Source organism: Octopus bimaculoides, chromosome 23, assembly GCF_046866305.1.
Source record: "Octopus bimaculoides isolate indiv1 chromosome 23, ASM4686630v1, whole genome shotgun sequence".
Lineage (NCBI taxonomy): Eukaryota > Metazoa > Mollusca > Cephalopoda > Octopoda > Octopodidae > Octopus > Octopus bimaculoides.
Window position 1 is genome coordinate 10435852 of NC_142950.1, and position 72089 is coordinate 10507940.

Here is a 72089-nt window from a genome sequence, read left to right on the forward strand (position 1 = left end):
ATTAACACCAAATATATAGTGCGTGTGTTTTTATTGGCTAAACTGGCAACATGACCATCCCCAAATACAACAATATATATATATATATATATATATATATATATATATATATATATATATATACATATATATACATATATATAATAATATTAGGGATAAAATCAAAAATTACAGGTAAAAACTCAATTAAAATCATTTTATTAAAAATATGTGACTGTGGATTTTCATCGATGAGTTCATGAACCTTGGTTCTTTTCCCTAAAAACTATATATATATATATATATATATATATATATATATATATATATATATATATATATATATATATGTATGTATGTATGTATGTATGTATTTACATATACATTCTTATATGTATATTTATATATATAATATAGAGACCGACAGAGAAGCCAGACAGACAAACGGAGAGAGAGCTGTTTCTCACATATGTATACCACATACAATACTTTCTTTCTAAGTTTTAAGACGTTAATGTGGGATTTGAAAAAAAATTGGCTGTTATTTCTCGCGAAAGTCGCCTTCTGCATATCCGACAGAGAAGATCTGTATGAAACACCGGTTACTTTATTTGTTTTTTATTTATTTATAAATATAAAAGTAGCCTCCCTTTGTCACGGGGTGGCGCCAGTTTATCCGACACCGGAAGTTGCATGTCGACTCAACTTTTTCTAAAAACATGGAAGACGACGGTGTGGACCTTTCTGGTGAACAAGTTGAGAAGTTGATTCACTTTCAGGTAAAACAAACCTTCGCACAATCTCCTCCATACTTCACTCCACGTCCCTAACACATTTTCTCTCCTCTTCCGCCAGCATTTTCCCTTTATTTACCCTCTTCTCTGCCTCTACAAGTATAATGTTGCAATCCAAAGACGCAGATACGCGCAGCTCTTGTTTATTTCCCTTGATTGAGAATCAAACCCCTTTCATTTCTTCTTTCTTTCTTTTCATTATTACTATTATTATTATTATTACTAATCAATCGATGATGGAGAAGTAGAGAATATAAAGCTCACCGCTCGTACGTTGTCGTTTAACTTTCTATAAATAGCAGCCAAATCTCCAAGCTACATCATTTCTCATATGAATCGCGATATATATATATATACACACACACATACATATATATACACATACATATATATATAAAAAAGAATAAAAGACAAAAATAAGAGATGCAAAATTTCAATTTCTATAGCGTACTTCGGGGTACATTGCTTCAGGCGGGATGGCCATAGCTTTTAATCATTGATAAATCTGCCTCTGCTTGATACTGGCCGACCTGTCGTTAAAGAGCATCATTATCCTATCATTCATTAAATGTGGAATTTATTGTGTTAATGCTTGTTTTTGTGGACTTTTTCATTTTGTTAGGTTTTTTTTTTTTTTTCATTTCCAGTCATTTGTCTACAAACAAGCATTGTTAAATTACATACATACATATTGTATCCTGCAAATAACCTTACTTTATTATAACAAGTTATTATAACAAGTATTCGCAAAACAATACTCAATAAATAGCTTTATTTCGGTACAATAGTGTGGGTGTAAGCATATATACACTAACACATTGCATACATGTATACACACACACACACACACTAATTACATATATGTGGCTAGATATATCTGTGTCTGTGTGTGTTATACCGTTGATAAAAAATGATCAGCATGAGGTGTATTTTGCATGTATGTTAGTTTGTATTTCCATAGCTGACTGATGAGCCATTTAGCAAAAAGGAAAACTCCAGGATGGGTGGACGTATTACCATTAGATTAGGGTTAATGACTGGGCATGTATAAACCGGTGTCGCTTGATAGAAGAAGAAAAAAATAAGGTAAACTTCCGTTGCAGACTTTCCATTACATCCTCACACGCACGCATATACACATTTACACACTCTGTCTATTCTAAAAACACCCATTAATTACTTCTTTCATACATACATAGACATATACAGTCACATACTTTGTCTATTATTAAAAGGAAAAAAGACAATCAAAAAATTGATTATTCTGTTGTAGTGTAACGAATAGACCGGTACATTTCAACGTTATATTTGAGGTCTGTTTGTATATTGTTTACGGCGATTTTTCTCTGTCCGAAGGGCTTTTTTATTTTTAAACCCAATATTTATTTCTATCTATAGCATTATTGCATCGAGTTTCGCCGTTCCAAAAAAAGAGAATTATATGTAGATAAAAACATTGTTTTGTACCCAAGCAAAAATAATTCTCAAATATTCCGCAAAAATGTAAACCATACATATATATATATAAGCTTCCAGGCTAATATTACCTGTAGACAATGTTTTATGAGTTTTTTTTTGTTTTTGTTTTTTACGTGGAAAAATAGCCGCAAACAGTGCAACTAGTTTGTTTGCCAAAAGCATCATTAATAAACCTTGGACAGGATATAAGAAACCATCATAAGAATTAAAATCTGTAACCAAATGAGGATTACTTGAATCGAAAGATCAGATGACCAGTTGCTAATTGATGTGGCGGGGTGGATGGGTGACTGGATTTGATAATATTTTTAAAGTCGAATAGGTTTCTTTATCCGTTCGGAGAGAGAATGTGAGTTTTAGACAGAATTTTTGTTTGAAGATGTTTCTTAATTTGTCGGATAAAAATTCTTTGACGTCTCGTCTGCTCGTGATCCTTTTGCGTTCTGTGTTCACGTCCCGTCCAGATCAACTTATTACTTCGTTCAGTCTTCCGGCGGGGAGGCGGGTGATTGAGTAAATAGCTGTTCAATTACTGCGGTCGGTTTGATATTCCTCAAAACATTTCTATAATGGAATTATCTTTTTACTTGTTTAAGTCATTGGACTGCGGCCATGCTGGGGCACCGCCTTGAAGGGTTTTTTGTCGAACAAACAAATCAACTTCGGCACTTATTCTGTAGTGCCGAACCGCTAAGTTACAGGGATGAAAACAAACCAACACCAGTGGTGGGAGACAGTCATTCTATATATTTTTTTTACTTTAACAAATCGACCCCAGAACTTACTCTTTGTAATCTTAGTACTTATTCTATCAGTCTGTTTTGCCGAACCGCTAAGTTACGGGGACGTAAACACACCAACATCGGTTATCAAGCGATGGTGGGAGGACAAACAGAAACACAGACACGCATAAATGTGTGTACGTGTGTGTATATATATATCATCATCATCGTTTAACGTCTGTTTCCCATGGGTTGGACGGCTCGACTGGGGTCTGGGAAGCCAAGAGGCTGCACCAGGCTCCGGTCTGATCTTGCAGTGTTTCTACAGCTGGATGCCCTTCCTAACACCAACCACTCCAAGAATGTAGTGGGTGCTTTCTACATGCCACCGGCACAGAGGCTAGAATGGGCTGGCAACGACCACGTTCAGACGGTGCCTTTTACGTGCCACTGGCACAGGGATCACAACTACAATTTCCATTTGATTTTGATGTACTTGGCTCAATAGGTCTCCTCAAGCATAGCATGTCGCCCTATGAAGGGCATGCAGCTGTAGAAAATCTGCCTCAGTAAACTCCATCTGACCTATGCAAGCATGGAAAAAGTGAAAGATTATGATATCATTCGTAACCAGTAAATAAATGAAAAGATATCCCTTCTGCCAATCTTTTGATTGGCTGCTTAGGATGAAGATGGAACCAATTGATAGTATTCATTATCATTTGATGTCTATCTTCCTTGCTGGCATGGGTTGAGGGGTTTGACAGAAGCCAGCAAGGCTAGGAGCTGCCCCAAGTTCCATTGTCTGTTTTGGCATGGTTTCTATGACCGGATGCTCTTTCTAATGCCAACCAATTTACAGAGTGTATTGGGTGCTGTTTATGTGGTTCCAGCAAGGTCACCAAGTACCTTGCAAGACAAAGACCCCCTCATCTGGGAGGTAATAGGGATACTATTAAGTGAGTGTGGCTTTGTGCCAGTTGAGAGATTTAAGATGCTGAGTAGATATACGTGGTTATCCTAGTTGGAAAACAAAGGAGAGTGATAGTGAGAGAGATGATGGCAGAGATGCTGTTGCTGTTTAATTATCAGGATTTCAAACACCCTATGACCCTTACTATGGCTATACTACCAGAAACATTCTGGGAGGTTTTTTTGCTGGATATTTTATTGAGATTATGCATTATATTTTGTGAATTGGTTGGTGGTAGGAAGCATGGTAGAACCCATGCTAAAGCAGATGGTGATGCTCAAGTCATTGGGTCCTGTTGAACTGTCCCATTTATGCCAGCATGGACAGCAAATGTTAACCCATTACCTACCAGTGATCTCATATGAGATCACTTAAAAATGACAAATTTCGTAATTATCTGTCAATATTTACACACATCTAACCTTTTTGCTATATCTACTAGGTATATTTCTCTGATATTCAAATGAGGTTTGCTAAATTTTCACCCAATATCTCGCTTATTTCTATTTAAAATGTTATTTTGATCATTCTAGCATGTTTCTAAGGCTGTTTTATGCTAGAAATCAAAGTTTCATAAAAAAAATTCCAGTTAATAGAATTATGGGAGGTCATGGGTTAAATGATGTATGTGGCTTTGGTTGCAGACTAAGGAGTGGAACTTCACTTATTTCAGAATTTACTCTACTCTTCATCCTCTTCCACAAGTGCTCTCCATAATTCAAAACTATTCTTTTATTCTTTTACTTGTTTCAGTCATTTGACTGTGGCCATGCTGGAGCACTACCTTGAAGGGTTTTAGTCAAACAAATTGACCCCAGGACATATTTTTTATGCCCATTACTTATTCTATCGGTCTCTGTTGCCAAACCACTAATTTACAGGGATGTAAACACACCAACACCAGTTGTCAAGTGGTGATGAGGGGACAGACACAGTCACACATACATGCGTGTGTATATATATCAGTTTCTGTCTACCAGATTCACTCACAAGGCTTTGGTCAGGCCAAGGCTATAGTAGATGACACTTGCTCAAGGTGCATGCAGTGAGACTGAACATGAAACCATGTGGTTGGGGAGCAAGCTTCTTACATACAGCCATGCCTGTGCCAATATACCTCCATATATTGTTATAGATCCAGGCATGGATGTGTGGTTAAGAAGTTTACTTCCCAAATACATACCTTCAGGTTCAATTCCACTGTATTGCACCTTGGGCAAGTTTTTTTTTCTACTATAACCCTAGGCTGACCGAAACTTTGTGGATTTGATAAACAAAAACTGAATGAAGCCTTTTGTGTGTAAATGTTTGTCTCATTGTCTTGACATCACATGATCATTGTAAATCATTGGTTCTCAACTGGGGTCCATATAAGATTTTTAAGGTCCTACACAAGCGAATTAGTAAATTGGGTCCTCAGTAGTATTTTATAGGTTCATGAAAATAATTCTGCTTTGGCTGTATTTATCTCAAGAAGCAGCGAGATTTCTTTCTCTGATGTTTTACATAGTTCATCCTATACAAGTGGAATGTATGATAAACAAAATGGGAATTTTGAAAGCAGTATCTATAAAACTAGTTTTTAACCCTTTTGCATTCAGATTATTCTGTGAAACATAATGCTTATTTATTCAAATTGTGCTGCTTCTAGATTTCAAAGATGGGATTGTATATTTTTTCAATGACCTTGTAAAAGTAGGCATGAGAAGCTGAATTTGGTCAGTTTGAAGAGAAAACATGTAAAATATTTAACCCTTTTGAGACACATGGTGTTTTGGTATGTGTAGCCAAAATGCTTTTTCTGTTGAGATTGAAAATGGTGGGTGCATGTAGAAAACAAAGGATAAAGTACCTCAAACTACTTTAGTCGTATGTAAAACTATATATATATATATATATATATATAATATAATTTATATCTACTGAAAGACAATCCCTGATTGGCTATTACACTTCCAAACAGTTGTTTCATCAGGCCATTAGATTGGCCCCAAAGTCTTTTCAGCTTGTATCAGGCTGATCAATTGGCCCAGGTGTCCCAAGAGAATTAAATACTAAAGGGTTAAACATCAACAGGCTATGGGTTCCAGAAGAATAAAACAGTAATCAAAGGGGTCCAGAAATATTTTTTTTTTAATAGTTGGAAACCACTGTTGTAAATGAATGTTATTCATTATCATCATCATCGTTTAACATCTGCTTTCCATGCTAGCATGGGTTGGACGATTTGACTGAGGACTGGCAAACCAGAAGGCTACACCAGGCTCCAATCTGATCTAGCAGAGTTTCTACAGCTGGATGCCCTTCCTAACACCAACCACTCCGAGAGTGTAGTGGGTGCTTTTACGTGCCACCGGCACGAGGGCCAGTCAGGTGGTACTGGCAATGGCCACGCTCAAAATGGTGGTTTTTTTTTTTACGTGCCACCTGCACAGGAGCCAGTCTAGCAGCACTGGCAACGACCTCGCTCGAATGTTTTGTTCACATGCCACCAGCACAAGTGCCAGTCTCTCTTAGCTCTTAGATCCTCCAGTGCTGTCAGCACAACAGGCAATGAACCTTCTCCAGACATCCCAGTTACTCTTCTTCCTCTTGGCTCCACTTGATCCGACTCCTACCAGTATCATATCATTCCAGAATGTACTGCTCCTCGTCCTCATCTCAGTCTTTTTTTCTCTTCCAATGTCCACTCTATCACAGTGATTGCATGGCCATTTGTTTTGATTACCCTATGGTAATCAAAACAAATGGCCAGTAAGCCTTTTCCACTGCTTAGTCACTCTGTCCTGTAATCTTCCTCTGTCTGCTCTTCTCGTCACCTCTTTGTTTCTCACTCTGCCCTTGTAAGAGATGTCCAGAATTGAACATCTGCTCAACTGTAAATGAGTACCAGCTGCATACTTACTGACTCGTCTCTCTCTCTCCCCACTACAGCTGTCATATCTAGGATGTACTGCTGAGATCATGGGTGAGGAGCAGTTGTTTATGCCTGTCCATGACGATGTAGGAATCTAAAACAATTAGCAAAAACTTGACTTGTTAGAAACAACAGTTAAATATTGTTCAAATAACAGCTGGGTGTCGTGTGTCTTTTGCCCAGGTACTTCATTTCACTCTGATCCAGTCTACTTAGCTAAGACTGAGTACCAGCTGTGTACTGGTGCGACCCTTTCTCACTCCAACAGTACCCACCAGGTAATGAGTTGTAGAGCCAAGAGGGTGTTTATGTCTTCTCCACGACGACACAGGCACCTAACACAAGCATGGCACATACCACCAGGTCACTCTGACTTGCGAGTGACGGCTATGCTGCACGTGTTAATTTCATAAGTAGGAGTTCATTTGGTTGAACAAGTGAAGACTGATAAAGTATTCGACACCATTGTTTGCTAGGTTAATAAACCTCTCAACATTCCCACTTCAAGTAACCAGGAAGTATTGCTAGTATTACTTCGTTATGTGCTTGTTATGTTTTAAGATAATTAGCATTAAACATGCACACACACTGTACAGTTTGTTTACCTCTTCACTAGATAGCTACATTGATAGGAAGTATACAGATATACAATATGTACACACACACAGGGGTTGGACAAAATAATGGAAACTACTTATAATTTCAAACAAATTAATTTTAATATGGGGTAGAACCGCCTTTGGCAGTAATTACAGCTTGAATTCTATGAGGTATGGACTTGTACAAAGTTTGAATTGTTTCCAAAGGAATTTTTGTCCATTCTTCAGCTAAAACAGTCTCCAGTTCTTGTTGTGATGATGGTGGAAGATACCAACTCTTTACTAGTTTTTCTAAAATGCACCATAAATGTTCAATAATATTGAGATCTGGGGACTGTGGTGGCCAGATAAGATGTTCAACTTCACTAGAATGTTCCTCGTGCTATTCAGTAACAAATTTAGCTGTGTGAATTGGTGCATTATCATCCTGAAAGATTGCGTTTTCCTCCGGAAACAGTTCTGCAACCATAGGATAAATTTGATAAGATAAAATGCTTAAATAGTCTTGACTATTAATTCTGCCATGAAGGGAAACCATTGGGCCGGCAGATTTCCAAGATATAGCTCCCCAGATCATCACAGATCCTCCTCCATGTTTAACAGTTGGAAGAAGGCAGTCTGGTTCAAATGCTTCTTTTGGCTGTCTCCACACGTATACTCGGCCGGTGGTCAGAAATAAGGTAACGGATGGCTCGTCCGAGAAAATAGCATTCTTCCACTGCTCTAGGGACCACTTCTGTAGGTTTTTACTACATTCTAAACGCTTTGCAACGTTTGTTTTTGAAAGTGGTGGTTTTCTGATTGCAACCCTCCCATGAAATCCGACTTTGTGCAGCTCCCGGTAAACAGTTTTTGTGGAAACTGGGTTCTTGAGGTGGTCATTAAGCTCTGCATTAATTTTGGGAGCTGTACTTTTGTGATCCTTTTAAACAATTCGCGTAAGAGTCTGACGGTCCCTATTTGAAAGTTTTGTTTTGATGAGGAAGTTTTTCCCTCTTTCTCAAAAGCTGTCATTACTTTCAAGACAGTGCTTCTTGACACACCAAGCATTTCTGCTGTCTTCATTACACTAGCACCTGCCATACAAGCACCAACAAGATCAACCTTATCTAAGGGCTGCGATTGGTTGGGTTGCGCTCTAGCGCGCGATTGAACAAGAGACAAAAATACGCCAACAGGGTCCAAAGATGCGGCCAAAGGCTAGCTGTTATCTGCTACATCCGCACTCATGTATATATAACAGAGAGAGAGAGAGAAGCACGCTACCAATATATATAAAAAAAACTCTTTAAACATACTTATATATATATATATATATATATATATATATATCTCGCATGCGTACGAACAGCCATGCTACATGGCAGTGAAACATGGGCTGTAACTGCTGAGGACATACGTAAGCTCGCAAGGAATGAAGCCAGTATGCTCCGTTGGATGTGTAATGTCAATGTGAATACCCATCAGAGTGTAAGTATCTTGAGAGAATATTTATATTCAGCCTCTTTCTTTTGGCTATTTCATCATGTTGAACTATTAATCCCTACACATTTTTTTCTCTCTCCATTTTTTTTCCCCCTCTCAATCATTTTGGTCAAAGAGTGTAAGCTTGAAATGTCAAAGACATTTCCATTCTCCCCAAGTATTAAACTAATCCACCTGCTTGTTTTTCCTTCACCTGTTATCTTTTGTTTTCTGTAAATTTGATACATACATATATATATATATATATATCATCATCATCATCATCGTTTAACGTCCGCTTTCCATGCTAGCATGGGTTGGACGATTTGACTGAGGACTGGTGAAACCGGATGGCAACACCAGGCTCCAATCTAATTTGGCAGTTTCTACAGCTGGATGCCCTTCCTAACGCCAACCACTCAGAGAGTGTAGTGGGTGCTTTTACGTGTCACCCGCACGAAAACGGCCACGCTCGAAATGGTGTCTTTTATGTGCCACCCGCACAAGCCAGTCCAGGGGCACTGGCAACGATCTCACTCGAAAATCCTACGGGAGCCAGTCGGGCGGTACTGGCAACGGCCACGCTCAAAATGGTGCATCTCATGTGCCACCCGCACAAGAGCCAGTCCAGGGGCACTGGCAACGATCTTACTTGGCTTTCCGGGTCTTCTCACGCACAGCACATTTCCAAAGGTCTCGGTCAGTAGTCATCGCCTCGGTGAGGCCCAATGTACGAAGGTCTTGCCTCACCACCTCAGCCCAGGTCTTCCTGGGCCTACCTCTTCCACGGGTTCCCTCAACTGTTAGGGTGTGGCACTTTTTCACACAGCTATCCTCATCCATTCTCACCACATGTCCATACCAGCGCAATCGTCTCTCTTGCACACCACAACTGATGCTTCTAATGTTCAGCTTTTCTCTCAAGATACTTACACTCTGACGGGTATTCACATTGACATTACACATCCAACGGAGCATACTGGCTTCATTCCTTGCGAGCTTACGTATGTCCTCAGCAGTTACAGCCCATGTTTCACTGCCATGTAGCATGGCTGTTCATACGCATGCGATATATATATATATATATATATATATTTATATATATATATACATACATACATATATACATACAGAGAGAGAGAGACACACACACATACATGTCTGCTTTTGCCTTGCTAGTATAGGTTGGATAAAATCTCTGGAACCAGTATTCTATGGTTGGGTACCCTTCCTATCACCAACTCTCACCTGTTTCCAAAGTATCGTAATATTTCCTCATGACCAGACATGTTTTCACAGAATATTGGAAATGAATGGACAATCACTTACAACTCGCATGATGTCAGGACTAGGAAATACAAACAAACATGCATACATACATCATACATACCTATATACATGCATAATAGTAAAACATATTCTCCAGACCTTTTTCCTACCGACTACCTCTTTTTCAAACACCTTGGTTTCCTGCAGAACTATAATATAAAACTATAATATAAAATTGTGTTTATTCTTATTTCTCATATATATATATATATATATATATATGGCCTAGTGGTTAGGATGTTGCTCTCACAATTGCGAGATTGTGATTTCAAATCCTAGACCATGTGGTGCATTGTGTTGTTGAGCAAAACGCTTCCATCTTGCTTTGCTTCGCAATAACTTTGACCCCTGACGACGCATGGTACACTGCGCACCTGTTCAGGTAACACCAATTTGATAGAGGGAGTGAGGTAATGTATGGCACGTACATTTGATTACTATAAACAGATCATTTGTGCAGGTTGTTCGGCAAGAGCTAAACACTCGTATGTCATCTTCAATGGGAGAGCCCATCCTATATGTAACCTACACCAATGTTGCATAACAAGCCCACTCAAAGTACCTTGGATTGTAGGGCGACATGCCATGCTTGAGGGGACCTATTGAGTCAAGTACATCAAAATCAAATCAAATCACAATCAAATGGAAATTGTAGTTGTGGTCCCCATGCCAGTGGCACATAAAAAGCACCATCAAAACATGGTCAATACCAGTGTCACCTTCACTGGCTTCTGTGCTGGTGGCATGTAAAAATCACCATCCGATCATGGTCGATGCCAGCCCCCTCTGGCCCCTGTGCCAGTGGCACATAAAAAAAAGCACCCACTACACTCTCGGAATAGTTGGCGTTAGGAAGGGTATCCAGCTGTAGAAACACTCCCAGATCAGACTGGAGCCTGGTGCAGTCTCCTGGCTTCCCAGACCCCAGTTCAACCGTCCAACCCATGGCAGCATGGAAAACAGACATTAAACGATAATGATAGATCGTTGACCAAACACCATTCAATTTTTTTTCTCCATGTTTTTCTCCTTGTTTTCTCCATATTCTTTCTGTTGAAGAGCGTAGCTCGAAACGTTAAAGACTTTCAGTATTCCCGAGCATCAAACTAATACATCCTTTTGTTGTTTACACCACCTGTCCTCGCCTGTTGTTTTTTTTCGTACATTCTCCCATATATATATATATATATATATATATATATATATATATATATATATATATATATATATATACACACACACACACACACACACACACACACACACATATATATTCCAACCCCTGCCAGCATAGTAAACAGGCATTAAATGAAAGGATTATGCATATAAGTGGTGACCTTCTTTCAGTTTCCATCTACCAAATCCACTCACAAGCTTTTTGGTTAACCTGGGGCTCTAGTATAAGTCACTTGCCCAAGGTGTCACACAGTAGAACTGATTCTGAACCCATGTAGTTCAGATACAGAATTAACCACATAGCCATACTTATGCCTAATGCCCACGCCTGCATCTCTCTCTCCCTATTAAATGATGATGATGAAGATGATGTATAAACTGAAGCAATGTGAAATGGAATGTCTTGCTCAAGGACACAACACACAGCCAGGAATTGAACACATGACCTTACAGTTGTGGGCCAAATACTCCTGACCACTGTCACACACACACACACACACACACACACACGCATGCATATACAGATGCTTTGATATGCTGTTTCCTTTATTGTTTTCATATCATGGCTCTCTATCATTTTTTACTATATATATATATATATATATATATATATATAAAATTTAGATTCAAGTTGAATATGGTACTTAAGTTTAGGCACCAGAATTAAGTATGGTATTATCCATACAATTCCAAAATAAGGTGTTTAAAATCAAAATAAGCAACAAAATCAAACTTCTAGATCAAGTTATGAAGATCTTTGGGAAAGTCATTGCCCAATTGATCTGTGATTGATTAAACCTGGATGAGGTTCAGTTCTGCCTTGTCTCTGGAAAAAGCTTCCTCTTGAGACAGCTACAGGAGAACTACCTGGCTAAGAATAAACCACTACACTTAGCTTTCATTGATTTGGAGAAAGCTTTTGACAAGGTACCACTTTCAGTAATCTTGTAAGCTCTGAGGAAACTAGGAATAGATGATTGGTTTGTGCTGACTGTTCAAGCTGTCTACAAGGATGCAGGAAGTGGAGTGAGAGCTAGCAGTGACTTTATTGATGAATTTAGCCTGAAGGTAGGAGTCCATCAGGATTCAGCCCTCACTCCTTTCTTATTTGCCAGGAAATTTCTGTATGCTGATGATTAGTTCTCATAGCTGAATCCATAGTGGAATTAGAGAAGAAATTCCAGGCATGGAAGCTAAACCTTGCTGCCTTAATAATAATAATAATTTCTACTAAAGGCACAAGGCCTGAAGTTTGGGGGAAAGGACTAGACAATTGGATCGATCCCCACTGTTTCACTGGTACCTAATTTGACTCTGAAATGAATGAAAAGCAAAGTCAACCCCGGTGGCATTTGAACTCAGAATGTAAAGACGGACAAAATACTGCTAAGCATTTTGCCTGGTGTGCTAACGATTCTGCCAGCTTGCTACCTTGTTTTTTTTTTTTTTCTTTTTCATATCCTTATCTTGACACACATGATGGTTGTAAACAAGTATAACCACATCCTTACATTGTTCAGTATTTCCTTACTTTTTTTTTCATTTTGTAAGACAGTTGAGGGAAATTTGGTTGCTATCTCAACAAGCTGGTCAAGTAACTACACTGTGTTTTTTTTGTTTGTTTGTTTTTTTTGCTGGTTCATGTAACGATATCATCATCATTCAGTTTTTTACATGTTTTCCCTACATGGATTGATGGGGTTTTGCCTCAGACTGGGTGCATTTTAGCATTTTATTGACTGTGTTATTGATACAAATGTTAGCTATGGCACGAGTTAAGAGCCCCTTCTAAACTCCCACTTGTGCTGCAAGCTTTTTAATTTCAAGGTTCTGAGAAATGAAGACCAAGACTAGTTTTTTTTTTCCTTTTAGCTGCTTCTCTTACTATCTCACAATTTCAATTATGTTTTATTCTTATTTTGTTGGGGTTTTTTTTGTTTTTTGCAGGACCTTACGATGATAGAGGATTTGCATCGCTGTAAAGTAATTTTGGAGCGATATCAATGGAATATAGAGGTAACTAAATGTTTCTATGGAAACCCTTTCTCTGTTTTCAGTGCTATGTATAAACCACAAACCACTTCTGCCTACCAATCAATCGATCAATAAGCCAACCAGCAGATCATGATGGATAGTAGGAAGTTAAGTAGAACTGGAGGCAGTATTTTCACCAGATTGACGGGACTTTGCACCAGCCACTGATTTGGTCTGTGGCATTCAGCAAGCTGTCCCTCAGGAATTCCCAGTTGCCATCTGTCACAAGTCTGTAGCTCCTCCTCCCATTTCATCAAATTTCTCAATTAGGGTGTCCCTAAATCTCTGATCATATGAAGGGTCCTTAAGCTCCCCAATCCTTCTTTTCCAGATTGGTTTACTTCTTGACATCATTCTGGCCTGGAGTCTAAAATTGCTAATGACTAGTCTATGCTGGTGAAGTACATTCTTCACCAGGGGTGGGTCTTTGTATTTAGGAGCAACCATGCATCCTGCTGTCTGGTCTTGTCTTTTTTTTTTTAACTTCAATTAAAAATGAGAACAAACAACAGCTCTCAGCAACACTTTTAACTATGAGTCCTAAACAGTGCAATGTGATCAGTCCTCTATTTTTAATATTTTTATGTTATTTTCCTACACGTGTTATTCATTACTGTTTTAACCCTTTAGCACAGAGGTTCTCAACCATTTTTTATTTATGGACCCCTTTGATTACTATTTTATTCTGGTGGACCCCCAGTCATTCAATGTTCAAAAATTAGTTTTATAGAAACTTCTTTCAAAATTCCTATTTTGTTTTACACGCATTAACCTCTGTAATTTGAACTATGTAAAAATGTTAGAGAAACAAACCGAGCTGTTGCTTGCATTACATAGTAATACATACACCTATAAAACTAAATTTTTTTCAACGGCCCTTTAAAATACTATTGTGGATCCCAAATTTACTATTTTGTTGCATGGACCCCCAAAAATCTTATATAGACCCCGGTTGAGAACTTCTGCTTTAGCATTTAAACTAGCTATATCCAGCCTAAAATTTTCTTCACGGTTTACGTTCAAACTGGCTAGATCTGGCCTCTCACATCTACCTAACAATATCACTAAAAATAAGCAATCACATCATTGAAAAATCAAGGTTACGTGATAATGCATGATTGTTTCAAACCAATATGAATATATAAGCATTGCATTTGACAGAGTAATCTGAACACTAAAGGGTTAATGTGGAGGGTTCTGTGGAGATTACATTTAGGCTATTTTCGGTATACCGGGAACACGGTGTGATAGGATTAAAACATCTGACAAATGGGTCAGTGTTGAATTAGCAATGCCAAATAGGCAGGGCCAAAATGACTGTGCTGAAACCTCTGACTCCTCAAGGCGGTGGTGTACAGTAGGATTGAACTCAGAACCATTTCACTGCGAACCACACAGCCATGTTTGTGCTCATATACACTCATGCACATACCTACACGCATGCATGCAGCTAACAACATCTGGCATTCCGTTGGTTACGACAGCAAAGGTTCCCGTTGATCTGATCAACAATACAGTCTGTTTGTGAAGTTAACATGCATATAGGTGAGCACTGCACAGACATGCATACCCACTGCACTGCACCTTGGGCAAGTGTCTTCTTGTCCAAGCCCTGCAAGTGGAGTTGATGTAAAAGATACTTGGAAATACCCAACTTTACAACTTTCTAGAACTTAGTTCTCAGGGAGAGTCAGCATCATACAGAATGTGACAAGGCTGGTCCTTTGAAATACAGGTACAACTAATTTTTGCCAGCTGAGTGGCAAAACATTGAGCGCGATCGTTTCCAGCTTTGCCTTACTGGCACTCGTGCTGGTGGCATGTGAACAAAACATTGGACTGACTCCTGTGCAGGTGGCACGTAAAAAAACACCATTTGAGCGTGGCCGTTGCCAGTACCGCCAGACTGACCCTTGCGCCGGTGGCACGTAAAAAGCACCCACTACACTCTCGGAGTGGTTGGCGTCAGGAAGGGCATCCAGCTGTAGAAACTTTGCCAGATCAGATTGGAGTCTGGTGTAGCCATCTGGTTCGCTAGTCTGCAGTGAAATCGTCCAACCCATGCTAGCATGGAAAGCGGACGTTAAATGATGAAGCAATGTGAAATGAAATGGCTTACTCAAGGACACAACACACCGCCAGGAATTGAACACATGACCTTACAGTTGTGGGCCAAATACTCCTAACCACTGTCACACACACACACACACACACACATGCATGCATATACAGATGCTTTGATATGCTGTTTCCTTTATTGTTTTCATATCGTGGCTCTCTATCATTTTTTACTTCCAGTCAGCTGTCACAGACACACTAAACGAACGTGATGTCGTGGATGCCCATTTTTCAACCCCGGTCCAACCGAATAACACTGAACCTCGGATGCCAAGCATGAACTTAACACCCCGAGACCAACAGTAAGTTCAATTCCAACCTCTGTGTTCAAATATGCATTTGAATTTACTGTATTTAATCATGTATGAGTCCTACCCCTAATATAGCGTTAAATCTTGGTTCAAAATTTTTCCCCTTCATATTCAAACTTACCTCGTATATAAACTGCACCCCAGTTTTTAGAGTTAAAACCAGGTATATCTATATTAGTGCTACCTATAAGTGAGTAAATCTATCATCCTCTCTCCCTTTCTCTCATTCCTCCACTTTTATTCATTTCCATATCTTTAATCATAATATAAGTGTGTTTTTTTTTGTCTGTCTTGCTGCCATTTTAAATTCTTAATTTAATGCCTTTTTTTTTTTTTTTTTCCTGCCACTTTCTCTTCCAGTGTCTATGTAACCACATCATCAGGCCCCCAAGGAGTAGTGCAATGGATGTCGTATGCATTCATGCTTCCATTTCGATATTTTTTCACCACAGTTTTCAATATTTTAAAATTTGCATGTAAGTATTCAACTAACTCTCCAATACTCTCTTTACTCTTACTGCTTTACTTGTTTCAGTCATTTGACTGTAGCCATGCTGGAGCACCGCCTTTAGTTGAGCAAAGCGACCCTAGACTTATTCTTTGTAAGCCTAGTACTTATTCTATCGGTCTCTTTTGCCGAACCACTAAGTTACGGGGACGTAAACACACCAGCATCGGTTGTCAAGTGATGTTGGGGGGACAAACATATACACACGCATACATATATATATATATATATATATATATACACACACGACAGGCTTCTTTCAGTTTCCGTCTACCAAATCCACTCACAAGGCTTTGGTCAGCCCGAATGGGAATGAACCCAGTGGGAATGAACCCAGAACATTTTTAAAAGATTTTTTAGATTACATTAAAAAAAAAAAGAAATTTCCCCCTCGTTAGTCTTCTATGCTTACAGGTTATGCTGGTTTGAAAATTAGTGCATATATTGCCATTTGTCTTAATACAAGTCCACTGACAGCTTAACTGATAAGTTATCAAGTATAGAGAACAGTGGAGAGCCTGCAGTTTGTATCCTGTCATTGACACTGTACTGTGTTCTTACCCAACATAACAACTTCTATAGGTAAAGCCAAAAGGGTTGAATCCAACTGGTCTCATTTAACCTTTCCTATTGACATAAAACTAGGCAAGATGTTGGGTCACCCTGCTTTCATTTATTCAATTCCTTGCCATTAATACATCTATCTACATCATCATCATCGTTTAACGTCTACTTTCCATGCTAGCATGGGTTGGACGATATGACTGAGGACTGGCAAGCCAGAAGGCTGCACCAGGCTCCAATCTGATTTGGCAGTTTCTACAGCTGGATGCCCTTCCTAACGCCAACCACTCAGAGAGTGTAGTGGGTGCTTTTTACGTGCCACCAGTACGAAGGCCAATCTATCTAATATATATATATAGTATGAGTGAGTGGACAAACAAAAAAAAAGACACACTCAACACATTTGATTCAGACTCCATGCAACTTTAATTGCACGGGGTCAAATCAAATTATTTTAAATAATCACACACGCACGTAGGGTATAAACCCTCTTTGTTCATGAATGATCATGGAATTGTACCTAGAAAGTTAACCCTCCAAGGTACAAACCTGGACAAGGTTGTTTATGGAAGACCAGCAGTTGTCCATGTATACCAGCCTCTCCTCTCCATGCCACAGATATTATCCAAGGGAAAGGCAAACACCTATACGGTTTGGCACCCATGACATTGCAACTCGTTTCTGCAGCTGAGTGAAGTGGAGCAATGTGAAATTAAAGTGTCTTGCTCAAGAACACAACACTCTGCCTGGTCCAGGAATCAAACTCACTACCTCATGATTGTAAACTCAACTCTCTAACCACTGGACCTTTGCCTTTCCCTTGGATAGCATTGGTGGAAAGGGTTATTATTTCTGGAAGTTCAACCTTGTGAAGGAGATGGTGTTTTGAGGTAGAACTTGTCCAACCCATGCCAGCATAGAAAAACGGATAATGCATGCATTCAGACATATAACGATGTATATTATCTGTTTTGCTAATTAGTATTTCTTTCCTTTTCCAGACAGACTGTTTTGGCCAGACCCAAGACAAAGTAAGTACTTCTTTCTAGACTATTTTCACTGTCACATTTTATTTTTACAGTCCAACGTTGTCAGGAAATGGAAATTTGTCTGTTGATATTTAGCCCACAATCCAACTGACTACTAGCAGAGAAGTTCCTTCCATAACCATCCTGTCAGTTTTTTGCTTTTTTGCAGAATTACGTTATGTAATACCTCTTTTATTCTTTTCATTATTTAATATATTTTCCAAGACACCACGGTTTAATTTTAGGGAGAATTGGCTGCAAATTAAGTAACCATATAGAGGTTTCCCTTTTGTCACTTTATTGCTGTTATAGTTGAGTGACCATTCTCACCCCCTGGCTGATGTTGAGCTGTAAATACACATAACATTTGCACATGGTCACCAGATTTGGTTGTTATTGTTGGCACTCCGTCGCTTACGACGTCAAGGGTTCCAGTTGATCCGATCAATGGAATAGCCTGCTCATGAAATTAACATGCAATCTCTGAGCACTCCACAGACACATGTACCCTTAACGTAGTTCTCGGGGATATTCAGCGTGACACACAGTGTGACAAGGCTGACCCTTTGAATTATAGGCAGTAAGAGTGAGAGAAAGTTGTGGTGAAAGAGTACAGCAGGGTTCGCCACCATCCCCTGCCGGAGCTTCATGGAGCTTTAGGTGTTTTCGCTCAATAAACACTCACAATGCCCGGTCTGGGAATCGAAACCACGATCCTATAACCGCGAGTCCGCTGCCCTCACCACTGGACCATTGCGCCTCCACTACACCAGATTTGGTATGCATGCACAAACACATATGTATGTATGATGGACTCTCCCTTCGGTTTTGATGTACGAGGATCCAACAACTTACACTTTGTCAGTCACAATGCTTATGCTGAATGTGACATTTAAGTCCTGCCAACAATTTGCAAAGAAGCCCACAGATGTCGTGAGTATGAAGATTAGGGGTTAGTGCAGGTGGTGTACTTGCAGCCACTTTTCTCCATTGCCTTGCACCCCCAAGCCTGTTAATGCTGGTTAAAACGAAGTTTCTAATACCTCTTTGACATGATGTTACCCATTTTGTTTGCTTCAAAGGTGTTGTGAGCTATATCGATTGCTGAGAAGTTACTTTTCAGGTTGTCCTTATAGCTGAGCCATGGTTGACCAACATACCTGTGCCCACTATCAAGCTGGCTGTACATGAGGACTTGGGGTATTCTTTCATCACTCATTCTGACAACATGCTCAGCCCAGCGCAATTGCAGCTGCATGAAGAAGCTTTCAATTTCACCTATCTTACATGCATGCATGATACACACACACACACATGCAATGGTCTTCTTTCGGTTCTTGTCATGAAATCCATTCACAAGGCTTTGGTCGACCTTGTGGACTCTATTGTAGGAACACTTACCCAAGGTGCTGCACAATGGGACTGAACTTGAAACCACATGTTGGGAAGTAAACATACCCTGCACATATTTATGTTTAATGAAGAGGCATGGATTGTCTTTGTGTGTGTATAATACACACAGACACACGCATACACTAATATACATATCAGTCTTCCATGCAGTTCCATCTACTTTCATTTGTCTTTTATTTATTCTTAATTTTTTTCTTTTTCTTTCTTCCTTTCAGATGTTACTGATCCAGTAGGAGATGTTATGGCTTTCATTAATAAATTCAAAGACGATTTTGGTAACACACATCCTGTTTTCTATCAGGGGTCATATAGCCAGGTGAGTACAATTGTTTGTTTCTTTGTGTGTGGAAGTGGAAAAATGTCTGTGTGTGTGTGTGTGTGTGATTTCTATACTTTTAAACATTTTTTTCATGTGAGCTAGAATGTAACAGGAAAGAATCACAAGTTGGATTCTTCAAACCAGGCCAACTGGCAGGAAGCCTAGGGGTAAACCAAGTGCAAGATGGTCAGCTAATATCCATTGCCTCAGTTGGTCATGCTTGGAAATCCAGTCGGAAAGTGTAATGATGGCTGCTTCTTACTAAACCTTATGGAAGAGATACCTGAGGACTCTACTCCCTGGGGCCGATTTGTTTGACGAAAGGCGGTGCTCCAGCATGGCCACAATGTATACACATACACACACACACATACATATATGTGGTTAGGAAGCTTGCTTCCCAGCTACATGGTTTCGGGTTCAGTCCCGCCGCGTGGCACCTTGGGCAAGTGTCTTCTGCTATAGCCCCGAGCCGACCGAAGCTTTGTGATTGAATTTGGTAGGCAGAAGTTACTGCCGTGTGTGTATATATCTGTGTATGTGCTTGTACCTCTCTCCCAGAGAGAGTGAGAGAGGGATATATATATATATATATATATATATATATACACACACACACACACATTCACAATGGGCTTCTTCACAGTTTCCTCCTACCATACTCACTCACAAGACATTGGTCATCCTAAAATTATAACAGAAGACATTTGCTCAAGGTGCTGTGCTGTGGGACTGAACTCGAATACGCCTGTCTGTACTTGCCTAGAATATTTTTATTTATTTATTTACTTTTATTTTTTATTTGTTATTTTTATTTATTTATTTGTTTTGTATCTCTTTCAGGCAATCAACGATGCTAAGCGAGAACTGCGTTTCCTCCTCGTCTATCTCCACGACGACAGCATTAGGAACTCTGTGGTATTCTGCCGGTAAATTCTTTTGTTTGCTTGTACTCAGAAAATTGATTTTTTTTTTTTTTTCCTTTCATTGATTTCAGTCGTTGGATTGGGGCCACACTGGAGCACTACATCCAAGGGGTTTTATACTGACACCACTACTAAGTTTGCTACTTATATAATCAATCTCTATATCAAATGGCTGAGTTGCAGGTTTTCTTGTAATTCTATGAAAGCAGAACAAAATATTTAACTGTTAAAAAGTAAACCAACTACAACGCTCAAAATTAGCCCTTTAGCATTCAGATTATTTTTTCAAATGTAATATGTATTTATTCACATTGCTTTGAATTAATCATGAATTGTTTTGTAGCTTATTCCCAGACATCTCTTGAGAAGACCCTGCCCAAATCAGCGAAACTGAGTTCTAGAAGTGTTGTGTCCCCCACCCACACTTAGCAAGAAAATTTCTCACACCTCTACCACAACAAACCAAACTACATCTCTGCATCTCTTCTCTTCATCACATTTCTATTTCATGCCCTGGGCTTAACTCCCACTCCCCAATCCTGTCCTCTTGGCCCTGTGCCATTGTATCATTGCTCTCCGCTAGCTTCTGACCTATGTGTTCCACTATATCATTGCATATGCCCAGCACTTTGCCACCATCTCTATCCTGCTGTCTCCCTCTCTCTCTCCTTCTCCTGCACTCCCTTCAGGTTGGGTAACCATGTATTTCCTTTGCAGCAGCTCACCCGTTTCTGTCTTCATTCCTGATCTCTCTCTCTCTCTCTCTCTCTCTTTCCGGCCGAGTAACCTTGTACCTCCTCTACAGCAAGACACCTGTTTCTGTCTCTCTGCCTCACTATAACCTTTCATCATTCGACACAAGATCACCTCCTCCACTGCCCCCTCCCCTCTCAAAAGAGTTTTTTTTTTAATTTCTTTTTTGTCTTGCAAGTACTTGGTGACCCTGTCAGTGCAGGTACCTCTTAAAAGCACCCAATCCATACTATAAAGTGGTTGGTGTTTTGGAAGGGCATCCAGCTCTAAAAATATTGCCAAAACTGACCTCACCTGTTCTTGTGCCACATAAAAGGCACTAAGTCCACTCTGCTGAGTGGTTGATGTTAGGAAGGGCATCCAACTGTAAAAATCCTGTCAAAACAGTCACGGAAGGCGATGTTAAACAACGATGTTTTGTAGCATCAAACTTTTGATGATGTGACTGTTTATTCTTAGAATGACATTGTAGGGTATATGTGAGAGGCAAGATCTGGCCAGTTTGAACACAAAATAGGCAGAATATTTTGGCCGGATATGGCCAGTTTAAATGCTGAAGGGTTAAACCATCCAGCTCTTTAAAACCAAACTATCTGGTATACCAAAAACCAAACCAACCAACTATCCAATTCTTGAATGCCTCTCAAATTTTCCGCCTTGCCATCCATGTACTACAAAGAAATTTGTTTGATAGAGAGCAATTTTCTTCTTGTGGAAGGCAAGGTGTATGTTATGGATTAAATTATGAATATCAAAACATTTTCTTCTGATTTTTTTCAACTGGTTTTTCCTTGTTTGCTTCTTTCAGAGAAACGTTATGCAATCCTAATGTGGTTAACTTTATCAATTCCAAAGTGTTGTTTTGGGCATGCAATGTCAGCAGTCCCGAGGGATACAGAGGTAAGACAAAACACTCATTCTATTGTTGCCATTGTTGTTGTCTTCTGTCTTGATTTGCCAAACCACTAAATTATGGGTTTGTAAACAAATCAAAACTATCAAGAGGTGAAACGCAAATATAAACACACACACACATGTGCAGAGCCATATACACACATGCACACACACACATATGATGGGCTTCCACACAGTTTCCGTTCTGCCAAATTCACTCACAGAACATTGGTTAGCCTGATACTGTTGTAGAAGACAATGTGCAAGGTACCTCTCAATAGAACCAGACCCCAAAATCACTTGGTTGTAAAACAAACTTTTTAACCCCACAACCCCTTATCTTAGATTAAAGTATGTTCTTCTCTATGTAATAGGAATGGAAATAAACATAAGCACAGGCATGGCTGTGTGATAAGAAGTTTGCTTTCCAACCACATGGGTCTGGGTTCAGTCCCACTGCATGACACCTTGGGCAAGTGTCTTCTATATCCTTGAGCCAACCAAAGCCTTGTGATTGGATTTAGTAGATGGAAACTGAAAGAAGCTTGTCATATATATATATATATATATATATATATATATATATATATAGGAGAGTTTTGTAGTTCACTTGAAGCATTGTGTATTGTTTGTAAAGAATAAAAAGTTTTGAATGGTACACCAATGCACTATATTACAAAAAAATGGACTATATACCTGTTGTAATTTGGTTATCTATAGTCCGATGATATTTCGGAATACAATTCCTTCTTCAGATCTTCTTAGTTTCTGTCTACTAAAGCCAATCACAAAGCTTAGAACATTTAAGAACATCTGAAGAAGGAATTATATTCCGAAATATCATTGGACTATAGATAACGAAATTACAACAGGTATATAGTCCATATTTTTGTATTATAGTGCATTGTTGCACCATTCAAAACTTTTTATTCTTTCTATATATATATCATACACATGTATGTTTGTTTGTCCCTCACCTGTGCTTGACAACCATTGTTGGTGTGTTCGCATCCCCATAACTTAGCAGTTCAGCAAAAGAGACCAATGGAATAAGTATCAGACTTTAAAACAAAAATGTACTGAGGTCGATCCATTTGACTAAAAAGTTTTTCAAGGTGGTGCCCCAGCATGGTCACATTCTACTGAAACAAGTAAAAGACAAAAGATAAAACACTGTTATCTCACCAGTCATTTGATAACTTTCATTCCGTATCCGATTGTGATGTCTCAATGTTGCTGTCTGACAACTACACTCTGTTGTTAGTTACTCGTTTCTGCTGCACAGACATTTATCAAATATTTCTTCTCTATTTTTCTCATTTCAGTCTCTCGGACCATCCGTGTTATTAAGTATCCTTTCCTGTCCCTTATTGTCTTACGTGAGAACAACAGTATGACTGTTGTGGCTCGGATTGAAGGATTGGTAGGTAAGTGCACCTCTTTGAATCAGCTTCCTGTTGTTGTTGTTGTTGTTCAGCTCCCTCCTCCTCCTCCTCGGCTGCTGACCACATAGTGATTCTCTTACTTGTAAATTTACAGCCAATGTCTCAATGGTATTGACTAATATCTTCCTCTAACATTTCAGTCCTTGTGCCTATTCTAGAAACATTATTTTTTAACATACAGACAAGAAAGTAATATTTTGAATGTAGCATGGCTGTGAAAACAACAGAAAGATGGAGTATTTTTTTTTGGTTTTACAGCTGGTTTCCTTTCCTGACACCAACCACCCCACGGAGTAGACTGAGTGCTTTTCATGTGGCACCAGCACAGGCATGGTCTTTTACAGTTGGTTGCCCTTCCCAATGTCAACTACTCCACAGTGTGGATTGAATGCTTTTTACGTGGCACCAGCACTGGCAAAGTCATGAAGTAACTTGCTAGACAAGGATCCTTTGAAAGAAGAGGAGGTGATCATATGTCAGATGATGAAAGGTTATTACACACATACACACACACACACACACAACGTTTGCTTGCACACAACCTGTTGAACCTTTAGGGCTAAACCATTTACTTTTAAGGTTTGTTCATTGTACTTCCTGTTATCTTTCTTTTTCCAACCTGATCTCTTTTACTTTGGTATTACAGACTCACAAGAATTAATCCGTAGACTCCAAAGAGCCATTGAAGTCAATGAACAAGCTGTTACATCAATACGACGAGAACGGTAAGCACTAATAATCAGTCACCTCTTCCTCTCCTATTTTTCTTGTATTTTTTATCAAGCATATTTCGTCATACATGTGTTGATAAGAGGCTTCTTTTGCAACTCTATGGTCTTGGGTTCAGCCCCACTGTGTAGCACCTTGGATGTCTTCTAATTCTACTATAGCCCCTGGTTGATTAATGCTTTGTTAGTGGGTTTGATAGACTGAAACTGAATGAAGCTTTTTGGTTTCTTGTGTGTGTGTTTGTGTCTCTTTGTCCTGATATTGCATGTTAGTTGCAAACAAATGTTACCATCATACAAGCGGTGTCCACACAGCTATATCTGCACCTTTTCATTTTTCATCCTGGGTCATTGTTTTCGTTTTTCTCCCAATGGAGGTTAGGGAAAGGGTACAGGCATAGCTACGTGGTTAAGAAGCTCACTTTGCTGCCATGTGCTTTCAGGTTCAGTGCCACTGTATGGCACCTCAGACAAGTGTCTTCTACTCTAGCACCAGATCAATTTGTGCCTTGTGAGTAGATTTGGTAGGCAAAAACTGTGTAAGAAGCCTGAAGTCTGTCATAAATATGTTCGTGTGTGTGTGTTTACCACCACAGCTACTTGACAACTGGTGTTCACTTGCTTATATCTCCCCACCCGCCCGTCACACACGCTAGTACTTGTTCAGTTGATATCATTTAGCAGTTTGGCAAATGATGCCAACAGAATATGTACCAGATGTAAAAATAAGTACTCGAGCTGATTTGTTCTAGTAGACCTGGGTCCCTGTGTTTCAGAATAATAACAATAATTCGCCTGAGCTACTGCTTTCCTCAGTGGGAACGCAGCACAACAGGATCAAGCCAGTGCCCTTGCACTGAAGCACAAGAGTTTAAAAGATAAAGATATGGGTGACAACTATGACTGGTTTGCCTCCCAACTCATCTGTCCTCTCCCATCATCATACCAGTTCTATAACTGCATTGACTCCAATCATTGTACAAACTGACCAAATGGTTTGAAATAATGTTTACTCTGCTGAGTGGTCAGTGTTAGGGAGGGCGTCCAGCTGTAAAAATCTTGCCAAAACAGTCACAGAAGTCTGATGCAGGCTTTAGCCTGGCTGGCTATTGTGGTACCACCCATGCTAGCGTGGAACACAGACGTTAAACGATGATGATGATTACATACATCATCCATTGCTCGTGTGGTTATTTGTTGAGTGTCTTAGTTGTCACTCAACCTGATAGAAATAACAGCCAGATCTTCCTCACATTTGATAATTTGAATGCTAAAAGGTTAAACGAAGACATAAACTGTCAGCCATGGCAGTAGTTGAGACCAACATGAAAAACATCACTAGAAACTACTATGATCGACCACCAATGACAATCTGTTTGACACATGAGCAGTGGATGATATAAACATTATCTCAAACCATTTGGTAATGTTGTTCGGGATTAAAAGGTTGAATGGTCATATCTAGTGTGACTTTGATTGTACGTCTGTTTGATCAGAATTAACCTAGAGCTAAGCAAAAACTGTTTGACTACAAACTTGCATGAGTCTCTATAGGACCACTTGATCTACAAGAAATAGCATCCAAACCTTCCTCAAACCACTCTACTATCTTTAAAGGGAAAACAAGAGGACACACTTGATGATGATGTCTTAAATATATTATGGCTGAAAAATAGAGAGGAGACTGTTGCAGATACATACATACATATATATATATATATATATAAAAGAAGGCGTGTGGCTTAGTGGTTAGGGCATTTGGCTCACGATCGTAAGGTCGTGAGTTTGATTTCTGGGAACGTGTTGTGTCCTTGAGCAAGACACTTTATTTTACATTGCTCCAGTTCACTCAACTGGCAAAAATGAGTAGTACCTGTATTTCAAAGGGCCGACCTTGTCATGCTGAATCTCCTTGAGAACTACGTTAAGGGTACACGTGTCTGTGGATTGCTCAGTCACTTACACGTTAATTTCATGAGCAGGCTGTTCCGTTGATCGTATCAGCTGGGACCCTCATCGTCATAACTGACGGAGTGCTCCTTTTAAATATATAATGGCTGGAAAATAGAGAGGAGACTGTTGCAGATGTAGCTCTGGAATTATATAGGTATATGTGTGTGCATATACACACACATGGATGTTGGGGTATGTAGCACATATATAGGTGTGTAGATTTGTGTGTGTACAGCATTCAGACCATTCTGTCAAATGAAATGCTTATTTATTCACATTTGTTTTGAATTAATCATGCATTATCTCATAGCTTTGAGATTCAACGATGGGATTGTTTATTTTTAGAACGACATTGTAGGGTAGGTGTGAGAGGCTGAATGTAACCGATTTGAACACAAAACAGGTAAAAAATATTTTTGCAAAATCTGGCCAGTTTGGATACTAAACAGTTAATAATTCTGAATTCCCCTCCTTCATTTATTCATCATCTTTTCTATTTACCCCCATTTCCCTTCCAGAGAGCGACGCAACGCTGACAAGGAGTTAAGAGAGCAGCAAGACGAAGCTTACTATGCTTCTCTGAAAGCTGATCAGGAAAAGGTAAGACTTATTCTTCTTCTTATATATCATAATCATTGTTTTAACATCCACTTTTCCATGCCTGCATGCATCGGAGCAATCCATTGAAGTAGATTTTTCTATGGCTGGATGCCCTTTGTGTTGCTTGCCCGTAATTTCATAATCTACTGAACAAAAGACGACCCAGGTATAGTTATGAGTAGTTTTTCTTTACAAACATCACACTATGTCAAGATATTTTGAAAGCCTGTGAACATGCTTTCACGGTTGGCTGCAAGTGTACGAGATAACCTGTAGTAGCGACAGCAGGGCTTACTGTTTTGTTTGTTGTCAGTGAGCATTTAAAGACAAATATAAACTCACTCATGCAAACATACTCACTGAGAAAGAAAGAGAGAGACATATATACATGTGTGTGTGTGTGTGTGTGTGTATATATGTATGCGTGTGAATGTGTGTGTATATAAATGCATATGTATGTGTATGTATGTATATATATATATATATATGCATATAAATGTGTATATATATGTGTGTGTACGTATATATATGTATGTGTGTGTGTGTGTACGTATATATATATATGTATATATATAAATGCATATATGTGTCTATATATATATATATAAATGCATGTGTGTCTATATATATAAATGCATGTGTGTCTATGTATATAAATGTATGTCTGTATATATATAAATGCATGTATGTGTGTGTATGTATATATATATGTGTATAAATATATATATATATATATAATATATATATATATATATATATATATAATGTTTCATTCTTGAGATAAACTATAGCATGTTGATAGTGGTCATAACTGAAATGCATTAAGTTTCCAGTATATTCCATCTTTTGTCTCTCTTGTTTCTGCTATACTCAACATAACATTGTGGAATTCCTAATGTAGATCCAGCAATGATTGTGCAATTACCATGGCTGACACCAGGTAGCCAGTGAATGTGTTTTATACATACACAACTTGTGAATTTTAATTTTAACTTTTATATATATTTATTTCTTTTTCATTGCTATTTTTGGTCATGTACAGGATAGAAAAAAGCAGGAAGCACAAAGAATTATTGAAGAACAGGAGCTGGAAAAACGTGAGCAGGCTGCTGCATCTAACCGCCTGTTGATGGTAAGTCATCTGCCTTCCCCTATTCTCACACATCTGGCAAAGGTTTCTTCTTCTTATTATTATTATTATTAAGGCAGCAAACTGGCAGAATTTTTAACATGCCAGGCGGTGAGCTGGCAGAAACCCTAACACGCCGGGTGAAATGTTTAGCGATATTTCGTCTGCCGTTACGTTCCGAGTTCAAATTCCGCCGAGGTCAACTTTGCCTTTCATCCTTTCGGGGTCGATAAATTAAGTACCAGTTACACACTGGTGTCGATGTAATCGACTTAATCCCTTTGTCTGTGCTTGTTTGTCCCTTCTATGTTTAGCCCCTTGTGGGCAATAAACAAATAAGCATTTCACCCTTCTTTACATTCTGGGAGTTCAAAATTCACACTTCACCACTCTCATGTATGTGTGTGTAAAAACATTACAAGATATCACAAAAGACTGCTTCTCAGTTTTACGTTCCCTTTTATCGAACAGTTGTGATTGAGAACACAACTGTCCGATGAACAGGAACGTGAAACTCTGAGTAGCAGTTTTTTGTGATATTTTTTGATGTTTTTGCAGCTTTAATAATAAAGCATATTACTCTACCTCCTGTATTTTAGTCCTGTTTTTTCCCCCCACCTTATTTCACATTTATGTGCTTACTCTGGTATATGTATGCATGGATAGATGGTAAGAAGCTTGCTTCCCAATTACATGGTTCTTGGTTCAGCCCCACTGTGGGGCACCTTAGGCAAGTGTCTTCTGCTATAGCCTCAGGCTGACCGAACCCCTGTGAGTGAATTTAGTAGATGGAACCTGAAAGAAACTTATCTATATGTGTGTGTTTGTCTGTCTGTCTGTTTGTCCCTCACCACCACTTGACAACCGGTGTTGGTGTGTTTGTGTCCCTGTAAAAGAGACTGATAGAATAAGTACCAGGCTTAAAAAATATAAGTACTTGGGGTCGATTCATTTGACCAAAAATCCAAGGCTATGCTCCAGCATGGCCGCAGTCTAATGACTGAAACAAGTAAAAAATAAAAACTATATACATATATGTGGAGACGCAATGGCCCAGTGGTTAGGGCAGCGGACCCGCGGTCGGAGGATCGCAGTTTCGATTCCCAGACCGGGTGTTGTGAGTGTTTATTGAGCGAAAACACCTAAAGCACCACAAGGCTCCAGCAGTGGGGGGTGGCGACCCCTGTTGTACTCTTCCACCACAACCTTCTCTCACTCTTACTTCCTGTTTCTTGAGTAACGCTGCGATGGACTGGTGTCCCATCCAGCTGTGGGGGAACACATACGCCATAGAAACCGGGAAACCAGGCCCATGAGTCTGGCTAGGCTTGAAAAGGGCGCATAAATAAATTACATATAAACATATATTTTAACTTTGACAGGAACTTGAAAAGGAGAAGGCTGAAGCCAGACTTTTAATTCCACCTGAACCACCAGCCAATGCTGAAGATACTGTGAGGATAATACTGACGGTGCCAAGTGGTGCTCACCTGGAGAGACGGTTTAACAAACATACATCTTTAAAAGTAAGCTGGCATTTATCACTGACTACCTTAACCATTTTTATAAATATCTCTCTTCTTTCAATTTTATCGCAATCTCTGTTTTTGCATTGTGCTGGGTATGTAGGAACAAACAGGAGGGGATAGTTGGGGTTTTTTTTTTTTTTTTTTGGTTTTTTTTAGTCAAACTAGGCGTGAAGCATCTTTGGGTACCCTGGTGATGAGACATTTTAGTATGGTGTGTGGTTCTGGGAGGGAGAACCCCTCCTTTGTTTATAAATGACCATGGGATTGCGCCTAGAATGTTACCCTCTGAGGCGTAAGTCCAAGCGAGGTTGTTTATGGAAGACCAGCAGTCACCCATCCATGCCAGCCTTCCCTCTCCACACCACCAATGTTATCCAAGGGACAGGCAAAGGCTGATACAGCTTGGCACCAGTGACGTTGCAGCTCATTTCTACAGCTGAGTGAATTGGAGCAACATGAAATAGTGTCTTGCTCAAGAACACAACATGCAATCTGGTCTGAGAATCGAACTCACTATTTCATAATTGTGAGCCCAATTTGAAACCATTATTATTATTATTTATGGTTTCCTTTCATTATAACTTTATTTCAGCTGCCTTAGTGCTAGGGCACTTTTATTTTGCTATGTACGCTAAAATTGTCACCACATTTATTCCATTTTAGATAGAGAGTGCTTTCCATAGTGTATGGGCTGTACCCATCAAGGTTATCTTTTGTAGTTCACAGAGATTGGAGTTACCAGGGAGTTGCTTAATGTACTTCTCAGCTCCCTTCTTTATCATTCCCAACGCACCAATTACTGCTGGTATTATCGTAGCACTAAGCTTCCACATTTTTGTGATTTCAATTTGCAGATCTTTATAATGAGAAAGCTTTTCGTATTCATTTCTTGAGACATTTTGATCTTGTGGGACAGACATATCTATTAACAGACAAGTTCCTCTTATTACTACTATTATTATTAAGGTGGTGAGCTGGCAGAATCATTAGCACACCAGACGAAATGCTTAGTGGTGTTTCTCCTGTTGCTATGTTCTGAGTTCAAATTCCCCCAAGGTCAGCTTTGCCTTTCATCCTTTCGAGGTCAATAAATTAAGTACCAGTGAAACACTGGGGTTGATATAATCGACTAGACCCCACCCCACAAATTTGAGACTTGTGCCTCCAGTAGAAAGGATTATTATTATTATTATTATTATTATTATAAGGCAGTGAGCTGGCGGAATTGTCAGTAAGCCAGAAAAAATTGGTCAGCAGCATTTCTTCCATCTTCAGATCCTGTGTTCAAATTCAACCAAGGTTGATTTTGCCTTTCATTCTTTCTGGGTTGGTAAAATAAGTACCAGTTGAGGACCGGGGTCAATGTAATCAAGTAGCCCTCTCCCCTAAAATTTCAGACATGCTTCACTGCATTTCTTGTTTTGCATTCTGAATTCAAGTGTTGCCAAGGTCGACTTTGCCTTCCATCATCTTGGGGTTGATAAAAATAATTATGGATTGAACTCTGGGGGTTGATGTCATCAACTTGGATCCCCACCCACCCGCCACCTTCCCTAATATTGTTGACCTTGTATAAAAATTTGAAACACTTATGATTATTGTTTCCTTGTTTCAGTATTTATATTACTTCATCCTGTGTCACGAAAGCTGTCCAGATGACTTCAAGGTATTGATGAATTTCCCAAAGGGTGAGGTATGCTGCATTCCGACAAAGGGCGGACCCGATCCGCCAACATTTTCCGAGGTTGGCCTGGACAAGTCTGTACGTCTGTTCGTCCACGACAACCAAGCTTAGAGAGAGAGAGAGAGGATGACAGAAAGAAAGAAAGGAAAAACAAGGACTAAGACAAATCAATTATTAAAAAAAAAAAGAAAAACAATTTTAAAAAAGGGAAAAACAAAATTACTAAAAAAAAAAAATAGACAACAAACCAAAAAGAAAAGAAAACCCACTCTGAGAAACAAAAAAGTATTGAAGTGGATGAGGTAGAGTGGTGGCGGTGGTGGTAAAGATTGTTGTTATTAGTGTTTAGCCCTAGGTTTAGCAGCCTGGATTGAGTTGAGCTGATCTAATCAAATGTATTCTAGCCTATGACCATCACCATAGTTTTTGTTTTGGTCATTGTGTATCTAAGACTACAATATCAAATGTGCCCTTTATTTTATATTTATTTTTAACACAATTGGGAAGTAGAGTCGGAGGGTGTTGGCTGATATTTTTAGCAATTTGTGCAATCATATAGTGGCTTTCTCCTCTTGGTGGTGGTGGCCACAGCGCAAGACTGTCTCATTTGTGGACAGTGATACTTGTTTCATACTTCATCAACACCACTACTTACTATTACTACTACTACTACTATTACTACTACAACTAGCAACTCAACAACAAAATACCTCTTCTTACTAAGGGAGACTCTACATGGTGTCTTAACCTGCTAGAAATAACAGCCAAATCTTCAAAATCCATAAAACAGTGCATAGTGTGTGTGCAGCGAGAGCTGTCTACATGTTATTCAGTATATGAAACAAAACTAAAAATTAGGCTGTCTGACTGGCTGGCCATGGCTGGAATACCTACCATCATAGGTTTACTGAATTGGGGCTTACGTGGGGGCGAAACACTGTTAATAACAACCACTACTATTGTTCCTGCTGTTTGCGTCACTTTGCTTTATACATTAAAAGCTCTATATCTATCTCTCATTATCTCTATATCTCTCTCATTCTCTCTATCTATATCTCTTTCATTCTCTTTTGCCAGCAATTTTACTCTCACTCTCCCCTCGTCCTGCAACTTCTAATCTATCTTCTTCTCCACCCTGTCTCTACCACCACCATCCGCATCAACCCTTCCATCCCTCTTTTTTTCTCACCCACCCAGCCAGCCACTTGACTCATTCCACAGCATGTGCCACTTACACACTCACACACATACGGACGGACAGAAACCTATACATATATCCACACTCTCAGCCTAAAAATGATTATATATATATATACATATATATACATACATATATATATATATATATATATATATATATATATATATATATATACAACTGACTGGACATATCGAAAAACTGGGAGACACACACACACACACACACACAGGGATTCACATAGACATATTTCTAAAAAAAAAACAAACTGTACTTGACAACAAAACCACCAGTGTAAAAACAATAGCAAAAAAATAACAAAGCAAAAAGAAACATTAATAATAATAATAATTAATTAATTAATAATAATTGACAAGACTTGGATTACATCCAAAACAGAAAATGAAAAAAAAAATCTGGTCAAAAAATGTATAAATAAATAAAAAAAAATTATCTATGGAAGAAGAAACGTTTTTTAGGTTTTTATCCCTTATGCCATGGATAAAGAGCTTTTATTTTATTTTGATAGTTTTTTTTTTTTTAATTTTAGGTCTATCCCTTACATCCTGGATAAATGAGGTGTATTTTATTGTTTTTCGATTTTGTTTTTTATAAGGTCTGAATTATATCCCTTGTGTCATGGATAAAGGGATACTATTTTTTTTTATTTTTAGAACTTTAGATTTGTCCCTTTATCTCATGGATAAATTGGTTTATTTTATTGCTTGTGTTTTTTGTTTTTGTATACTCATATTTATCCTTTATGTTATGGATAAATGGAATTTTTATTTTCATTTAGTAATTCTTTTAATGTTGTAGATTAACTGTTTTGTCATGGATATATATATTTTTGCTTTCAATATTTGGATAAATTTTAAATTATATTTTCAGGTTTTCCTTTGTTTTCTATTCATTCACAGCTAGAGCTAATCACCAGACACCCACCCCTATTTCAACTGCTAATTATATATTTATGAATAGAGCAAGCTGTCAACCAAACACACTGAATCAAATAGCGTGTGATATAGCCACAGGCAAAGCAAAACAGACATATGAATATAAAATAATGTTTTGTGTGTGTGCATGATATAGCATCACATGATTGTGGTTCAGAAGTTTGTCTCACAGTCACAAGACTCTCATTTAGTTACACTATGTGGCACCATAGATACTCTGTTGATCCTAGAATTGTGAATAAAATTGGGTCAATAGAAACAGTAGAAGCACCTTGGGATGGGCTGTATCCTCAGTTAGAAGGCCCAACTTTGTTGCACACTGTATTTGGATTGTATTAAGCTTTTTTCTCCCGACACTGCCTCCGGTTCTTCATAATCATAATCATCACCATTTAATGTCTGTTTTCCATGCTGGCATGAGTTGAACGGTCTGACCAGAGCCAGCGAGCTGGAGAGCTGCACTAGGTTCCAGTCTGATATGGCTTGGTTTCTAAGCCTAGATGCCCTTCCTAATGCCAACCACTTTACAGAGTGAGCTGGGTGCTTTACTCATGCTACCAGCACAGGCACGTTTACATGATGCCTGTACAAGAGCTATTATGCGATTCTAGCATAGGTGCTCTTTATGTGGCCCCAGCACAGGGCTCTTGCAGGCTAATCCTCTTCAGCAGGCGAAGCAGCATGAACACTTCTGCTATGGAGGACAGTTTCCATGACACAAAATTCCTATTTTAAAGATTATTTAAATTAAAATCTTCTGTCAAAACTTGGTGTTAATTTGTGTTCCAAAGCCCAGATTAACCATTTTCATACCAACTCCCCTTGGTTCTCTGAGATAAACTTTTTGTTTTTAAAGTGATCTAAAGTAAAACTTTCCTTTCAATTATCATCATGCCCCAGGTGCTATGCAGTGGGACTGAACTCAAAACCATATGTTTGGGAAGCAAGCTTCATAACCACACAGCCACTAAATTCATTATTTTCAAAATTAATTGAAACAAAAACAGTGTATTTTCAAAAGAACTATGGTAACAAAAAGGTTAAACTGTGCTCTGAATTAAAATCCTTCACCAAAATTTCATGTTAACTTATGCTCCAAACACTAGCTCAGTAATGACAATTATTTTACTGAATTTTTCATTATTTTCATAATTAATTAAAACAAAGACTATGTATTTCAACTGGAATATGGTAAAAAGTAGGTTAATGAGATCTGAATTAATAACCTCTCAGCAAAATTTCATGTTAATTTCTGTTCCAAATATTAACTTAATTAATGAGTTATTTTACTAAATTCTTTATTTTCAGAATTTATTGAAACAAAAGCAGTTTACTTCAAGAGAAATATGGTGACATGGTATTTAGAATATACTATATGTCTGTAGAATGCTCAACCGCCCACGTGCTATAAATAGTTTTGTTGATTGTAACAACTGGAAAATTCATGTTTTTATCTTTTTGTTTCAGTCACTGTGGCCAAGCTGGGGCACTGCCTTGAAGAATTTTTAGTTGAATGAATCAACCCTGGTAGTACTTTTTTAAAGCCTGGTACTTATTCTATTGATCTCTGTTGCCAAACTGCTAGGTTATTGGACGTAAACACCAACACGAGTTGTCAAGTGGTAGTGGTGGTATACGCACACACACACACCCACACATATGACAGGCTTCTTTCAATTTCCAACCACCAAATCCACCTGCCAGGCTTTGGTTGACCCATGGCTATAGTAGAAGACACTTGCCCAAGGTGCCACACACAATGGAACTCAACCAAGAACCATGTGGTTGGGAAGCAAATTTTTTACCACTCAGCTATGCGTGTGCCTATGGTAACAAAAAGTATTTCAAATATACTAAACATCAGTGCCTTTACCAGGGGTGTAGCCAGCCCACTTATGCACACCTTTCCTTCTTTGGACACAAAACCCTGCTTGCGAAGACCTGTTGAGGCAAGTGAAATCGAAATCGAAAATTGAACCAAATCTGTTGACTGGCACCCATGCCAACCTTCCTTCATTGGACACTAAACTAAGCTTGCAAAGACCTGTTGGGGCAAGTGAGATCGAAACTGAACCAAATTCGATGACTGGCACCTGTGCCAGTGGAGTGCTAACAGCACCATCCAAGCTGGATCACTGCCAGAGCAGCAGTCTCGCTTCACCTAACTGGCACTCGTACCGGTGGCATGTGAACAAAACATTGGACTGACTCCTGTGCAGGTGACACGTAAAAAAACAGCATTTGAGCGTGGCCATTGCCAGTACCGCCGGACTGGCTCTCATGCCTGTGGCACATAAAAGCATGCTCTACACTCTCGGAGTGGTTGGCATTAGGAAGGGCATCCAGCTGTAGAAACTCTGCCTGATCAGATTGGAGTCTGGTGTAGCCATTGGGTTCGCCAGTCCCCAGTCAAATCATCCAACCCATGCTAGCATGGAAAACGGACGTTAAATGATGATGATGATGATGTCAGTGCATAGGTAGTTCTGTTGATTGTAACGACTGGAAAATCCATAAGAATGAAAAAGAAAGAAAGAGAAGGTGCACATCTTGTATGTTTATAGACAAATGATTGGTAGACAGTAGCAGCAGAATTTTATATCCATTTTTCTGTGTTGATAGGGGCCTAATCCTTTAGCATTCAGATTACTCTGTCAAATGTAATGCTTATTTATTCACAGTTTTGAATTAATCATGCATTATCTCATAACTTCAAGAGTTTGACGTTGGTGATTGTTTATTTTTAGAATGACATTGTAGGGTAAGTGTGAGAGGTGAGATGTGGCCGGCTTCACCCTTTAGCATTCAGATCATTCTGTCAAATGAAACACTTACTTATTCACATTTTTTATAATTAATTATGCATTATCTTGTTGCTTTGAGATTTCGATGATGTGATTGCTTACTTTCAGAATGACATTGTAAGATAGGTGTGAAAAGCCTGATCTGGCTACTTTGAGCATAAAACAGGTAAAATATTTAGGCTAGACATGGTCAGTTTGAATGCTAAAACATTGATCTTTAGTTTTTAAGTTACTCAGTGAAATGTAATTCTTATTTATTTACATTGTTTTGAATTAATCCTGCATTATCTTGAAGCTTGTGACTATTTCTTTTTAGAATGACATTGTAGGGTAAGTATGAGAAGTTGGATTTGGCTGGCTTGAACATAAAACAATATTTGGGTTGGATATGGCCAGTTTAAATGCTTATTTATTCACATTGTTTTTTTGTTTTTTTTAATTAATCATGCATTATCTTCTAGCTTCAAAACTTCAATGATGTGATTGTTTATTTTCAGAATGACATTGTAGGATATGCACGAGAAGCTGAATCTGTCCAGTTTGAACATAATGCCTGGAAACAAATATGGACATTTAGAATAAACATATGAAAATGATTTGGACAGGCAAAGTCAAGGGAACTTCCTTCCATGTGCTAGTAATAGCAACCAAATTACCCTCAAATTGAGGCACTGTTCTGTTTTATGTGTTTATTTAATCCTTTACCTGTTGTGAGTATATCACGTGTGACACACATGACTTATTTCCCCGGTGTCCCTGCATCATATCTGATACACATTCTCTTTTTTGATTTTCTCAACCACCAGAATATATCTTGGGACATATGGAAGCAAAGCTTTATATTATGCCTCCATAGCTTAGCAGTCTGACAAAAGACACTGAGAGAATAAGTACCAGACTTCAAAAAAAAGTGTAAGTACTGAGGTCAATTTGTTCAACTAAAACCATTCCAGGTGGTGCCCCAGCGTAGCAGCAGCTCATTGACTGAAACAAGGAAGAAAAAATGTAAGATAAATTCACGATACTTGCTTACCAACCACATGGTTCCGGGTTCAGTCCCACTGCGTGGCACCTTGGGCAAGTATCTTCTACTATAGCCTCAAGCCGACCAAAGCCTTGTGAGTGGATTTGGTAGACGGAAACTGAAAGAAGCCCGTCGTATATATGTATATTTGTGTGTCTGTGTTTGTCCCCCCAACATCGCTTGACCGATGCTGGTGTGTTTACGTCCCCGTAACTTAGCAGTTTGGCAAAAGAGACCGATAGAATAAGTACTAGGCTTCCAAAGAATAAGTTCTGGGGGGTCGATTTGCTCGACTAAAGGCGGTGCTTGAACATGGCCACAGTCAAATGACTGAAACAAGTAAAAGAGTAAAGAGATATGTAAGCCTTTATCTCCAGAATGGGAAATAAACAATAAAATAATGTCAGCAATATCAAATGTATAATGTAAAACACATAACCAGGAAATTAGATGTTTCACTGCTACCCACTGACTCAAATTCTCAATTAAATGATCTTTGATAGGCATAGGCGTGGCTGTTTGGTAAGAAGCTTGCTTCCTAACCACATGGTTTCGGGTTCAGTCCCATTGCATGGCACCTTGAGCAAGTGTCTTCTATTATAGCCTCAGGCTGACCAAAGCCTTGTGAGTGGATTTGGTAGACAGAAACTGAAAAGAAGCCCGTCATATATGTATGTGTATATTTGTGTGTCAGTGTTTGTCACCCTATCATCACTTGACAACTGATGTTGGTGTTTACATCCCTGTAACTTAGCGGTTCGGCAAAAGAGACTGATAGAATAAGTACTAGGCTTATAAAGAATAAGTCCTTGGATCAAATTCTTCATCTAAAATACTTTAAGACAGTGCTCCAGTATGGCCGCAGTCAAATGACTGAAACAAATAAAAATATATGGCCTCACTCTGACAGATTTGTAGTCGAGGCAGAGGACACCTCCAGCGTTTTTGGCCCCCAGACTACATCCCTGCTCTTTGAAATCAGAGTTGAGATGGTTATCTGCTAGTGCGATCCCTGTGAATCAGAGTGGCTGTTCCAGCAAGTTGGCCTCCAAAAGGGCAACTCCTTTACCATTATCCTCGTAAATGTTTAATTAATTTTTATTGTATTTGTTTATTTGTTATAACGGATGACGTACTTATTAATAAAGTGAGCTTTATCTACAAGAAAAGAATAAAATAACGATAAAACAAAACTTGTTTTAAAATGTCTGGAAAGGAAACGACAGAATGATGGCGGCTGGAATGCCTTTAATTATAAGCATTAATGACTTGTAGGCACGTGATATTTCGTTATGCAACCATAGTATACTATATAAAGTATATTAAATGCTTTTCTAAGTCAACACCACGTTCTATTGCGTTAGCAGTGCTCTTTACATCATTTTGCTAGGGTTATTTCTACAGAAATATTTGCCAGCACTGATTTTTTTTGCTACACCGTTTCGTATCGAGACTTCAGATGTAAACAAACATATGACGTCGCGATACGACACGTCGTAGCAAAAAGTTAGTTCTGGCTAATATTTCTGTAGAAATAACCTTGAAATAATTAAATTATAAGGTCTCATTTGGGGACTGTCCAGGGTCGAAACAAACAACTTTCTTTTTTCTGGCTTTTAATTAGCGTTCAGTATTCCTTGGGTATGAGAATAAGTACTATTAAATAATTCGCTTCAGAAACCTCATGGTTTCTAGTTCAAAATCACACAGTAGCCTCGAGTTATGTCCCTTGACATATTGCCGAGTTATGCCCCTTCTCGAAAAGAAACTATAAATTAGCCATTTTTATGACTTTGGTTCGATGCTATAATTACCAGGTTTGGTGTATTGAACTAAAAACTCTTGAAGACGATAGCCTCTTGTATTATGTGTTTAAGTTGGTTTCCTTGTTTTATTAAATGCTGATGTCATTTCTGTTGTATTGTTTTTTATCAAATTATATTGACTGTCTGTGTAATAAACTAAAATCTTTTATTTGTAATTTTTAATATTTCAGAAGAGATCATGTTTGATCAAGAAATTGAGGTGCGTATATACATTTATGAGCGGCTGTTTATATATGCGTGAGTGTGTTATACATAAATGTCTCCCAAAATGTATATCTATGTGTGTATGTATGTATATATGTGTATATCAGACTCTCTCTCATATATGTGTGTGTGTATATATATATATATATGTGTGTGTATATATATATATATATATATATATGTATGTATGTATATATAGGCGCAGGCGTGGCTGTGAGGTAAGGCATTTGCTTCCCAACCACATGGTTCCGGGTTCAGTCCCACTGTGTGGCACCTTGGGCAGGTGTTTTCTTCTCTAGCCTTGTGGGTGGATTTAGTTGATGGAAACTGAAAGAAGTCCAATGAGTGTTTGTGCTTGTTGCCCCACCATCGCTTGACAACTGATGTCATTGTATTTACATACCCGTAATTTAGTGGTTCAGCAAAAGAGACTGATAGAAGAAGTACTAGGCTTACAAAGAATAAGTCCTGGGGTCAATTCATTCGACTAGAGGCAGTGCTCCAGCATGGAAGCAGTAAAAGAATAAAAGAATGTGAATATGAGCAAATCTAGAAGTTGATTCATAAATTATCTAATTACATTCTATTGAAGATAATGACCAAATTATATAATCCAACTTAGATAAGTGTTCTAGTTCTTGACCTCGTCAGACACACACATACGCATGCATAATACAGGGTAATTTAAAGTTTAATAATGACCCACTGTTACAGGTGCACCTACCTCGACATGCTGTTCATTTGGTCAGAAGAAAACGTACCTGACTTCACCATGCAGCAAGGCAAGGACCTGCTACATTAGCATAGACGCATACATGATTACGTCCAACCAGCATCTTCCAGAACACTGTTGTTCTGTTGAGGTGAATGATTTGCCACATAGGGTCTGCACCAGGTTCCCTCATCTTACACCTTGCAACTTTTCTCTTTGTGGGTATCTGAAACACAAGGTGTTCATGCCCTCACTTCTACAGAACTTAGAGTTAAAGTAGCAGATAGGTGAGATAGTTGATTCAGTAGATCAGGCTAAGCTAGCACAGGTGTAGTAATAACTACCCTATCATGTAGACGTCTGCTGTGTGATTGTCATTGAACATCTGTGACTGTCAGTAAACACTTGAAGAGTCATCCTTTCATGTTACATCTGTATTTTAGCAATATATGCATTACGACACTCGCATGTAAGGTTTCTTTTTGTATCATTCATTTTGAATTACCCTGTATATCAGTTTTAACCACTGTTTTTCCAAATTTTCACAGGTCAAACGAGCGCATGCTGGAACACAGTTTCAACAACCAGATCTTGTTACATTCTTACGTCTGTTTCAAGCGCAGTAATAATTTCAGTCTATCAAACAACATACATATATATATTGAAAGGTACAGTATAATATATCCATTATGAAAGATTTTACCAATCAGTTTCGCACTAAGGATTCAATGGAGTGTTAGGTAACAGTCCAGTTATGTAACCCTGTACTCATCAGAGGTAACCATTATGGAATGAATAAAATACACACACGAGGTGATGCTGAAAAGTTACTTCCTTTGCTTAAAAGAAAATACAGGAGGATCAGTTAATTATGATTTTATTTAACATATTCCCCTCTTAGATTCACACACTTATTGCAGCAATCATTCAGTTTTTCCAAGCTCTGCAAAAGAACTCAGAAAGTTGGGCCTCCAACCAGGCCTTTTGCAATATCACCTCCTGGAAGAAGGATTGATCAATATAGGACAAGCCTAGGGTACCAAATATACTGTCACTTGCCCTGGCATCTGTACTCATGGAAAATAAGCAATTAATTTAATGAACAGTTCTTATTTCTTTACTGCCCACAAGGGGCTACACACAGAGGAGACAAGCAAGGACAGACAAACGGATTAAGTCGATTATATCTACCCCAATGCGTAACTGGTACTTATTTAATCGATGAAAGGCAAAGTCGACCTCAGCGGAATTTGAACTCTGAACGTAGCAGCATACGAAATACTGCTAAGCATTTCGCCTGGCATGCTATCGTTTCTGCCAGCTCGCTGCCTTTTAATTTAATGAACAGTTCTAAAGAAGAAAGATAAGGTTACAACCCCTAAAATTAAAATTTAATGAAAAATAGTCCCTGTTCTTTGAAAGAAACTTCACCAAGTAGTGCTTCATATACTTGATACTTTGCAGTTATTTCTAGCATTTTGAGGGGCCACAGTGAAGCTTCACCCTTCACCTATGCAGTGTGTGATTAAAATCTATAGCTGTTGCCTTCATCTTGTTGAGCGGCGGCGCAATGGCCCAGTGGTTAGGGCAGCGGACTTGCGGTTATAGGATCGCGGTTCCGATTCCCAGACCGGGCGTTGTGAGTGTTTATTGAGCGAAAACACCTAAGCTGCACGAAGCTCCGGCAGGAGATGGTGGCGAACCCTGCTGTACTCTTTCACTCTTACTTCCTGTTTCTGTTGTGCCTGTAATTCAAAGGGTCAGCCTTGTCGCACTGTGTCACGCTGAATATCCCCGAGAACTACGTTAAGAGTACATGTGTCTGTGGAGTGCTCAGCCACTTGCACGTTAATTTCACAAGCAGGCTGTTCCGTTGATTGGGTCAACTGGGACCCTCGACGTCGTAAGCGATGGAGTGTCAGCAGCATCTTGTTGAACACGTAAGAAAGAGTGAAGGATAAAAGGCTGACACAGTTAATTCCCTTAGACCTTTATTCCCTTATTACATAAACAGCGAGCATTCTCTTGCATTGACATGTAAACAAGCACACACACATACATACACACTTTCTCTCCTTCCCCTCTCCCTCTCTCTATCCCCCTTCTTCTCCATGTAATCTGCCACTAATGGAGGTACTGAGGCACAGACACATTCACCCACTGACACACATACGTAGGTACTCACTCATACACACATAGACACACTTGCATCCGGCTAAAATAAAGCACATATAGACACATACGTACATACTGATAAACATATAACCACGTATATACACATGAAGTAGCGCACACGCACACACACGTTCTGTTATATCAATGGTGACTTTGTTTTAAAGATATTCCAAGTCATTGACATTATTTGGAGAAAGATGACGGAGGAGCTGGGGACAAACAGACAGATAGATGCATGAACAGGCTGACGTATAGACAGACACGCTCAAACATCTATGTAGACCCGTGCACACACACAGACAAACACGCATATATATAGACAAACACCCAGACACACACATAGACAATGATGCATAAGTTGACAAACATACATACAGATACACATACGCATACACACACAGACAGGCAAACACACACCCATATAGAGGGAGACACACACAAGCATAGAGATATACACACACACACACATAGACTGACATACACACACATAAACTGACATACACACAGACAGACATGGTGACGCACACACACACACATGCTCACACAGAAATAATCAAATTAATTATCTTAGAACCATTTCGTGTTTGACAAAAAGATAAATAAATAAATGAACACAAGCCTCAACTCCTTGTGAGTTCATGGTCCTTGTTATCTCTGTGTTATCATCTCTGTTGTTGTTGTTATCAGGTCAACTTGTTGGTTTGTCTCCTCTACACCACCACCTACTTCACCACTGTACCTGTAATGTGATTGCGAAATGGGTTTTGGTTAATATTGTACTTCTATATCTGTACTACTGCAGCCCTCTCTTGATGATTTTGTCTGTCCCTCCCCCTAACCTCCTTCTCTTTGCCTTCCCCCATATAAATATACGTGTGCAAGCACGCACACACACACACACATATATATTTATCTACATATATATATATACACATATAGGTGTACATACAAACATACACATATAGGTGTACATACAAACATACACACACTCATATATACATACATACATATATGCCTATATATACATAATTCATACACACAATGTATGCAAGTAAACATACATACATGCACATATATATATATATATATATACTACACTCTCAGAGTGGTTGGCGTTAGGAAGAGTATCCAGCTGTAGAAACTCTGCCAAATCAGATTGGAGCCTGGTGTTGCCATCCGGTTTCACCAGTCCTCAGTCAAATCGTCCAACCCATGTTAGCATGGAAAGCGGACGTTAAACGACGATGATGATGATAATATATATATATATGAAAAAATGATAAACACAACATGCAGTTTGTACAGTTGTTCCCTATGCATGTTTCGACATTGTGGCAGTTTATATCCTCTGCTGTTCATAGTGCAACTGAATGCAGTTTCACAACAGTTCTTCAGAGGAACACTTTCATCTGAAATAACAGTGATTTGCATATTCATGTTAAATTCTGCTGGAACATATTAAGATGCACACATCAGTAAATAATTTGCTAGCTGAATTTATAAACAAGAACCAGGAGCTCTTCTTAGATTTATTAATCTGGAGAAGCATTGACTGAGGAGACAGAACAATGTCAAAACACCAGATGTTCCAAAGATCCTTTACACTAATGAGCAAAGTGTAATGAATGCACATTCAGCTGAAAGGAAAAGTTATTCTCCAGTGATGAAATATAACAGCAATTATCACATTGATGTCCCAATCTGCCTGAAATGTATCGAGAATGAATACACGAGCCAGCATTCCGAGTCTTGCTGTTCCCTGTGCATACAAGCAGATGATTTGTTAATTTCTACAACCGGTCCACACCTCTACTTCACCCGACCTCATACCTGGATGAATTACCTCCCTTCATGAAACAGTGCCACACTTTTAATCACTTGGCTTTGACTCACCGGTGCCATTAATTGCACTTAAATAACCAATACTTTATCACACTTCCCACACCAAGCTACCACCACCACTGCTACTACTACTACCACCTCTACAGCTTCTGCTACTACCACCATCACCACAACTATTACTACCACCACCACCACTATTCTTACTGTACCACCACCACCACTACTACTACTACCACCACCACCACCACTACTATTACCACTACCACCACTACAACTACTACCACCACCACCACTACAACTACTACCACTACTATACCACCACCACTACAACTACCACCACCACTACTTCCACCACCACCACCACCACTACTACCACCACCACCACTACTACCACCACCACCACTACTACCACCACCACCACCACTACAACTACTACCACTACTACTACTACCACCACCACCACCACTACTATTGTTTTATTGTCACCACTACTACAATGACAACCACCACTACTTCTATTACTATTATCACCACTGCCACCACCACCACCACCACTACTACTGTTAGCTAGCTGGTTGGTACATTACCTTTTGCTATTAGCTCTATTAACTAGCAATTAGTAGCTAGCTATCAACTAAACCAGTGGCTCACTTGCACTCACCTTCATTGCTTCTGTCACCAGCAGAAACCCAATGAGTCAGTCTCTATGTGGAGGTTTTGCTTGCTAGAAATAGTAGCCAAAATCTCCAAAATGATACTCTTACCATGTTAAAAATAAGATGGAAGGACACGTTAGACTAGCCAATGTAGTTTTTGATATATAATAAGACAGGGAGGTCATGGCCAGAGTGTTTTTGTTTTTTTTTTTTGCTCATAGGGTTGATCATTAAGGACAGAGTTGAGGCTAAATACATGCCACACAAACAACAATAACAACAACAACACCTACAATCATCATCATCATCATCATCGTCATTTAACGTCCGCTTTCCATGCCAGCATGGGTTGGACAATTTGACTGAGGACTGGTGGAACCCGAAGGCTACACCAGGCTCCAATCTGATTTGGCAGAGTTTCTACAGCTGGATGCCCTTCCTAATGCCAACCACTCCGAGAGTGTAGTAGGTGCTTTTACGTGTCACCGGCACGAAGGCCAGTCAGGCGATACTGGCAACAGCCACGCTCAAATGGTGTTTTTTAACTGCCACCCGCACAAGAGCCAATCTAGGGGCACTGGCAACGATCTCGCTCGAAAGTCCTTACGTATGCCACGGGCACAGGTGCCATCCCGATTTCACTTTCGCTTGCCCCAATAAGTCTTCTCAAGCTGAGTTTCATGTCCGATGAAGAAGACGACGTTGGCATGAGTGCCAGACGTCAAATTTAACTCGATTTCGATAATAACTATCATTATTGGAATCACTGCCATGACCACCACCCTCTATGCTATCATCACAACCACTGCTTCCCTAAGATTACCACCACCTCCACAAGACTCCGCCACCACCACCACTACTGCCCGCTACTACCTACACTACAACGTCCTGAGACGATCACCACTCCCATTACTACTACTGCCACCAACACTGCAACTGTTGGCCACCACTAGCATTACTACAACCACCACCCAAGACTAACATCACTTTCAAAACTACTACCACCACCTCTACCACTACCAACACTACAACCATCACTTCTTTCACAGACACTAGCCACCACTGCCATAACTTACTAGTACTACTAATACTACTACCACCATAACCACCGCAATCAACCGTCATGACCATCAACACCATCTGTACTACTGTCATTACTACAGCCCAACTTTAGTACCACCACCACTACCATTCAGTGCTACCTTCATTACTTTCAGTATCATCATCAAAACAGCTACCATTACAACTACTATCTCTGTCACTATCACCACTACCACTATCACCACCACTACCACTATCACCACCACCACCACTATCACCACCACCACCATCGCCACCACCACCGCTAACACAACTACCACCAACACCACTTTCATCATCACTGTCACAACCACCACCAAAACTGCAACCACCACTACCATTACAACAGTCATCACCTCTATGACTTTCACTATCACCACCACAACCCCTGCTATCACCATCAGCACCACTATCACAAACACCACCACCTCCACCGGCACCATTATTGTCATTACCGTCACTACTACTACTACCATCCAGTAGTACCACCACCACCACCACCGCCAGCTCTACCACTATCACTACCACCCAGTACTACCACCACCACCATTACACTGTGTTCCCCACCTAATCAACAGTACCTTGACTGAGACAGTCACCTTAACATTGTCAAGACATGGAACAACGACGAAAGACCTGTGCAGAACTTTTCGAGGTATGAAAACATTTCTCATTTGTTTTTTAATTGAAGTTTATTAATTTAAACATAAGTGATGTTACTGTCATTCATTAATCAGCATGTACACACACACACACACTTTTTTACACATATAGGTGTGTGTGTGTGTATATATTTATTGTGTATTGTTTATCAGTATAAACATGTTTGTGTGTTGTTTATTAATGTGCTCACACACAGACACACACTTTTATATAAACAATAAATTATACACACACACATATATCTGCTAATTAATATTTATACGTATTAGTAAAGAGTATATATATAATACAAATAATATGTGAGTATATGTATATATACGTACATGTATGTACAAATTTACATCTACATGTATATATAGATGCACAGGACGTCATAAAAAAATGTGGAGAAAATGATAAACAGAGCACAATATATATGTGTGTGTGTGTGTGTAGAATATGTGGGGTTTAGTTCACTTGTGATCAAAATGAATAGGTACGCTGAATAAGTGCCATAGTTAGTCATCTGTTAGGTTCTAAGTTCACACCTGAGGCTGGATCTAGGGATTCGTATTAGGGTTCTGTTATAGCAGGTATATATTATATTAGAGAGGAAAAAGCAAAACCAAGACAGAACATGTATGTCAAGTCATTGAGCATAATTTAGTTAGGGTAAGGTGAATTTGAAGTCTTACAGCCATTTCTCGAATAACCCAGGTGGTAGGTTAGCATGTCCACTCACTGAGTATTTCGTCATCAGAGACAGGGTATGAATATTTTAAGACGGGGAAAATTTACAGTTTACAAGGAATAAAATATATTCACAGTTTATAAAGAATAAAATAGAAGAATAAAAGAGTAACTAGGAGAATAAAAAGTAAAGGTAGTTAGAAGAATATAGGCAGGAGAATAATGTTCATAACTTGTCTTTGTCCAGAGGATATGGATGCTGGTCGGTACTTCCATGAAGATACAGTTCTTTGGTTAAAATCACCTGAAAATCATTCTTTTATTCTTCTATTTTATTCCTTGTAAACTGTAAATTTTCCCCGTCTAAACTATTCATACCTTGTCTCTGATGGCGGAATACCCAGTGCGTGGGCATGTTAGCCTACCACTTGGGTTATCCCAGAAACGGTTGTAAGACTTCAAATTCACCTTATCCCAATTAAATTATTCTGCATGACTGGAGATACTCGTTCTACCTTAGTTTTGCTTTTTCCTCTAATATATATATATATATATATATATATATATATATATATATGTATGTATATTTATTGTGCATGTTATTAGCAGATGTTTATATATAAATATGTGTGTTTTTATTTATGTGTATGTATATAATTTGTTTATATATGAGTATATATGTATGTATATAATTTATTGTTTATATATGTGTATGTATGTATATAATCTATTTGTGTGTGTATATAATAGTATATATATGTGTGCATATGTATATAATTTATGTATATGTGTGTATATGTATGTATATGATTTATTGTTTATATGTATATGTATATAATTTATTGTTTGTGTGTGTGTATGTGTTTATATGTATGTATATGATTGTTTATATATATATGTATGTGTGTGTATATATATTTGTATGTACATAATTGTTTATATATATATATATATATATATATGCATGTCTGTGTATGGTTTATCACTATATACACATTTGTGTGTGCTGTTGCTTGTTAATTTATTAATATGTATATATTGTTGTTTATCAATATATATATATTGTTGTTTATCAATATATATATGTGTGTGTGTTGTATTGAATGTTGTCTAATAAAACAGATATGAAGTGGAGTCTTTCATTCATTTCAACAAAGAATGGTAGCTCAATAGATGCCAATATCCAAGACACGAGAGTATGGTGGTGTATTTGAGGGAAGTTTAGCTGCTATTTTTGGCAGATCAATTAACCACATTGAGGTTTTCTTCCTCCCTCACATTATTACTCTTGTTGATGTTGTTTATCTCCAGGTGAGGCTTGGTTGAACAGAATTATGATCAAAGCCAGTCCAACCACGACCTTCATTTTGGATTTTTATATTTATATAAACATAGGCGTAGGAGTGGCTGTGTGGTAAGTTGCTTGCTTACCAACCACATGGTCCCGGGTTCAGTCCCACTGCGTGGCGCCTTGGGCAAGTGTCTTCTACTATAGCCTTGGGCCGACCAAAGCCTTGTGAATGGATTTGGTAGATGGAAACTGAATGAAGCCCATCGTATATGTGTATATATATGTATATGTATATGTGTGTATATGTTTGTGTGTCTGTGTTTGTCCCCCCCAACATCGCTTGACAACCGATGCTGGTGTGTGTACGTCCCCGTAACTTAGCGGTTCGGCAAAAGAGAACGATAGAATAAGTACTAGGCTTACAAAGAATAAGTCCTGGGATCGATTTGCTCGACTAAAAGCGGTGCTCCAGCATGGCCACAGTCAAATGACTGAAACGAGTAAGAGTATATATTCAGACATACTAACCTGGACTACATTATTCAGTGTATACCCTGCATTTTTTTTTTATATAATGCCTTCCTCATATTTTGAGACTTTTGGATGTTATTTCTAACAGATCAAGCAACCACTTTGAAGCTTGTTTTTGTTGTCATTAGCTTTGATTGAGCAGACCCTATGATCGAAGACATTCCAATTGTGACCATCCAATTGAGTGAGGGGTGGTTGTTTTTGTTTTGGTCATTGTCTAATCAGAGACACATCCAAATGTTTTTTTTTCCTCTTATGTCTTTTCTGAAGATAACAGGAGAGGAGTTATTTCAGGGAGATTCTTTCATGTGTTGAGGGCCTAGTGGTTAGGGTGTTGCACTCCCAATCACAAGGTCACAGTTTCAATTCCTTGACTGGGTGGTGCATTGTGTTCTTCAGCCAAACGTGTCATCTCTTGTTGCTCTGTGATCACTTCGACACCTGACATGAGGTACATTGTCCATCTGTTCAGGGTCACTTTGACACCTGATGTGAGGTACAGTGTGCATCTGTTCAGGATCATTTTGACACCTGGTGTGAGGTACATCATGCACTTGTACAGGATAACTTTGACACCTGATGTGAGGTACATTGTCCATCTGTTCTGGATCACTTCAACACCTAATGTGAGGTACATTGTGCATCTGTTCAGGCTCACTTCAACACCTGGTGTGAGGTACATCATGCACCTGCACAGGATCAATTTGACACCTGATGTGAAGTACATCGTACACCTGTTCAAGTAATGCCAATTTGATGGAGGGAGTGAGCTAATGGGCAGCACAAACATTTGATCCCTATAAACAAATCATCTTTGCAAGTCGTTCTGCCAGAAATTGCAAAACCATCTTTCTCAGTCTACCAAAGACTGCCATCATCTTTCATACAATAATTTGCATTGAGTTAATGCACACACGCACACATATATATTAATTTCAAATTTTGGCACAAGGCCAGTAATCCCGGGGGTGATGTTTAGCTGATCTCATCAGCTCTAGTGATCAACTAGTGCTTATTTTTTTTACCTCAAAAGGATGAACCTTGGCAGAATTTGAACTCAGAACGTAACAATGGATGAAACACTGCTAAGCACTTTGCCCGGGGTGCTAACAAATCTGCCAGCTCAATGCACACACACACACACACACACACACACACGCACACGCACACGCACACGCACACACACACACATATTAATAATTGTTTTTATGTCAAGTTGTTATAATGTTTTCATAAGTTTACAAGTGGTTTTCATGCTTTAAGAATGGTCACTTGTTGCTCGAAGACTACTCTTGTTCAAGGTGACCGTCAATCTCCTGAATGAATGAAAGCATCATCAAAATTCATGAACTGATTTTGGAGGACAGTCTTTGAACAATTGATGAACTTGTTGATACAGCTGGTGTGTCCTGGAGCTCCTACCAATGAATTTGGAGCAAGGAATTGTGAATTAATAGAGTTGCAGCAAAATTTGTGTCTCACTTGCTCATGGAAATCAAAAGCAGTCATGACTCAATGCGTGTCGTGAACTGAAAGAACAGTTAGGTCATCACTAGTGATTAAAACTGGTACTACGGAATTTGAAGATGGGGAAGAGGTAAAGGAAAAACAACAGAGGCGTTTAAAAGCATCACTTCACAAGAGTTCTAGCACTTCCTCCAACAGTACAAAACGTGCCTGGACCGATGCATTGCTTCAAATGGAGAATACTTTGAAGGCAATAAAAGCGTAAACGTAAAAATGAATACATTAATATTGCAAAATTCCGGTTTATTTTGGGGGTACCCCTTCATATATATTTTTCTTTTTACTTGTTTCAGTCATTAGACTGTGGCCATGCTGGGGTACTGCCTTGAAGAATTTTTAGTCAAATGTATTGACCCCAGTACTTATGTTTTTAAAAACCTGGTTCTTATTCTATTGTCTCATTTGCTGAACCACTAAGTTACAAGGATGTAAACACACCAACATCAGTTGTCAAACAGTGGAGGGGGACAAACGCACACACACATGTATATGTATGTATGTGTGTATATCTATCTATCTATATATATATATACACACACACACACACACACACACACACACACACACACACACACACACACACACACACACACACACACACACACACACACACACACACACACACACATACACACACACACACACAACGGGCTTCTTTCAGTTTCCTTCTACCAAATCCACTCACAAGGCTTTGGTCAGACCAAGGCTATAGTAGAAAACATTTGCTCAAGGTGCCACACAACGAGACTGAACCTGGAACAACGTAGTTGGGGAGCAAGCATCTTACCACACAGCCACATGTATATGTATTTATTTATTTATTTATTTATTTATTTATTTATGAATATTTGTTTATGTATTTATTTTCCTTGCAGTGAATTAAATTTAAACATTTCCGCTATCGTATGACACTTGGCACCTTTACAAAAACTGCTCAAACCATCAATTTATCAACCTTAATTAATCAGGCCTGTGATTAAACACCCACATCCAGCTGTAGAAACTCTCCCAGATCAGATTGGAGCCTGGTGTAGCCATCTGGTTTCACCAGTCCTCAGTCAAATCATCCAACCCATGCTAGCATGGAAAGCGAACGTTAAACGATGATGATGATGATACATTCAGATCTGCGCACACACACAAATATATACACATGCACACACAGATATATATATATATATATATACACACACACACACATGCACACAGATATATAAATATACACACATGCACACATATATATATATATATATATATATATATATATACGCACATGCTCACACACACAGTTATAACACTAAAAGCACACACACACACACACACACACACAGAAACATTCACATGCATACGAAAACACACATACCACATATACACAGGAAAACTCACTCACAGGCATAAGGCAGACACACATACATGTGGATTGTGTCAAAACAAACATTCATATGCAAACACATACAAGCACATAAACATGCACGCATGCGCACACACACAGGCATTGTGCCAACAGCATGCACATACAAATATACATGCACATACAAATATATATACACACATATACATACACACGCACATACAAACATACACATACATACAAACATACATACATACAAACATACACACACACATACAAACATACACACACATACACACACAAACATGCATACACGCTCACACACATACACGCTCACACGCATACATGTTCACACATACATACACATACAAATGTACAGATACAAACGTACACACACACACACACACACACACACACACACACACACGTGTGTGTATGTGTGTGTGAGTACCTTTGACCTCTAATTAGCAATTAGCACGTAAAATTCTCTAATTATAACCATTTCACCGTAGTGACATCTGTCTTCTTGGTGGTCTTGTGACACAGACATACACCTTCCACCACCACCATCCATCCTTGCCCCCTCCCCACTCTCACTCCAGGCCTTGTTGAGCTCTGACTCCCCCCTCTCATCACACCCTTCCTCCCACTACACCCCACAATACTATTGTATACTAAACAATAACTGCCATAGTTGTTCTTTTAAAGCTGGTCGTTGTTGTTGCTGGACAACAAGATCCAACCTTTATGTGGTCATCAGAGGTGCTAGAAATAACAGCCAAATTTTCTTCAATGAAAGGGTACATTAAATAATATAGTCTAGATGGTCAGATGTGGATTTCCTTTGATTATAGGTCTGCTTGATAAGAGCCAACCTGGGGCTAAACAGCAACGGCAACATGATTGAGCTTTTATAGATTACCAGAGCTGCTAGAAATAATAGCCAAATCTTCTTCAGATCACACCTTATTGTCTTAAGTAAAAGAAGTGTACATTAGACCATGTAGTCCTATGTAGCACTAGTAAGATAAGATGGTCATGTGTGGATTTCCTTTGATCAGGGCTGACTTGGGAGCTAAACAAGAAGATTGAGTCTCTACATAACCACCAGAGCTGCTAGAGATATCAGACAAATCACATCTTCAAATCACATCTTAATTTCTTAACGAAGATAATCTAGATAATCTAGTCCTACATGGCACATCCTGTGGAGGCGCAATGGCACAGTGGTTAGGGCAGCGGACTCGCGGTCATAGGATCGCGGTTTCGATTCCCAGACTGGGCGTTGTGAGTGTTTATTGAGCGAAAACACCTAAAGCTCCATGTGGCTCCGGCAAGGGATGGTGACGAACCCTGCTGTACTCTTTCACCACAACTTTCTCTCACTCTTACTTCCTGTTTCTGTTGTGCCTGTAATTCAAAGGGTCAGCCTTGTCACACTGTGTCACGCTGAATATCCCCGAGAACTACGTTAAGGGTACACATGTCTGTGGAGTGCTCAGCCACTTGCACGTTAATTTCACGAGCAGGCTGTTCCGTTGATCAGATCAACTGGAACCCTCGACGTCGTAAGCGACGGAGTGCCAGCAACAACATGGCACATCCTACAACAGGATGGTTATGCTTGGTCTGCTCAATCAGAGCTGATCTAGTGCTCAACAACAAGAGTTACTGAAGGTACCTCAATGCCAGTGGTTTCTAACTGGGATACTGCCACACCCTATAGCAGGGGTTCACAACAAGTGGGCCATTAATGTGTTCTTATTCCAATGGATGGGGGGCTCCTAGGGTGCCATTATCTAATAGGAGGAATAAAATAGGATGGTCATAAATGGAAGGCATAAGGCTCAGTGGTTAGAACACCAGGCTCTCAATCATGAGGTAGTGAGTTTAATTCCCAGACCAGGCTGTGTGTTGTGTTCTTGAGCAAGACACTTTATTTCACATTGCTCCTGTTTACTCAGCTGTAGAAATGAGTTGCAACATCCCTGGTGCCAAGCTGTATCGGCCCCTTTTGCCTTTCCCTTGGATAACTTCGGTGGCATGGAGAGGGGAGGCTGGTATGCATGGGTGATTGCTGGTCTTCCATAAACAGCCTTGCCTGGACATGTGCCTCAGAGGGTAACTTTCTAGGTGCAATCTCTTGGTCATTCATGACTGAAAGGGGGTCTTTTCCCTTTATCCATAAATAGAATGCTTTTGATCATCGGTCTTCATGAATAGAAGTTCTCAAGATCCTATAGAATAGAAGTTCTCAAACTTTTTGGGCCACTGCCCCCCTCATAGCCACATATTACCCTCAGCGCCCCCCCCCCCCCTATTTTTATGTATAAATAAATATTTTATATTTTACTAATATATATATATATATATATATATATACTATGAATCATTTGATATTTAATATAATATTATATAATCTGTATGCAATACTATAATAATATAATAAATTCATAGCGTCCCCCAATTCACTGCCTTCCTCCCAATGCCTCCATTTTCTCTACCGCTCCCCCACCGCCCCTTTAGGCACCAGCACCCACCTGGACCATCTCAGCTCTTACTGGTGGGTGGTAGTGCCCACTTTGAGAACCTATGCTATAGAATAAGCTCCAAACTTAAAATATAAGTACCGTGGTCAATTTGCTTAACCAAACCCTTTCAGGAAGTGCCCCAGCATGGCCACAGCTAAAAGATGTTGTAACATACACATATGAAAATAAAGTCAATGAGGAACCTATATGTGGTCACTCGATCTGCTAGAAATAACAACCAGATAGTCTTCCAATCACATGCTATTGTCTTAAAAAGGGCCTGTTGGATAATACCTCCATCACCCCCAGGGCCAGTATTGAGTCCATACCATAAAAAAAAATGGTGCTAAGTGAGGCAGATTTCCACAATTGTGGGGGGGGGGCATTGCCTGCCCATGATCGTGCCATTCAGTGAATACTCCACTGGCTACAGTAACAGAAGAGTACCAAAGATGAAGAAGAGGTACAAGAACTCTCTGAAGAAATTCCCTGGTGCCTCTCACAGTGACCACTGCCAGTGGTCTACCATAGTCTCTGACCAGAAGGCCTGATAATACACCATTCACCTGTATGTCTTCTTCCAGAATGCTCACAGGGAATGCTCCTTGAGGACAGAAGCTCTATGGTAGAAGAACTGCAACCAGGGCTCCCTTTGCAGCATTATAGGCCCTTAGGTGAATCAATGCACTGGAGCCCTATAGTATTTATTTATCAAGTGCCAGTCACAGATATGAATTGGGCCCCTAAACTTATGAGGGTCTCTGGACAAACTGCCCTGTGTGTCCATGCCTTAACGCAGCACTGACTGCAACATTACAGCAATGCACCCAACACTGGATTTTTCCATTGCAGATGTGACCAGACTTGCATGTTCCATGTTGACCTTGTTGACCTACTGTTGATGTGGATAGTCTTCCTCCTGAACCGTCAGTCATCAAGCCAAGTCAAAGGGATAATGATCATGACAATAAGAAGGAGGCAGACATTTGATGATGATGATGTTGACAACTCTTTTACTCTTTTACTTGTTTCAGTCCTTTGACTGCGGCCATGCTGGAGTACAGCCTTTGGTCGAGCAAATCGACCCCAGGACTTATTCTTTGGAAGCCTAGTACTTATTCTATCGGTCTCTTTTGCCGAACTGCTAAGTTACGGGGACGTAAACACACCAGCATCGGTTGTCAAGCGATGTTGGGGGGACAAACACACACATACAAACACACACATACACACACATATATATATATATATACATATACATGTATACGACAGGCTTCTTTCAGTTTCCGTCTACCAAATCCACTCACAAGGCTTTGGTCAGCCCGAGGCTATAGTAGAAGACACTTGCCCAAGGTGCCACACAGTGGGACTGAACCCGGAACCATGTGGTTGGTAGACAAGCTACTTACCACACAGCCACTCCTGCGCCTATGATGATAATGTTGAAAACAATGATGATGTAGATGATGAGGATTATTATATAACATCAAAGCTCTTTCAACAGATATCCTGTGACATCATCATCAATTCTCTATCTTGTGTGTCTCCTTTGGTTCTGCTTTTTCCATTTTGTCTTCCTGTGGTGTATATCCCTACAATAATAATAATAAGAGCACTCAGAGAGCGCAAACCTCCACCAAGGCAACACCAATGTCCTCTCAACGATTAGCCAGAGATGATTTTTAAAATGAGAATATCTGAAAAAAACTTGACTGCTCTTACAAACAAGAATACTGAAAATGAACCTGACCACTCTCAAAAATGAAGTAAAAAACCAGAAAAATAATCCAGAATCCTTGTCCAGTATCTGATCAATCCCAATGGTAGTCATGGAATGTGAAGGTGGGAGTTCAGGCCATGTTTGTAATGCTGTGCGTGTGTCGTCTGCAGTGGGAACAGAGACAGTTTTCTCTATGAAGGCCTTTTTTAGTCTATCCACTGAAATAGTGTCTTTACGACCATTAAGGTCTATAGTGAAAAATTTATCTGCATGAAAGAAAATGGAAAGGACCTGCATACAGTGTTTTACTACTACTACTACTACTACTACTACTACTACTACTACTACTACTACTACTACTACTACTACTACTACTAATATCATGAATGTATTTTCTTGTTTTGCCAGGAATGTGACTTGTCACATCTGATAACAGAGAAATCCAACAGCAAGAAGGTACTGGACAGTGTCCGAAATAGTGTCCAGTATATTCTCAAATGCTTCTTTCATTTCCTCACCTGCGGCTGTTGCTATGCTGACAACAAGCAGTTTGGATTCATAGGAAATCTTTATGACCACGAGCCATCAGAGATGGAGAAGCAGGCCCTTGTGAATCTGTTGCGTTACTTGGAGACAGGTCAGTAAATATTTGGTCCCTTGGAAACTGCTGTTGATCATGATGATGATGATAATGTTGTTGTTGTTATTAGAACATCGTCTTTTATTTTTTACTTGTTTCACTCATTGGACTGCGGCCACGCTGGAGCACTGCCTTTGAAGGGCTTTTGGTTGAACACATCACTACTAGTACTTAGTTTTTTTCTTTTTTAAGCCTGGTTCTTATTCTAGCAGTCTCTTTTGCTGAACCACTAAGTTATGGGGGACATAAACAAACCAACACTGATTGTCAAGCTGTGGTAAGGAACAAACAAAGCACACACACACACACACACATGCATGCACATACACACATGTACACACACACACACATGCACATACACACATGTATGCACTCACACACACGTGTGCGCGAAGGTGTGAAGGCACATAGCTTAGTGGTTAGAGTGTTGCACTCATGAACACTAGATTGTAGGTTCAATTCCCAGACTGAGCAGCAGGTTGTCTTCTTGAGCAAAACACTTCATTTTCTTGTTGCTCCTGTCCACACAGATATAAATGGTTAACCCTGACAGAACAGCCCTCAATCAAGGAGAATGTTGACCTGCTCACCAAGCAAGAGGTGGAGTACCATCTAAAAGCTAAAGTGATGCGAAGCACATTGTGACCAGCGATGTATAACAACATTCAATAGTCTGCCCAAACACACACACACACGCACACACACACACACACACACACACACACACACACACACACACACACACACTCTGAGGGCAGGCTTCCTTACAGTTTTCACCTATGAAATCCACTCACATGGTAATTTGTCAGCCTGGGGTTATTATTGATGATACTTTATTTCATTTCATTGGCCATGACGTCCTTACATAGAAGAAAAAGAAGCTGCGGGGCTGGGCAAAGACATAATGGTATGTGTAATGGAAATGATAATATTGAATAAATGGGGGGGGGGGGAACAAGCAACGCCCACCAATCGCTCAATCCCCGAAAACATTGTTCTCTTAGGTGAGGCAACAAGCCTCTTACAAATGTTCATACTGTTCATAATACATATCATTGAGGCTTTTTCGCCTCTCATACATATCCCTCTTCATTACTTGTGTGTCTGGTTTCGAGTGGCTTGTCGGCATCGCCCGGCCACACGTGAAACATTTCTCTGATGCAATACTGCATTATTGATGATACTTACTCAAGGCACAATGCAGCAGGACTGAACTCCAAAACTAAGTGATTACAAGGTGAGTTTCTTAACCACAGAACCGTTTTCCTAATTGGAGAGCAAAAAACAAGTTCCAGGTTCAAACCAAGGCAAGGACATGCAACTGATATCAACACAGAATATTAACGATGTATATTAAAATGTTAAAATACTGGTTTCAAATTTTGGCACAGGGCCACCAAATTTTAGGGGAGGGAAGAGTCAATTACATCAACCCCAGTTTTCAACAGGTACTTATTTTATTGACCCTGAAAAGATGAAAGGTAAAGTGGACCTCAGTGGAATTTGAACCCAGAGCATAAAGATAGACAAAATGCCATGTAATATTTTGTCGACCACTCTAACAATTCTTCTCGGTAGTTACCTTTAAAAAAATGTCAAAATATCAATGATTTGTGATTTGATTAACTTTGATTGGTATTGAACCTATGCTGCTTTGTTTTATTTCAGAGGAAAGTCCGACCATCGAGTTCCCACATTTGATCTCATTACGTATTCTCATCTACTCGGATAATATTGAACTACAATTATCAGCAGCCCTTTTTTATTTGGAGATTAGCGAAAGAAGTGAGTAAAGCTTAAAGATTGTAACGATGTTGCTTGTGTGTTTATTATAAGGGGGTAAGTCAGAAATTATACGTACTCGTGTTTCTGTAATTGATTAAAACAAAAGCAAGGATTAAACAATTCTTTTACTTGTTTCAGTCATTTGACTGCAGCCATGCTGGAGCACCGCCTTTAGTCAAGCAAATCGACCCCAGGACTTATTCTTTGTAAGCCTAGTACTTATTCTATCGGTCTCTTTTGCCGAACCGCTAAGTTACGGGGACGTAAGCACACCAGCATCGGTTGTCCAGCAATGTTGGGGGGACAAACACAGACACACAAACCTAAAAAAAGTTTTGGTGAAAGTGCAATAATTTTTGACTTCCCCTTGTATTTAACCTTTCCATACCAACCTGCTTGAGATCACCCCTGGTTCTATGACACAAACTTCTTGTTTGAAAGTAATCTAAATTAAAACCTTTTTCCATAAAAAATTTCATATTTAATTTGTTCCATAAATCAACTTAATAATGACAGTGAGGAATTCCAACCATGTTTCGTGGTTCTCTACCTCAACAGCTCCTTTATAGGATCAAGTAGCTAAAAACATCATCAGGAGGAATCATGTCCAGTTTCAGCCCCTACTCCTCTACCGTTTTCGACATGGCAGGGCCCCTGCTTTACTAAATTTTTTATTCTTTTCAAAATTAATTGAAATTGGGTTGGTGCATAATTATTGCGGCTTTTTTTCAACAAATTTTATTCAACAAAAAGAATGACGGTCTGACCATCTGCCAAGCAAATGGGAAGCAGTAATTGAAGTAGATGGTGAATATGCTCCAGAATAATCATTTAAAGATGTTTTTGTTACATGTTGTTGTTTTTGTGAATAAAATTTGTTGAAAAAAGCCGCAATAATTATGCCCCAATCCAATATATTTCTACAGAAATATGGTAATAAACTGGTTAACTATTAAATGACTCTGTTTACGAGTTCTGTAACTCACCTGAGATTGCCCCTTGGTTCTATAATACAAATTAGCTGGTTTGAAGCGATCTAAATTAAAATCTTCTTCTATAAAAATTTCATGTCAGTCAGTTCCAAACATCAGTTTAATAATGACGAAGTTGTTTTACTAAATTCTTCATTATTTTAAAAATTAAATGAAACAAAGGCAGTGTATTTCAATAGGAACTTGGTAACAAAAAAGGTTAACCATCACCTTGCTCCACAATTTCTTTATTACATTATTATGACTATATACATGCCTGGATCTAAGTTTTTGCCATATTTGTTTGTTGTTTTAGTTGATGACTGCCCAACAAGTGTTACCCTATCACCTCTCATAGACTTATTGCGGAGGAAAGATGACCGACTCAACAGAATCACAACACAGGCTCTAAGTAACTTCTTGATGAGAATGCCAGGTAAAAATGACCAGTTTTTTTTTTTTTTTTTAACTCCATTGCGCCTTTCACGCAAACAATTCGCTGTCTGTTTATCAGTCTGACTGCCAGCCTGTCTGTCAGTCTCTGTCAGTCTTTATCTGTCTGATTGGCTGGCTGCCTGCTTATCAGCCTATCTGTCTCTGCCTGCCTATCTGCTTATCTGTTTGACTGTTTCTCTACCTACCTCATTGTCTATTTATCAGTCCATCTCTCTGTCTGCCTATCTCTCTGTCTGTCTATCTGTTCGTCTGTCTATCTCTCTGCCCATCTATTCTCCATCTGTCTATCTCTCTATCTATTTATCTCTCTATCTGTCTACCTCTCCATCTGCCTATCTCTCTATGATTCTGGTCCTCTATATACCTATTAATCAATCAATCCATCAAAATGGTTAAACAGATAGTCCATCAAAAGTAAAAGTCCATATCTTATCTTTATGGTCAAGAATTTGGTTCATATATTGTGCTCTGGTCATTGGCAAAATTTACATTTATTTGGATTTATTTATTCATTTTTTTTTTCACATAGAGATTTGAGATATTTTTTCTCTTTTTTTAAATCAACTTATAATATTTTTTTCTTTTACAGCTTGCAAGGCTGAAGTGTACCCCTGCCAACCAATACCAGCTTTGATTCCTTTATTGGAATCAAAGAACCATGACACTCTCTGTAACACAATTGCGATTCTAACCATCTTGACTACTACTAGTAAGAATTTTTTCTTTGTTTTATTTTGTTTATATATACCGGAGTAAGCACATGCAATGTGCAACAAGGTGGAAAAAAGAGTATTCAAATACCAGAGGTAGAGTAATATGCTTTATTTAAAAGCAGCAGAAATATAACAAAAGCTATTACTCAGAGTTTCACGTTCCCGTTCATTGGACAGTTTTGTTAAAAAAAAACAAATTGAAAAGTGGACGTTAAATGATGATGATAGCATTCTGTTTACCACTCCCACCACGACCATCACCATTTTCTCGTTCTCCGCAGGCCCCACCCCATACCAGAGGTCACCAGATCCCCCTCCACTTCACCAGGTTGCCAGCCCTCACATAGCTCTTCATATCCTTCATAAGAAACACTAGGCTTTATTAAGAAGGGGAAGTATGTGTTGGGGGGGGGGGGTAGCAACAAAAATGTCCCCAAATCACGATCTCACCATTATATCCCCTGGCACCACCTAACCCCCACCCCACCCCTCACCCAAACCCCCACCCCACCCCACCCCTCACCCAAACCCCCACCCAGCCACCACAACTCACCACTCCATGGACACAGTGAGAAAGAAATTAGTGGCATCCTCCTCCTTTCTTTGCAGACAACTGTAGACTGGAGATTCTTGCTGAAGATGGAGTGAAACCTCTGCTTAAGACACTGCACCATAAAGACCTACGAGTGATCCGAAATGCTGTTGGCCTCATCTACAACCTAACACAGCTGGGTATGTCATGTTGGGATTTTTGTTGGTTTTTGTTTTGTTGTTTGATGTTTTTATTTCTTTCTTTTTTTTTTTAGCCCCAGGTCAGCTCAGATCGAGTAAATCTCATGATCCAAAAGCATTGCAGTTATGGCCATCCCAACTTATTTTTCAGACAAGTTGGGTTCAGACCCTCTGCATGGCACCTTAGACAGCTGTGTTCGACTATAACTCTGGGCCAGCCTTCCAAAGCCTTGTGAGGGCATTTGGTAAACAGAAACTGAAAGAAGCCCATTGTGTGTGTGTGTGTGTGTGTGTGTGTGTGTGTGTGTGTGTGTGTGTGTGTGTGTGTGTGTGTGTGTGAGTTTATATGTATGTATGTGTGTGTGATTGTGCGTGTGTGTATTTATGTGTGATTATGCGTGTGTGTATATATCTGTGTGTGTGTTTATACGTGTATGTATGTGTGTGTATGTATGTGTGTATATGCCTATGTGCGTGTGCATGTAGATGTGTGTGTGTGTATATGTGTGTGTGATTGTGTGTGTGTGTTATGTGTGTATGTTTGTATATATGTGTGTGTGATTATGCGTGTGTGTATATGTCTGTGTATGTGTTTATACGTGTGTGTGCATATGTGTGTGTGTGTGTGCATATAGATGTGTGTATGTGTGTGTGTGTGCATATAGATGTATGTGTGTGTGTGTGCATATAGATGTGTGTGTGTGTGTGTGTGTTTTATTGACTGAAACTAGTAAAAGAATAAAGCTCAGGTCTCCTGTAGATATTCTAAAATAACTTTGTCCCCTCCAACCTGCTTCAGCACAGTTTTCCAAATGAATTTAGGGGTCTACAATCTTCCCCTTAATGTAGGCCCCTAAATCAAGGCAGGTTTTGTATGGAGAATTGTGGTGATACAGGGAGAAGGGGCAGACTTGTTTTTGAATATCCACAAGATATCCAAGCTTTTATTCTTTCACTGGTTTCTATCATTGAACTGTGGCTATGCTGGGGCACCACCTTCACAAGTTTAGTTAATAACACTGTAAATAAATCTTTTGTTACTCTTGTTGTTGTTTTTATTTATAGTCTGATGATATTTCAGAATCACAATTCATTCTTCAGATCTTCTTGGCTGGAGTCTCTGCTATAAACTGTTTTCCAACAGTTTTCTTTTTTTTTTTGTTTTTATTGTTGTTGTTGCTGTTGTTGTTGCTGGTGGCGTTGCTGCTGTTGTTGATGGTGATGATGCTACTGTGGTTACTGTTTTTGCTGTCTTTACTGTTGGTGTTGTTGCTGCTGTTGTTGTTGTTGTTGTTGTTGTTGCTGCTGTTGTTGATGGTGATGATGATGATGTTGCTGTTGTTGGTGATGGTGATGATGATGTTGTTGTTGCTGCTGCTGCTGTTGATGGTGATGATGATGATGTTGCTGCTGCTGTTGTTGATGGTGATGATGATGATGATGTTGCTGTTGTTGATGGTGATGATGTTGTTGTTGCTGCTGTTGTTGATGGTGATGATGTTGTTGTTGCTGCTGTTGTTGCTGCTGTTGTTGTTGATGATGTTGTTGTTGTTGTTCCTGTTACTGTTGCTGCTGCTGTTGTTGTTGGTGGTGGTGCTGTTGCTGTTGTTTTATTATTGGTGTCATAATTGTTATACCTACTGTTGTTGTTGTTGTTATACTTACTATTATTGTTCTTGTTGCCACCGATGTCGTCGTTGTTGTTGTTGTTTACTGGTGACTTTTTGACATTCTTCCCGTCCCTTTAATTTCTTCAATGACATTAAGATGTCCGACAGTGTCTCATTGTAGCTGCCAGCCGAGACGAGATCGTCCGGGAGGGTGGGGTGGCCCTGTTGATTTCCGTTCTCCAAGACTGCGGGGACAACGATGTCCGCTACTATTGCTTCGGTGCCATGGGCAACATTGCAGCCACCCCAGAGAACAGACAGGTACTCTTTGTGGCGGACAAGAAACTTTTGATGAACTATTTATTGGTTCACAATCTTTCGTCAGAGTCTGAGAAGGTATTTGTCATCTTCATTATAACTATCATCCTCATCATCATCGTCATCATCATCATCATTATCATCACTAGCACCATTGTCGTGATTATTATCTTCGATATCTTTGCTATTATCAGTTGTCATTGCCACCACCATCATCATCATTACCACCACCATCAACATCATCATCATCATTGCCACCACTATCATCAGTAGCATCATTGCCATCACCACCATCAGCATAATCACCATCATTGTCATTATTCATTGTCCTTATCATTATCATTGCAATCATCATTAGTCATCATCATCATCATCCTCGCTATCACAATTTCTCATTATCACCAACACCCTCATCGCCATCATCATCATCATCGTTGTCACTATTATGGTCATCATCACCATCATCACTCCCAACATGACAATCTCCCCCTCGCCACCACCACCACCACCACCACCATGTGAAGCCAGAGAGAGAGAGCTTCTATGCCCAATAATGATGTGATGGCTGTCATCCCTGTCCCACTGCTCATCTTGTTTGTCTGTTTGTTTCAGGTGACAGGACAATGTCTTTTAACTCTTAGGAATCTGGCATCTGATGGTAAGAAAATAATTTGGCCTTTCATTTTCATCAGTACATTTTCCTTTCTCTCATTTTCCTCTTTTTTCTTCTTCTTCCTTTTTTCTTCTGTTTCCTTTTACTTTTACTTTGTCCTTTTTTCTTCCTCTTCCACTTCTTCCACCTTGTTCTTCTTTCTTTCTTATTTCTTTCTCCCTTTCTTTCTCTCTCTCTTTCTTTCTTTTTCTTTTCTCTCTCTCTCTTTCTTTCTTTTACTTTTCTCTCTCTCTCTTTCTTTCTTTTACTTTTCTCTCTCTCTCTCTCTCTCTTTCTTTTCCTTCTTTCTTTCGTTCTTTTTTTCCTTTCCTTTCTTCCCTTCTTTCTTTCCTTCCTTCTTTCCTTCTTTCCTTCTTTTCTTTTTTTCTTTATTTCTTTTTTTTTCTTTCTTTCTTTCTTTCTTTCTTTCTTTGCTCCATCCTATTCAGATATGATTTAGAAAAAGACTTCAGAGGAATACAATGTAAATATAACTATTAACACCAACTTAAGGATAGATTATACTATGGATATATCTGATTTCTGTGGTAAAAGGGTTAAAAAAAAAATGAAAGAAAAGAAATGAATTGTGAGATGTTTTATTGCAGCTCTCAACCAGGAGGAATTAGCCATGGGTGGAGCAATTGAGAAAATCCACAAGATTATCCAATCAACAAAAAGCCAAGAAATCCTCAGTCTAGCGTTGTGCTGCCTTCGTAACCTCTCAAACTTCGAAGCCAATCAGGTTAGTGTGACATGAAATAAACTCAGTCTTATACACCTCCCATAACACTTACAGATACATTGATTTACTGAAATGATACAGTGCTGAATTAAATGCTTTGCAGTCCTTACCCAAGTTTTTGTCTATATTCTCAGCTCAATTTCTGTGAGAGCTCCTTGCCCACTTTCCTTTTTGTCATTCATCATTCAGAAGTTATTTGCTCAACTTTCTCAGTTCTATATTGCCACCTCAACTTTTTCTGTCCTGTATACCCAGCTCATCTTGTCCTGTTTTGTATTTGTTGGCCTAAATTTCTGTGTTCCGTATCATCAGCTCAACTTTCTGAGTTCTCTATTGACAGCACAAGTTTCTCTATTTTGTATTGCTAGCTTAACCTCCATTGTCCTATATTGCTGGCTCAAATTTCTGTTCTATATTACCAGCTTAATTTTCTTTGTTCTGTATTGCTAACTTGATATTCAGTAATCAACATTGCAAGCTCAACCTTTTGTGGTCTGTATTTCCAGCTCAAATTTTTATTATCTATATTGTCAGCTCAATTTTCCTTGTTTTGTGTTACCAGCTCAGCTGCCCCTGTTTTGTATGGCCACCTCAGTTTTCTGTTGTATATTACCAGCTCAACTTTCTGTATCCTGTATAGCCAGCTCAACTTCCCCTGTTCTATATCAACAGCTCAACTTTCTGTGTTCTATATTGCCAGCTCAAATTTCTTTGATCTATATTGCTAGATCAACTTTGCCTAATTTGTATTACCAGTTCAACTTCCTGCTTTGTATGGCCACCTCGATTTTCTGTTCTACAATGCCAGCTCAACTTCCCCTGTTCTGTATTGTCAGTTCAACTATATGTGTTCTCTATTGTTTGCTCAACTATATGTGTTCTCTATTGCTTGCTTAACCTGCCCTATTCTATAGTCAGCTCAACTTCCCCCATTCTCTCTTGCCAGTTCAATTCTCTCCATCATGTATTGTCATGTCAACTTTCCCTGTTTTGTATTGACAACTCATCTTTATGTATTTTGTGTTGACAGGTCAAGTTTGTATCAGAAGAATTTCTCTCTGATCTTGGTAATATTCTGCAGGACTCTACCAATCCTGATGCTCAACACAGTTCTGCCAGCATCATTAGAAACCTTGTTGATGGAGCATATATGAAGGTAAGTTCCACTGAGTGTGAGTGAAGGTGAAGTGTAAGTGATAGTGATTATTGTTGTTGTTGTTGTCCCTCCTCAAGCCAACCCTCATCCAGCAGATCAATGATCAAAGGAATCCCAGCTGGAGACATCCAGATTTTTTAGGGATCTGAAACACAACATTATTTAATGTGTTACTCCCTTATTATGCTGTATCGTATATTAAGGGAAGTTTAGCTGTTATTTCCAGCAGGTTGAGCACCTCTATAGAAATTCTCTAATTGTTGGTAGTGTTGAATAGCTGTAATGAAGTTGTGAATGATAAAACCAGTAATACTGAAATTAAATTCTGCTGAGCTCAACTTAGCCTTTCATCCTTCTGGGGAGTCAATGAAATAAGTACCAGTTATACACTGGAGTCGATATAATCATCGACTAGCACTCTCACCAAAATTTCAGGTCTTGTGCCTATATTAGAAAGGATTATTACCTCCGCCTTAACGAAGGCAGAGGTATTGTTTTCAGTCGTGTTTGTTTCTTTGTTTGTCCGTGGACAAGATGTCTCAAGAACCCCTGGATGGACTCAGATGAAACTTTCAGGGATGTTTGGCCTTGTGACTGGCACAAACTGATTAGATTTTGGGATCGATCCAGTATCAAACAAGGATTCTGGATTATTTTTCCTGTTTTTTTTTTACTTAAATTTTGAGAGCGGTCGGGTTCATTTTTAGTATTCTCGTTTGTGAGAGCAGTTGAGTTTATTTCAGATATTCTCATTTTAAAAATCATCTCCGGCTAATCATTGAGAGGACGTTGGTGTTACCTTGGCGGAGGTTTGCGCTCTCTGAGTGCTATTGTTGTTATTATTATTATTAATTTATTTTTTCAATCTTTCCCTTTCAGATAATAAAACTAAAATGCCTGGCTATACTAATTGGTATTTTGATGGTTCCAAAATGTAACATCAATGTTCTGGTTGAAGTAACAGGTTCAGTGTCAATATTAGCAGCAGAAGGTTAGATCATTTTATATCTGCTTGTTTCAGGTTCAATCCCACTGCATGGAACCTTAGGAAAGTGTCTTCTACATTTTCGACCAGGGCTGACAAAAGACTTGTGAGAGAATTTGTCAGAGGGAAGCTGAAAGAAAGCCCTTCATGTGGAAGTGTGTGTGTGTGTGTGTGTGTGTATGTGTGCATGTATAATATGAGTGTGTATATATGAATGTATGTGTCTGAATGTTTATATATGTGTACATGTATTTGAGTGTGTGTGTATGAGTGCATGTGTGTCAGTGTGTGCATATATATATATATATATATATATATATACACACGCACACATATGTATATATACATGTTAATGTTTATATGTTTTTTTTTTCTTTTAGGAAGTTAATTGTTATGGCTAGTCATAGAATGACCATTGATTTCACCTCTACAAAAAGCCCTACCCAAGCATGCATGGAAGACGGTCATTAAACGATTAATGAAAGTGCTTACCTGTATAGGTGACTCAACTGACTCAAAAAGCTAAAGGTGCATGACCTCGCTCACCTGATGTACTTTTGGCCATTTGAGTCTGTTGTGTCACCTATTCGGCGAAGTGCATTATAGGTACAAAATCAATGGTCACTCTGCGACTTGCTATAACAATTAACTCCTTAAAAAGAAAATACATCTATATAGGTGCAAGAGCGGCTGTGTGGTAAGTAGCTTGCTTACCAAGCACATGGTTCTGGGTTCAGTCCCTCTGTGTGGCACCTTGGGCAAATGTTTTCCACTGTAGCCTCGCGCCGACCAAAGCCTTGTGAGTGGATTTGGTAGACGGAAACTGAAAGAAGCCCATCTTATATATATATATATATATATATATATATATATATATATATATATATGTGTGTGTGTGTGTATAATAGAAAGGATTATTATTATTATCATCATCATCATCATCAGGGCAGCAAGCTGGCAGAATCATTAACACACCGGATGAAATGTTTCATGGTCTTTCATCCATCTTTACGTTCTGAGTTCTAATTCCTCCAAGGTCGACTTTGCCCTTCATCCTTTGTGCGTTGATAAATTAAGTACCAGTTGAGTACTGGGATCAATGTAATAAACTTAACCCCTCGCCCCAAAATTTCAGCCCTTGTGCCTTTAGTAGAAAGGATTATTATTATTATTATTGTTAAGGCAGTGAGCTGGTAGAGTTGTTAGCATGCTGAGCAAAATGCTTAGCTGCATTTCATCTATCACTAGGTTCTGAGTTCAAATTCCACCAAGGCTGACTTATCCTTTCAAAATAAATACCAGTGGAGCACTAAGGTCAATATAATCAACTTGTTCCTTACCCCCAAAAGGGGGTAAAGGACAACTTGATTATTTTCACCCTTGTGCCTTTAGTAGAAGTCACAAGGGTCAATATATTATCATTATTATTATTATTATTGTTATTAGGGCAGTGAGCTGACAGTCATTAGCACACTGGACGAAATGTGTTAATTCGTCCAGGCCTTGTGTCTTTAGTAGAAAGTATTAATATTATTATTATCTTGTGTATGCATGGCTTAGTGGTTATGGCATTGCATCTATGATTGCGAGACCACAGTTTCAATTCTCAGAGCAAGCGGTGCATTGTTTTTTTGAGCAAAATGCTTCATCTTATATCACTTTGTGGTCACTTCAACACCTGGTGTGTGGTACATCATGCACCTGTTCACACAACATCAATTTGTTGATGGATGGAGGGAGTGAGCTAATGTACAGCACAAACATCTGATCCCTATAAACAAATCATTTGTGCAGGTCATTGGCAAAAGCTGAACACTCATATGCCATCTTCAATGGGAGAGGCCATCATTATTATTATTATTATTATTATCATTATTGTTCTCAATGTCCGTTAATTCCATGGTTTCTGTTCCATTCCACAGAGGATGTCCGCTACCATTTGGCCCAGACTAAGAATGGTAAAGTGTTTCAAGCGCTGGTCATGTTAGCTTCCCAGTCATCAAGCCCTGAACTGCAATATAACTGTGCTGGCACTCTCTGCCAAATTCTTATAGAAAGTAAGCTTTACCTTTTGTTGACCCTTTTATTTCCTTTTTTTTTGTCTTTTTATAGATATTTGGTACTTTCATCATCATCATCATCGTTTAACGTCCGCTTTCCATGCTAGCATGGATTGGATGATTTGACTCAGGACTGGTGAACCAGATGGCTACACCAGGCTTTATCCCTATATATTTTTTAAACATATTTTTCGAAGTAGTTGTATGCTGTCAACTTAATGTGACAGTCCCCTGAAGGGAATGATACTACTGTTGGTTAGACCTAGGAAGCTGCATCGCTTCCTGTCGGCCTTGACACATTTCCTGTGTCCTTATGTTTACAAGGACACAGGAAACATAAGGACACAGTAGTATTATTCCCTTCACGGGGACTGTCACATTAAGTTGACAGCATACAACTACTTCATCGTATCACTACTGCATAAATCTCTCTCAGAGATTTAGAAATCTATTATTTCTAAATTATATTTTTCACTTATTATTTTTTTTACTGCCAATTCTCTCCTCATCATCATCATTACCATAACCATCATCATCATCATCGCAATGACCATCATCATCATCATCACCGTGATCATCTTATACTGACCACCAACATCACAGTCATCATCAACAGCATCATGAACACCACTCTGCACCAGTACATTCTGGTTTACTCTGCTTTTATTCTTCCCCCAACCACCACCACCACCACTGCCATCACAACCGTCACCTTATTCTACTCTCTTCCTCTCCAGATATCATCACAGACACCCAGAAAGAGAGAAGTTTACCTTACATCATTCAATATCTTCATGATTTCTTGAGATCAAACGATGCCAACTTCATTCACCTGGCTCTCTGGACAATCAAAAAGTTAACCAAAGGTAAGAAGGTGCTTTTGCTTTTCCTCCACCTCCCTTGTGTAATATAATAAAAGTCACATTATTATTATTATTATTATTATTATTGATTGAGAGAGTACTGCATGCCATCAAAGTGACACAGGGGCAAAATATACGAAGCCCAGGATACCCATCATGACTACCCGTCTGATAAGGGTACACCAGGCACATGCATCACAACCATATGTGCATGACATGGTGATCTCATATCAAGATAAACAGTGCATGACCTCACAGGTGGGGCCCAGTTAGAATTTTCTTCAGGACAAATAGCCCATCTTGCTCAAAAGGTCCCTGAATAAGGTTTGTTTAAGGATGTTGAATGAAACACCCATGTTTCCAGAGGTGAATTATTCAAACCTCAAAGAATTCCTCTCAACACATGGCTATGATGCTCCCCCACTTCTTCTGCTCGTGATCAGAGATGCACATACTGTCAGCCACCAAGGGACATGCTCAACTGGTTAAAATTAAGCAACTGACAAGCAAATCTGTGGTATTAAGCAGAATATTTGTTGTAGCCCATCTTTTTATACCAAGACAAAACAATGTACATGATAACACTTCCAATCAGTTAAGATCAGAAGTCATGAGAGCCACTGCCTGTCACTGCATCAGGGTATTTATTATTATTATTATTATTATTATTATTATTAGGTGGCCAGCTGGCAGAATCATTAGCATGCTGGGCAAAATGCTTCGTGGTATTTCATCCATCTTCAGGTTCTGAGTTCAAATTCCGCTGAGGTCAACTTTACCTTCCATCCTTTCAGCATTGATAAAATAAGTACCAGTTGAGCACTGGGGTTTTTGTAATCAGCTATCCCCTCCTCCAAATTTCTGGTTTTTTGCCTATAGTAGAAAGGATCATTATTATTATTATTATTATTATTATTAAGGCGTTGAGCTGGCAAAATCATTAGCACACTGAGCTAAGCATTTTGCCCACCTTCACATTCTCAGTTCACATTCCACTGAGGTTGACTTTGCCTTTCATGCTTTCGGGGTCAATAGAATAAGTACCAGCCATGTACTGGGGTTGATCTAATCAACTGGCCCTCTCCCCACAAATTTCAGGCCTTGTGCCTATAGTAGAAAAGATTATTATTATTACGGTATTGAGCTGGCAGACTCGTTAGCATGCCGAGCAAAATGCTTAGAGGTATTTCATCTGTCTTTACATTCTGAGTTCAAATTTCACCGAGGTCAACTTTGCATTTCATCCTTCCGGAGTCGATGAATTAAGTACCAGTTGCATACTGGGGTCAATCTAATTGACTGGTCCCCTCCCCAAACAATTCGGGCCTTGTGCCTAGAGTAGAAAGGATTATTATTATTGTTATTATTATTATTATTATTATTATATAAAGTGGCATGCTAGCAGAATCGTTGGCACACTGGGCAAAATGCTTTGTGGTATTATGTTCTGAGTTCAAATTCTTCATCTTTCATCCTTTTGGGGTCAATACTAGTTGAACTGGGGTCAATGTAATCGACTTATTCCCTCCCTCGAAATTACTGTCCTTGTGCCAAAATTTGAAACCATTATTATTATTATTATTATTATTATTATCATTATTATTATTATTATCATTATTATTATTATTATTATTATCATTATTATTATTATTATTATTATTATTATCATTATTATTATTATTATTATTATTATTATTATCATTATTATTATCATTATCATTATTATTATTATTATTATCATTATTATTATTATTATCATTATCATTATCATTATTATTATCACTATTATTATTATTATTATCATTATCATCATCATCGTTATTATTATTATCATTATCATCATCATCGTTATTATTATTATTATCATCATCGTTATTATTATCATCATCATCATCGTTATTATTATTGCATGGAGTTCGGCTTTGCCTTTCGTTCTTTCAAGATCGATAAATTAAGTACCAGTTGAACACTGGGGTCGATGTAATCAATACATCCTCTCCCCCAAAATTGCTGCCCTTGAGGCAAAATTTGAAACCATTATTATTATCATTAGTATGGCAGCGAGCTGGCAGAATCACTTTGCCTTTTGTCCTTTCAGGGTCGATAAATTGAGTACCAGTGAAATATTAGGGTCGATGTAATAGACTAGTCCCCTTCCACCAAATTTTAGGCCTTGTGCCTTTAGTAGAAAAGATTATTATTGTTATTATTATTATTGACATCTCATTTTTTTCTATTCCAGATGAATTATTTCTACGTGCATTCCAAGACAAGA

At 39.0% G+C, this 72089-nt stretch overlaps 2 protein-coding genes across 2 annotated transcripts in view; both read left to right on the forward strand.

Annotated features, from left to right (window-relative positions):
* Positions 1 to 667: 667 nt before the first annotated feature.
* On the forward strand, positions 668 to 32129 carry LOC106879715 (FAS-associated factor 2). Its single transcript, XM_089340688.1, has 14 exons — positions 668 to 758; positions 13380 to 13448; positions 15765 to 15886; positions 16256 to 16371; positions 17969 to 17998; positions 19624 to 19724; positions 20571 to 20656; positions 22215 to 22306; positions 23626 to 23727; positions 24392 to 24470; positions 26945 to 27026; positions 28069 to 28158; positions 29538 to 29681; positions 31300 to 32129. The coding sequence occupies exons 1-14, from the start codon at positions 699 to 701 to the stop codon at positions 31477 to 31479; spliced, it is 1353 nt and encodes a 450-aa protein (XP_089196814.1). The 5' UTR covers positions 668 to 698; the 3' UTR covers positions 31480 to 32129.
* Positions 32130 to 46199: 14070 nt separating this feature from the next.
* LOC106879720 (uncharacterized) overlaps positions 46200 to 72089 on the forward strand; it is a 28583-nt gene continuing 2693 nt past the window's right edge. The window contains exons 1-14 of the mRNA XM_089340653.1: positions 46200 to 46500; positions 56537 to 56765; positions 58437 to 58553; positions 59841 to 59960; positions 60570 to 60689; positions 61303 to 61425; positions 63217 to 63431; positions 63966 to 64011; positions 64614 to 64750; positions 65781 to 65906; positions 66786 to 66897; positions 68814 to 68948; positions 69689 to 69817; positions 72057 to 72089. The exon at positions 72057 to 72089 is cut by the window's right edge and continues 2693 nt beyond it. Of these exons, the coding sequence (XP_089196779.1) occupies positions 46462 to 46500; positions 56537 to 56765; positions 58437 to 58553; positions 59841 to 59960; positions 60570 to 60689; positions 61303 to 61425; positions 63217 to 63431; positions 63966 to 64011; positions 64614 to 64750; positions 65781 to 65906; positions 66786 to 66897; positions 68814 to 68948; positions 69689 to 69817; positions 72057 to 72089 (1681 nt within the window). The 5' untranslated portion in view covers positions 46200 to 46461. The remainder of the gene's footprint in view (positions 46501 to 56536; positions 56766 to 58436; positions 58554 to 59840; positions 59961 to 60569; positions 60690 to 61302; positions 61426 to 63216; positions 63432 to 63965; positions 64012 to 64613; positions 64751 to 65780; positions 65907 to 66785; positions 66898 to 68813; positions 68949 to 69688; positions 69818 to 72056) is intronic.

Excerpts from the sequence above, each read along its gene's own strand:
- LOC106879715 (XM_089340688.1), top strand. The coding sequence starts at position 699 with ATGGAAGACGACGGTGTGGACCTTTCTGGTGAACAAGTTGAGAAGTTG. Across the intron at positions 19,725-20,570 it reads ATCAGGGGTCATATAGCCAG|GCAATCAACGATGCTAAGCG; the intron begins GTGAGTACAATT and ends TATCTCTTTCAG. Across the intron at positions 24,471-26,944 it reads ACATCAATACGACGAGAACG|AGAGCGACGCAACGCTGACA; the intron begins GTAAGCACTAAT and ends TTTCCCTTCCAG.